The sequence below is a fragment of the Microtus oregoni genome, unplaced genomic scaffold, assembly GCF_018167655.1.
Source record: "Microtus oregoni isolate MIOR12 unplaced genomic scaffold, Mior012 000050F_ref0000143, whole genome shotgun sequence".
Classification (NCBI taxonomy): domain Eukaryota; kingdom Metazoa; phylum Chordata; class Mammalia; order Rodentia; family Cricetidae; genus Microtus; species Microtus oregoni.
Genome location: NW_024543256.1, coordinates 10,819,755 through 10,891,843, shown reverse-complemented (window position 1 = coordinate 10,891,843; position 72,089 = coordinate 10,819,755). Strand labels below are relative to the sequence as shown.

Below are 72,089 nucleotides of genomic sequence, written 5' to 3'. Positions count from 1 at the left end.
TGTATACAAAGTTCTGTCTGTGTGTATAACTGCAGGCCAGAAGAAGGCACAAGACCTCATTACAGATGGTTGTGAGCCACCATGTGGTTGCTGGGAATTGAACTCAGGACCTCTGAAAGAGCAGGCAATGCTCTTAACCTCTGACCCATCTCTCCAATCCCAAGTCAGGCATTTTCTATTCTGAGCCAGTGAATGAAGATCATTATCCAAAACTTTTTTGAGAAAGATATTTATTTGGGAAGTGATGTGGGATTTCTCTTTCTATGCTGTGAATGCCATTGGTTAATAAAGAAGCTGCTTTAGGCCTATTGCAGTGCAGAATAGGGCAAGGCAGGAATTCCAAGCAGATAGAGGAGGAGAGAGTAGGTGGAGTAAAAGAGAAGCAATGTAGCCACCGAGGGAAACAGATGCCCAACACCGGACACCTGTAGGCCACAACCACATGGCGATGCACAGATGAATAGAAATGGGTTAATTTAAGATATAAGAGTTAGCCAATATGTAGTGTGAGCTAATAGGCTAAGTAGTGTTGTAATTATACAGTTTCTTTGTGATTCTTTTGGGTCTGGGTGGCCAGGAACAAATGAGCAGTCTCCATCTACAAAGAAGGAGGAGTCCAGGAGAGTGTCTGCCTCTGCCAGAGGGGTAAAAGGAAGCCTCCTACTGAACAGGCAGAGAGGCTTATATAGGGCTTCTTAGGGGTGGAATTTTCCCAGGGAGAAGAGGAATTGGTCAGTTTTCCCTGCTAAGGGATTGGTTGATTTAGTTGGTCAGGGGCAGAGATGGCTCTGTTCTGAGGGCCAAACTGTGTTTCTTTCACTGGTCCTTTTTAGCTTTTGGACTCTAATCTTAGGGCCAGGGCATACTTCTTTCACTGACTCTGGGTTCAGAGTCAGAGTGCTCAGAAATAGGTTGGTTTCCTGCTCCAGTTGGTCCTTTTACCCAACACTATCTAATCATGCTTTCCAAATTCAAGACATTGTGTTAAATTGGATTTTTGTTTGTAAAATACTCTTGTGATGTTTCTGTTTCTGATGATCGTATAAAAATTTGAACTATATCGAAAACTTATAGGAAAAATGAGATTATATCAACCACTCCTAAAAGTTGTATTTTGACCCCCCCACATGCCATGGCACACATGTGCCTACATGCACACACACACGCGCGCACACACACACACACACATGCACTTATGTATGCATATACACATGCACACACCAATAATAAATAAAAATTTATAAAAATAAAATAAAGCCACCTAAAAACCAGGTACATATGAATAATGATTAAAAAGATTTATATATGCATAATCTATGGAAAAGAAGGTAAAAAGAACATCCTGGATATGTGAAAGTCTAACTGTGTTGAGAAAGGATTGCATTGGTGTACAGATTGCTGCCACCTGGCTTCTCCTGTTCCCACAACAGACAACATTGTGACAGATACAATAAAGTTCAATTGATCTAAAGCAGCAAATGAACTAAAACTGTCAAGATACTATTTAGGTTAACAAACTTGCAGGTTATATATAAAATTTAGGGAAAACATTTTATTTCTAAGCAAAAACCTTATTTTAACTCCTTTACTATCAAGATAAACTGACTTTATTTTTTGATACAGATTTCACTTAGTAGGCCAGGCTTGAGCTCAGACTCATGGAAATCCTTTTGCCTCTGCCTCCTGAGTGCTGAGATTAAATGCCTGTACCTCTATCACTAGAAAAATAAACTGAACTTTTGTAGATTTGAGAATAATACTTTAAGAAAAGTCTAGCAAGCTATGGATATATTACATTATGTGTCACATATTATAAAATATTAATCTTCATGCAAAATTTCATATAACCTACACATTGTTTTACAGCATTTAGAACAATTACATGACAAGAAATCTAAAGTATTATTACAAGAAATAAAGTGAAATACTGTCTTACACATTAGGGAAAAAAATCCTATCTTTAAAAGAAAATTTGTTAGTATTTCAGTACATATGACTTCTTTTTTATAATTGATGTTTTTAGTTAGCATACAAAATTGGTGTAGAAGTTTCTTTTGTTTGTGTGTTGCTTTCATTGGTTAATTAATAAAGAATCTGCTTGGCCTGATAGGGCAGAACTCAGGTAGGTGGAGTAGACAGAACTGAATTCTGGGAGGAAGAAAGCAGAGTAAGAGAGAGCCACCATGGAGCTGCCAGGTCAGACATGATGAATCTTTCCCAGTAAGCCACGACCTCATGGTGACACACAAATTTAACAAAAATGGGTTAAGTTAAGATGTAAGAATTAGCCAATAAGAAGTTAGAGCTAAATGAGCCAGGCAGTGTTTAAATAAATACAGTTTCTGTGTGATTATTTCGGGTGTAAGTTAGCCGGGTGGTTGAGAGGACAAGCAGCCCACTCCTCCTGATACAGAGTGGTGCCCATGTGATCAATTAAATCCACATAAAATCTGAGAGAGCGTCAAAAAGAGTACAGAGTTTAGCACAGCTTCTTGGTATTTGCTGGCGGCTTGCCACAGCTAGGTGACTGTACAGGCAGAGAGATGTCTCTGTCATTTCTAGAGTTTTGGAAGTTGCTTACAATGCACTTCCTGTTTACTTAGGTAATATTATATCCTCTGGAGTCTTTGATGGAGTTGAAAAATTGATAGTTATAGTTTTCCTTTGTTATGATAAAAGATAAAAAGATATAAATATTGTAACTGTAATTCTTGCTTGATAACTGTTTTGTTATATGTAATTTTACTATGTTAAAGCCGTCTTTTTTGTTTAAACAGAAAGGTGAAACTGTTTGGCCTAATAGGGCAGAACTTAGGTAGGTGGAGAAGACAAAACTGAATTCTTGGAGAAAGAAAGTAGAGTCAAACAGAGAGCTGCCATGGAGCCGCCAGGTCAGACATGCTAAATCTCCCAGTAAGCCACAACCTCATGGTGATATACAGATTATTAAAAATGGGTTAAATCAAGATGTGAAAATTAGCAAATAAGAGGTTAGAGCTAAATGGGCCAGGCAGTGTTTAAATAAATAAAGTTTCTGTGTAATTATTTCAGGTGTAAGCTAGCTGGGCAGTCAAGAGGACAAGCAGCCCACTCTCCCTGTTACACAAAATGATAATTTTCACTGTGGCATTTTTATAGATGCATATGTACTTTGTTACTACTTGTAGTCTCATTCCCTTGTATTGTTTCCCCTTTCAACTGTCCCCATTCTTCCACACAGTTATGATAGCTTTCATGGTGTGCCTGTGTGGGGGTGAGGTGGGGAGGCTGTGTTTAAATCTAGGTTCACATGTAAAAGAAAACAAGTGAGCTTTACTTTTATTCTCCCTATTACACACTCTCGTTCCCTCTTTCCCATCTCGCTACACTCCTAAACTGCTATGTAAATGCAAATTAAAGCTACCATGAGATTCCATCTCACACTGTTCTGTAGGGCTGCCATCCAGAAACAATAGATAGTGCACCTAAGGATAGGGATGGGGACTTGGATCCTTGTACAATGCTGATAAGAATGTAAGTTAAGTGGCCTCTGTGGTAATCAGAATGGAGTTTCCTTAAAATTCAAAACTTGAATATGTCCCAGTGATAGCACTCCTGTGAACACATCTGGAAGAATCTCAGTCAATAAGCCACAATGTTGCTTACAATCCACATATATCATATATTATAAATCATTTATTATATAACATATACCATATATCACATATTTTATAGAAGAGGAATGTTCTGGTGAAGTGCAATGACTTCATGAACAGAGTTACTGAATACTGTGTGTGTTTTGAATATTTTCCCTTAAACTTCAAACTTGCTGGAAGCAATCTATTTTTTAGAAGCTTCTTACCACCCTCCAAGGAAAACTTGTGCTCTCTTAAGAGAAAGTTCAACGAAACAAAATCTAACTGCAATCTCTAAGGTCAAAACTAGTACCAAAATGTGTGGGTGTTAAGAGGTTCCAGACTTCATTGTTTCATAAGAATAACTTTCTGGTAAAGTACATGTTCTAAATGATAGAGTGGGCTTCTTGTGACGTCACTATTGAGAAGCTTAATATCCATTACTCTAGGAATTGTTAGAGGGGATTCTCAAAATAGCCAAGAGGAGACATGGAGTTCCTAGTTACTAAATGCATGTATATGGGCTATATTAGAATTATCCAGAGAACTTATTGAAAATATAGACCTCCGAGCACCACCACAGAGATCTCAAGGTCCCAGATTAGGAATTTGTAGTTTTGTTAAGTCTTCTCTGTAATTTGATATACAATTAATTTAGGAATCACTAGATTGGATAACCTTTAACATGCATATCAAGAGTAGCAATTTATAAAATGAGTTCCAAAGAGATGGGGTAAAAATGGGTTTTCTACTTTAGTGGGACTTCAAAGGTTAGAGAACCTGTAGTGAAGGGCAAGATATAGACATTGTAGTTTCTCAGACTCCAAAATCTTTAAAGGAAATTGAAGTATATTAACCAATCTCACTATGTCTGTGCCTAATTTATCCTCTTAGAGAAAAAAATTACATTTTTATGAGACTTGGATTCTTATATCCATCTTTTAGACATTAAAGTACTAGAGAATCAAAGTACTAGAGAAACAAATATATGAAGTGTTATAGAAGTGTGGAATGGGTCAAAAGAAAGAAATATTCCTTTTTTCCTTTTAAACATACAAAAGAGAAGACTATAGAGTAAGTTGGTGTGGCTGGCCATCATGCAGCTTAAACTCATGTCCAGTCTCTCATTCCACCTCCAAATTATTTTAAATAGACATAAGATGTCAGTCATATCTCATAATCCATATGCACTCCAGTAAAGCCTTTAAAGGATGAATATTCTTTCTAAAGTATCACCACAATATCTTTATGATAAGTGAAAGAAAATTTACAGTTATTAATAACATAAAATACATAGCCCAGTGCTCAAATTTCCCTGGAAGTACATCAAAATTTTTAAGTTTATATTCAAATGAGTATGTTGATACTCTGGGAAAGGAAATAACTTTAGCAGAGGTTGATATATCTTAGAACGCTATTATTGTTTTAATCGTATGCAGAGATTGTAAGAGTTGTTTAGTTTAAAAAAGTCTCTAGGATATTATTTAGGTGTATTTTGCTATTTTTTATTAAAGATTTTGCTAAAGATTCATTTTCCGCATCTTTTATTCTCTTCCTAGTATTTTTAGGTCTAACTTTATTGAGCTATAAATCACATACCATAATGTTGACATTTTAATATAGCCTACGATTAAATGGGTTTTTGAATGCTTTCCGAATTGTGCAATTACCATAACAATGACTTTAACCATCTTCAAAAGAAATTTCATACACATTAGCATTAAACTTCAATATCTCAATCTATTCTTTAGTACTATGTAATTAATAATCTATTTCTGTTTCTGTATATTTCCTTATTGTGAGCACTTCATATGAATAATATAAGATTAAATTTTTATGACTGGCTTCTTTCACTTAGTAGAATGTTTTTAAGTTCACTCATTTATAGCATTTAGACCCACTTTTTTTAAATTTATTTATTCATTAAAGATTTCTGTCTCTTCCCCACCACCGCTTCCCATTTCCCTCCCCCTCCCTCAATTAATTCCCCCTCCCTCGTCAGCCCAAAGAGCAATCATGGGTTCCCTGCCCTGTGGGAAGTCCAAGGACTACCCACCTCCATCCAGGTCTAGTAAGGTGAGCATCCAAACTGCCTAGGCTCACACAAAGCCAGTACATGCAGTAGGATCAAAAACCCATTGCCATTGTTCTTGAGTTCTCAGTAGTCCTCATTGTCCGCTATGTTCAGCGAGTCCGGTTTTATCCCAGGCTTTTTCAGACCTAGACCAGCTGGCCTTGGTGAGTTCCCGATAGAACATCCCCATTGTCTCAGTGTGTGGGTGCACCCCTCGCGGTCCTGAGTTCCTTGCTCATTCTCTCTCTCCTTCTGCTCCTGATTTGGACCTTGAGATTTCTGTCCGGTTCTCCAATGTGGGGTCTCTGTCTCAGTCTCCTTTCATCGCCTGATGAAGGTTAATATTCAGGAGGATGCCTATATGTTTTTCTTTGGGTTCTCCTTATTTAGTTTCTCTAGGATCACTAATTAAGGCTCAATGTCCTTTATTTATGGCTAGAAACCAAATATGAGTGAGTACATCCCATGTTCCTCTTTTTGGGTCTGGCTTAGAAAACACTATCCTGAGTGAGGTAAGCCAGACCCATTTAGCCCCACTTTATTCCTTTTTGTGACTTAATAATATTCCATTGTAGAGATATGTTGCAGTTTTTAAAACATTCACTACCCTGGACTGTAATTACAGTTGTAAGCTATTGTCTTGCTTCTGGGAACTGAACCCAGGTCCTCTGGAAAGGCATCAAATATTCTTTTCTACTAAGCCACCTCTTCATGGCCCTGACATGACATTTTAATTACAGCTGTTCTAAAAGGTGTGGTATGGTATCTTATCGTGAATTTAATTTGTTGTACAGCTTTTGGACAAAAAGTATACTCAGTTTATTTGCTTTTTTTGTTTTATTTTCTCAAGTCAGAGTTTCTCTGTAGCTTTTGAGCCTGGAACCTGTTCTGGAACTAGCTCTTGTAGACCAGGCTGGCTTTGAACTCATGGAGATCCACCTGCCTCTGCCTCCCGAGTGCTGGGATTAAAGGTGTGTGTCATCACTGCCCAACTCACCAACTTGTTCTTTTTATTTATTTAGTTAAACCTCAGGTTCTTTTGTTTATTTATTTTGAGACATGGCCTCCCTATGTAACTGTGGCTTGCCTGAATTATGTACATGTGCCAGGCTGGCCTCTGACTCATAGAGGTACATCTGTTCCTGCCTCCCAAATACTGGGATTAAAGACATGGGCTACCATGCTCAGCAAGTTCCATGAAGGGGAAATAGACAAGATCTCCTGACACAATTGGAAGCATGGGAATGGAAAGAGAGGAGGAGGGGAGAAGGGAGAAGAACTTGAGGGAACAGGATAGTTGAGATGGAGGAAGGACAGAGATGGAGAACTAGAAAAGAGATATTTTGTTTGAGGCTAGCAAGAAATCTGTCACTAGAGTAATTTTCAGGAGTCTACAAGGATGACCCCAGCTAGACCCTAAGCAATAAAGGGGAGGGTGTCCGAACTGGCCTTACCCTGTAGTCAGATTGATGACTATCTTAAATGTCACCATAGACCCTTCATTCAGCAACTGATGGAAACAGAGGCAGAGACCCACAGTGGAGCACTGGGCTGAGCTCCCAAAGTCCAGTTGAAGAGTGGGAGGAGTGAGAATATGAGCAAAGAGGTCAAGACCATGAGGGGGACACCCACTGAAACAGTTTACCTGAGCTAACGAGAGCTCACTATTCCAGCCAAATAGAAAATGAACCAGCATAGGACCAAACTGGTCCCTCTAAATGTGGTGACAGTTGCATGACTGGAACAAACTGCAGGGTCACTGGCAGTGGCACCAGAATTTATCCCTACTGCTTGTACTGTTTTTTTTTTGGGGGGGGAACCCATTATCTTTGGATGGATACTTTGCTCAGCCTAGATATAATGGAGAGAGCCTTGAACCTTCCCCGAAGCAATGTGCCTTACCCTCTCTGAGGATTGGATGGGGTTGGGGTAGGAGGAGGAGAGGGAGTGGGAACTGGGATTGGTATGTAAAATAAAAAAAAGATGTTTATTTTCTTTTTAAAAATAAAAATAAGAGAAAGAAGTAAACTTTAAAAGATTTATTATTATTATTATTATTATTAGTGTGTGTGTGTGTGTGTGTGTGTGTGTGTGTGTGCAGTTCTCTGTTAATGTGAGTGTGTGCACATATGTGTGTCAGGGCCAGAGGTTGAACTCAAGTATCTTTCTTGGTTGCTTTACACACTACTTTTTGAGACAGGGTCTCTCACTAAGCCTGGAGTTAACAGTTTGGCTGGGTGCACTAGTCAATGAAGTTCAGGGAGCTGCTTGTTTCTGACTTTCACTGCTGGGGTTACAGATGCACACTGCCATGGTCTATGCCTTGCATTTTACATGGGTTCTGGGAATCTGATTCTAGCCACTCGTGCTTTTGTGCCCTTTTGTGCCATCAACTTTATCACCCCAGCCCCTTGACAGTGTCTTATTTTTTCCCAAAGCATAGCAAATTTAATGTCCAAGACATATTTCCATGATGTTAATAGTACTAACATTTCTTGATTCCTTGGACTCAAGTCCCAGATGCTTTGGACTCAAGTCCAAGATGCTTCTGCGTATGTGGAGAAGTCCATATGATTATCACAGTCTTACTATTTCCCACATTTACAAATATGAAAATTGAAGCAGTGTTACATGATACAAAGTAGTCAGCAAGCCCAGGCCTTAAGCCTTTTGTTGGTGATGCTGTACAAATCAGTCTCTGTATTGTTGAGGTTGCTATTTCAGAGGGAGCTTTGATGAGCCTTTGGAAGCATAAAGGTTATCTTCAGTTTGAAGGAGTCACTATCTCTTATCATTGGTACCATAGCTAAGAATTCCTTGCATAGTTCAGTGTTAAGAAAATTTACTTCTTTGTTTCTTATAAGATCTATATAAATGTTTTTAAATATAGAATTTGTATTTAGGAGTCTCTGGATTAACATCAGGGCTTGCTCTCCCTTAGGCTTTCCACCGGTGTAATGTCTTTAGCAGTCATGAGATCCTGACTACAGAACTAGGTATCTAAGGCTAGAATTTTTTTTAAAAGCCTTTAACAATTATATGTAGGTTCGAAAGATTCTTAAAGACTGTTAGAAACTGTCAGAAAACAACATTTCTGGGAAAAGAACAAAGGAGTCTAGGTTATTATGCCTGAAGAAGAAACTCTAATAAGGACATTTATTTAGAGCTCTTCATGAAACTATTTCATTATAGTTCAGAAAATAAACATTGTAACATCAAAATATTTACTTTTCCTTTCTTTAACAATTTCTGTGTTTGAGTGTTTTTAGTGTGTGTGTTTTATAATGTATATATAAAATAACACATAGTAAACATAAAGTATATATCTACAAATATCACACATATACAGATTAAATATTTATGTACAAATATTTAGACCTTAATCCATTTTGTACCCCTATACCAAAATATCTGAGGCTGTGAAACTTGTGAAGATGCTTGTTTTGATCAACCATTATAGAGAAATTGAATGCCACCTGTATCTTGATGAGAGGTCTCTGGATGAAGAAGCAAAAAAATGACCTATCAGAGACAAGTCCATGGCGTGCCCTTACTTTGTAGCATCACTCCTGAGAGACCCAGTCCAGTTTGTGAGATCATCATTAATCCATTCCTGAGGGGTCCATTCTTGGAACCTAATGACATTCTACCAGGCTCTACCTCTTAAAGGTCCTACTACCCTAATACTGAGTGCTGGGATTAAAGGCGTGTGCCACCACCGCCCGGCTTGCCCTAATACTGAGGACCAAATTTCAACACATGAACCACTGAAGGATGAACCATACTCAAGCTGTAGAAGTATTTTTTTCAGTAATTTTCCTTTTTGAAGATTAGAATCAGTAAAAATTACTTTAGAGGATGGTATGTACTTTTTTCCATCCCAAGAGTAGTGTGCTTTTGTGAGAAGTGAGGTGGGTTTAAACCATACAAGGGATTCTATTAGATCCATTTATTTTAAAATATCAGCATTTATTGATGATACATCATTCATTCATTCATATTTAATAAATAGTTTCTTAGTGTGTAATATGCATCTCGCTTTAAGGGATATAGTTGTGAACTTAATCACAGTATTTGAACCCATAGTGCATTATAGTTTAGTGGAGGAGACAGTTGTAAACCATGTAAGTCACATTATATGATTGTGATGTGAAATAAAAGTACAGCAAGCTACAAGAGGTTATAAGAGGTGAATTGAGGCACTGTCTTCATTATGGGCTTGTGGAGAAAGCCTTCAAAGAAAGGCTATTCTTCGAAATTGCATTTAAGCAGAGTCTTGATGAGACTGATTGTTGTGCCTTGTGAAGAGATAGGGAGACAGTGGCATAGATAGAGAGATGGTGCGTGTGAGGAACACACGGTGGGATGGAGAGATGGTGCGTGTGAGGAACACACGGTGGGATGGAGAGATGTGCGTGTGAGGAGCATACGGTGGGATGGAGAGATGTGCGTGTGAGGAGCATACGGTGGGATGGAGAGATGGTGCGTGTGAGGAGCATATAGTGGGATGGAGAGATGTGCTTGTGAGGAGCATATAGTGGGATGGAGGGATGGTGCGTGTGAGGAACACACGGTGGGATAGAGAGATGGTGCTTGTGGGAAACACACGGTGGAATGGAGAGATGGTGCGTGTGGGAAATACACGGTGGGATGGAGAGATGGTGCGTGTGAGGAACACACGGTGGGATAGAGAGATGGTGCTTGTGGGAAACACACGGTGGAATGGAGAGATGGTGCGTGTGGGAAACACACGGTGGGATGGAGAGATGGTGCGTGTGAGGAACACACGGTGGGAGAGGGCAGTGCCATACCATTTCTGGACGAATGGGTGTTCAGAAGGCAGTGACGCTTAAGACATGAATATAACTGAAAAATAGATGGAACGCAGGGTAAATTACTTGAATAGTTTTGCCTTCCTTTGGTTTTTGAGGCCGAAGAGAGGTGGGTTAATCATAAAGTAGCCAAAGATATCAGAGGGCCACAGGAAATCAGGAGGGCCTATAGGGTGGCTGGGATTATTTAGAACATTGAATTCTACCCTTGTAATAGTTCCTGGAACCTCGAGTACTGCTGTCTGTGATTCTCTGGAACAGTAATTGATAACGAGGCATAAAGGGCTATGTCTTTTCTGTGACCGAGTTACAGATATCATGCTTTTCTTTTGAAGCGTCATAGGAATTTCTTGAGCAATAGGTACCAACAGGGCCTACTAAAGTGTTGTTTTCATGTGTTTTCCTGAACTATTTGAAGCAAGGTATATGTACTAACCTCTAGGCACGAAAACAAAATAGAACACGCAGATACAAAAAGAACACCGTTTGTTAACGGTGTGTTCCTTTGGTAAGTGAGGGAAATAGAAGAGTCATGCAGGAAATGAGGCTATAGCTAGCTCTGCCTGAGACTTTAGGCCCTAGGCAAAAGAGATGCTAAGCTGCGAGAGCAGTTATTTGATGGTCCATTGTCACCGTGGCTTCTAATCAGCTGGGAGGGGAAGAAAGATGAGGGAGATCCGGGTTGGATAACTGAGCATGAAGGAAGAGAAGGAAGTGCAAGACAGCCAGGGAACACTCTCCACAAGAGCCTACAGGAGGCTGCTACAGTGGGTCCCCAGCGTCAAGAAGGGGGCACGGGGAGGCGGCGCGGGCCCCGCCCCCTCCCCTGGCGGGCGCGGGCGCGAGAAGACGCTGCGCGGCTGCAGCGGCGGGAGCGAGCGGCAGCTGTCAGGCCACCAAGGTCCAAGCTGCACTTGCTGCCCCATTGAGGACGAGGCGACAGCGCGAGCTGTGACCTGGTCGCTGAGGAGCCAGGCTAGAGGCGCGCAGAACTGAACTGCCCGGCATCGGTAGCCCTGTCCTTTCTCCTTCCCATTGTGTTGGGTAAGGTGTCTGCATGGGGATAGGAAGAGGGGGCGAGGGCTGCTGGACCCGGGAGGCCAGGAGGTGGGGGGCCTGTGGGGAAGAGGGAGAAAGGGCAACTTAGGTCATCGCCGGGGCCACTGGCCCCTCAGTCAAGGGGCCTAGAAGCTGCCGAGATTGTAGTCGGAGGTAGGGGACGGTGGAGGGGGGCGTTGCTGAGTAATCTGGAGTGGCTACCAGAGCGGGGCAGAGAGGCGCAGGGCTCCGTGGGGAGCGGGTGTGGTTCACTGCGCATGCGCCACAGTCCACTGGCTCTAGGAGCTGGGGATGAGGTGAGAGGACCTGGGTCTGAGGTAGTTGGGACTATGCGTGACGTTTCACTTTCTAAGTTCCCAATACTGAAGCAGTGTTCCCCTTGTGGCTATGCCAGCATTCCTGGTCTCCTAAGGACCTTTTATTAGTGTCCTGAAAACCTTTACTTCCAGGCACCCTATTAAGGAAGACGTGGCCTGGGGACAGTGCCAAGTTCCTATCAAGTATGTCTTTGGGCTTATTGGCCCAGAACTGTTATGAGGAATGAAAGATTAGACATGCATTTCCACGCTGAACACTTGGCTGCATATATGATGTAAATGCCAGCATGAAGTTAGGAATAGCATTTCGGTGGCAGACAGCTATGGCATCTAGACTTTGTAGCATGGGTGTAGCTGATAACTGAACTCTGCAAAGTAAATTGAGTGCGTCACAGGGCTTCCCCGCCGTAAAACAAGCCCCCTTTTCAGCATCAGGTTGTATGGGAAGCAACCAACCTACACCATTTAAATTAGAGGGTCTCAAAGATCAATCATTTCTTTCTTGTGTTGATTTTCACATACATTAAAAAAAGCCACACCCATTTCTCTGGTGCAGTATTTCTGAATAATATTTCAGGATTCAACAGCCAACTGAATAGCCCTAATCAGCATGTCTCCACAAGATGGGCTTTCCTCATAGCTCCAAGCATGTTCCCTCCCCCGTGAATACCACTCTCAGCCATTGTCTGCCCCCCCTTCTTCCCCCACCAAGCCCTGCAGTACACACCCCTGTCAAGACTTGCTCCTAAACAACCTGCGCTACTGATTGTGAGCGTCTTTCTACCCCATGGAAAATGAGCTGGTGCTGCCATCATCATAATAAAATGCGTTATTTTAAAAGATTCAACCTTTCCTTGCTTTATTCTCTCTGCTCCCAATCTCAAGCACCCCCAACTAAATACCGTAATCTTAAGAAGGCTGTGTGGGTGCAAACATAGCTGATTCAAAAGATCTCAACTACACTGAAGAATAGGGAGCTAAGAATACTGGCTTTATGAATTCCTGATTCATCTTGTTATTCAAGACAACATTTAAGTCAAAGCCAGCTATTTCTCTGAATGGAACCAAAATTAGAATAAATATTATGGTCCAAGGACTGGAGGTGTAGATTAGTGTTTAAGGCACAGTGCCCTAGGTTTGATTCCCAGGGATTAAAAATAAAAAGAAAGAAAAGAAAAATGAATATTCGGTTCAGATCTAGCATAATATGGGAACCACACTGAATTTCACCTTCACGTTAGATATATTTGTTGTTATCAAGAAGTCCTCTCTTTGCTTAATGCTTTCTCCTTTCTATGTTTGGCCAAATTTGGCTTTTCCTGGGGGAGGGGATTTGATTTAATTGATTTTTATACTGTCATGGCTCTTTTCAATTTGAATATGCACTAACATAAATTATCCTCACCTTCGAACATAATAACAGGGATGACAGCATCCACTGAAAACAAAGTGGATATCATTATTCTCCTCTTGTTTTGGTAGGAATAGAGATAATGTAGGAAATATATATTTTAAGATGTGAGTGTAGCAATAGGGAAATGGAAAGCTTCCATGGACTTTCAACAGGTGGAATTTGTTAAGTCCTGTTTAGAAAGGAATCCAGATAAATTCATAATTTGTATTTTTAGTTACATTGTATGTGATAACCTTTGGATGTCCTACAGGATCGTGGATGGATTGTTGTCATAAATTCCAAGGCATTAGTTCTGGGTACCTACCTAATATGTTAAATCATAAATATTTATTGCTTATTTCTATGATGTATTCTGGGACCACATACTGAAGAGGCTTCAAAAATACACACAAGCAGAGGACCTTTAAATCAGTTGTGAAGGAAAGACATTTTTTTTAAAGAAGTCCGTTAACAACATCAAGCAGTGTGATAATATCAACTGCAAATAATAACTTGTTTTATCGAGACATAAAAGGTGGACTATTTTGGGGGCATAATATGATCATTTTATACAAATATATAATATGTAATGATTGAAGGGTTATAATTGCTTCCATTTCCTTAAATATTAACCATTTCTGTGTGCTGGGGACTTTCATATTCTGTTTTTTTTTTACTATAAAGGACTAGTGGAAAATATTTTATTTTCCTTTTCAAAATTCCCAAATAATTTTTATTAAATTTGATCATTGACTATTTCTACAGCTCTAGAATGCATTCTGATTTTTCTCACATCCAGCACACCCTTATCTCTTTTCTATACCTGTCAAGCATTCACTCCTCTCTGCAAATCCTATTGTCCCTGAATGGACTTGAACTCTTGTAGCTGAGTATGATCTTGAACTTCTGATCTTCCTGCATCCACTTCCTGAGTGCTATAGTTATACATATCTGTCACCATGCCTGGTTTTATATGGTGCGGAGAGTCAAACTCAGTGCATTCAAATAGTCTACCAAATTGTCTAAGACCCCGATCCTGACGCCAGCCTGGGCAACACAGCAGGATTCTAATTTTTAACATGGAGTTAGAAGTAGAGGAGTCAGAATGGGCATTTGAAGCCAAGTCAGCAGGATATCATGACTAAGGGCAAGAAAACCAGCCTAAACTGTGTCTCTTTCTATCTTTAGCAAATAAATGGGCATTGAAAATGGGGGAGAATGTGGAGCTGTGGAGTGGCAGTTCTCAACCTGTGGGTTGTAACCCCTTTGGGGGTCAAATGATCCTTTCAAGGGGTCATATAGCATATATCAGGTATTTACATTACGATAGTAGCAAAATAGTAGCAAAATTACAGTTATGAAGTAGCAACCAAACAATTGGGCAAATAAAAAAAAACAATTGGGCATTGGAGGGGTCACCCCAACGTGAGGAACTATATTCAAAGGTTGCAGCATTAGGAAGGTTGATAATCACTGGTGTAGAATATCCCCTTGGTAATGGTACAGCACATGGTAGGTACTCAATTCTTTCTCAAACATCAGTAGAAGGGTTATACCAGAAGATCCTGAAGACCCCTTAAACACACAGACTCTATGCAACATGCAGATGTTCCACGCTAAAGAACAAGGAGGAACTAATAACTCCACAAAACAAAGGAATGGTATAACAGCAAGGAGGACCTTATTTTGCCTCTTTTCCCCATACCATATAGTTTATGTACCTAGAACTATGTGTGCACATTACGAACTAGAGAATTCTCAGATTGTCATTAATACTCATCATTATTCCTGGAGCTGGGCATTTAGTTTCCATATTCACTGTGGTTTTGGCCTATCTAAAGAGTTTATCCACAGCTAGGAAAATGAGTTAGTGAGTTATAATGGCGTTAACATCTGTTTTCTAGATACTTAAGGAAATTTGTTTGGTATCTACCATTTATAACAGTTTATGCAAATTTTTAATTCCTTATGTTGCTTTTAAAAATGAGAGTTGAAGAGTTTTGAACTGTGAAATTATATTGCAGACTAACATTAAAAATAAAGTATGAAGTGTTACCATAGATCAGTGGTAGAAGACTTTCCTAGCCCACTGAGGTCCTTTGGCCTTCTCCAGCTTATCAAAAGCAAAGCCAAACAAAAAGGAGAATAAAAAACTGTGCTAACAAATCTGGTTCACCATAATTTCAAGAAATATTTGTCACGTGAGCTATAGTTCCAAAAAGACAGAAATTTGAAAGCAGAAAAGTGTGGACAAAAATCAAGCAAACAGAAATGGTAGAAAATTTAAGATTCTACAGAGTAGATTTAGCCTAAGAAGGAGGATAAAGCTTAGCAATTTAGGAGATGAGGCTTCCATTTTAGCTACTGATTTAGATAGTCAACAAATACCTGATTAGCTTTGCAAAACAACATAAGATAATTAAACAACTGAGCTGTTTTTTTAAACAGCTTCTTTATCCCTCAACAAACATACTTAACAAGCATAGGAATTATTTGTCTTTTTGGACCACTATTTTAGTTTTTGCTTCATAAATATATGCCAAATTAACTATTAATATTAAGCGAATGTGTTTGTAGTAAGGACAGCTAAATATTAAAACCTGTGTTCAAGTAAGGCATGATTGTGAATACCTGTAATCTCATCACTCAGGAGTATTGAGGCAGAAGAATCAGGCCATCTCAAGCTACATTGTGAGCTCCAGACCATCTTGGGCTATATAGAGAGAACTTGTCTCCAAACCAACCAACCAAAACCTTGGTTTCAAGACTGATACCATCAACTATGAATCAAATAATTAGCTAAGAAAGTATAAGTCCATAAACATATTAATGGTTTCTCCTCTGATTATGAGAATCAATTGCAGGCTGCCTCAAGGCAGATGGGTGGGTGCACTGGTGGTTTTTGAAGTGGGACTATTGGTAGGTATAAAGGGAAGGAAAGTCGCCTCTGATTTATCTTAAACTTCTCTGCTTTCACGCTACCAAATTTTACTTCTTGGAATATCACCTATTTGCTTTTATTTACTTTTACATTGAATAGAGCATTCAGCCGAAAGACAACACAAAACAGTTTTTTTTAAAAAAAAAAAACCACACAGAGTACAGTCAGATTAGGGTAAATTGAAGTTACACATTTAGATAATGATCATGTTAAACACCTGTAACAGTTTGAACTTTTAAGTGTGTTTGTGAGGATTCCCCACAGGTTACTTGAGATTGCTATGGGATTTCTCCCTGAATTGAATATATTTTTTTCTATAGACTCATTTCCATTTCATTATATATTATTAAAAATTTGCTCCCCGTTCTGATTTTAGAACCCTAATAAAAGAATAAATCAACAAGAAGGACAAAGGAGAAGGCTGAAATTGTGAAAAACCCAGCTGGGTAAGTATTTCATGAGCTCACGCTATGAATTTTGATATTTTACATTTTCTTCTGTTAAAGTGACTATAATTTTAAAAATAATTCCAAAATAATGTTAAGGACTATTACGGTTTTGAATGACCTTTTAAGTGTATTGCTGTTAGAATTTCTTTTGCATGCACTTCTTTGATCAGTATTTAGGTTTCCTTCTTTTGAGGCTCTTGCATAATAAATATTACTTTACCCAATTAATATCAGCATTGTTGAGTTTCCAGCATAGACCCAATGTGACAATACCTAACAGAATATTTTATTTTAACATGTATTCTAAGTTGCCCATGTATAAATATTGTATGTAGGTAAAAGAAAAATGCTACATGATGATTATTGGTGCTTTAGATTTTATCATAATTTTTCATATATTGGTTTTGTGATAATAAAAACTAAATTCAAGAATACCATAAGGTGCTTTTTCGGATAATACCTGTTACATTGATACTAGTCAACTGTCATAAACTTAAGTGTCATTGTACCATGAAGAAAAAATATGAAATATTAGAGTATCCATCTCAATGCAAGTATAATGGGAGGAAATACTTAGAGAAAGTTGATTTTTTTCTCTTTTCCAAGAATATGGGTCCAGTCTAATTGCTACCCAGGTCTTGACTGAGAGAATCAAGAATACAGCTTATATACCTTCCAATTACAGTTAGGTCCCCAAGAAGCAAACATTAAAACCTCAAATAAGTTTTGCATTTGTATCTCGTTTAGAAGCTAATATGCTCACGCGTTTGAGTGGCACACCTGTCCTAGGTTCTCTCCCCTAGAACAGTGTCACACCTGAACAAATTATGGAGCCATCTATGAGTTGGCTTACTCATGGCTTTCAGCCATCCCTTGCCCAGGTAAGAAGCCTCAAAAAATTAGGCCAGGTTTCCCTATTTTGTCAACAGAGGTTTCTTCCTTTCCCTTTTTTAAATTTAGTAGTGATCATGTAAGATCATTATCAGGGGCCTTATAATTCAGGGGAAATTTCTATGAGGTAGATTTGTCTCAGGTTTAACTATTTTCCTTCCTACCCTTTCATGTATTTTCAGGTTCTTTTGTTTGCAAACTTCTCCCTGTTTGGTGCTGCAACAATGAGTGGGAAATCCCTTCTCCTAAAGGTCATCCTCTTGGGTGATGGTGGAGTTGGGAAAAGCTCACTTATGAACCGTTATGTGACCAACAAGTTCGACTCCCAGGCTTTTCACACCATTGGGGTAGAGTTCTTAAATCGAGATCTGGAGGTAGATGGACGCTTTGTGACACTTCAGATCTGGGACACTGCAGGGCAGGAGCGTTTCAAGAGCCTTAGAACACCATTCTACCGGGGAGCAGATTGCTGCCTGCTGACGTTCAGTGTGGATGACTGGCAGAGTTTCGAGAACCTTGGTAACTGGCAAAAAGAATTCATTTACTATGCGGATGTAAAGGAGCCGGAGCATTTCCCCTTTGTGGTTCTGGGTAACAAGGTAGACAAAGAGGATAGGCAAGTGACGACTGAGGAGGCAAAAGCCTGGTGCATGGAGAATGGAAATTATCCTTATCTAGAAACAAGTGCCAAAGATGATACCAATGTGACAGTGGCCTTTGAAGAAGCTGTTAAGCAGGTTTTAGCTGTAGAGGAACAACTGGAACATTGCATGCTAGGCCACACCGTTGATTTGAACAGTAGCTCCAAAGCAAGTTCTTCATGCTGTTAGATGTAGGGACTCTGTTCAAAAGTGTGCAGTAAGTTGGTTAGTCTGTAGCGTAAGAACTACTGTGCCCTCTGGTGGTATTCACACACACACACACACACACACACACACACACACACACACACACAAAAGCATGTGCGTGCGTGTGAGGGTAAAAGATAAGGTTCTACTTTTGAAACAGAACCTTTCAAATTGAAATTGTAGAGCAGTTAAAAAAAAGCTTTATTGAGCCAAGTGTATTATGCGTGATTTCTGCTATTTTCCCCTTCTTGTGTGTCTCAGGACATTTCTGATTTTAGTCCTGAGAGATTTACATGTTTTTAAATCACAGTTTAAACCTAGAACCCAGCCGCATGAAGGAGTGAAAGAGCTTAAAGTGTTCCATTAAGTAGCTAGCAGATGCCACCACCAGACTCTTGCCAAGCAATTTATGACATTTCTACCAAAGGGAAAAATAAGATTCTGAGCTGTATTACAGCAAAAATAACAATGGAAGCAATGATTTCTAAGCATGAATTAGATAAAAGGTGGTGATGATTAGAAATGTAGATGTATAAAAATACACACTGACATGTTCAAATCCTCACGTATGGTTTCTTCTCATATGAACCTAAGCAAAATCATCCCAGTAAGCGTTGCGCTAATGACACTGGAGTTTGGTTCTAATCCATGTGTTTGAGTCACAGGACACTAGCGAATGGATTACGCTTAACTATGCCAACCCCCTCTGCAAATACTTGGTTGGCCTGCTTTTCCTTCCTAAGTCTGCTGCTGCTGCTGCATAGAGATGTTGCTTCCTTGACAGCTTATCAATTTAGTGATGCTACTTAGTATGTGACTTTGGGTGCAGTGCTCTCTGCCTACAATTTAGACGATCCTATGGTTCACCATGCTGGCTCAGGAAGGCTCCAGAAAAGATTGGAGAGTAATGGGCTTTTCTCCCAACTTCCTTCGCTCAGTTGTGCGTTGTAGGGGAAGGATCTGATGTCTCACCGGACGATTCAGCTGGCCAAAGTCTGACATTAAAACTGGCAACAGAGCAGAGGTTTATAAACATTGCGTTAGAATGAATTTCTCATTATTAGATTTCTTCAAAAGTGAAATAGACTGCCTTAATTGTGACCTCCCTCCCAGGAAAAGTAGTCCCTGGATGAGCACCTGTTAAAATACTGTAAAAAGAATTTCTGTACTGGCTACATGTTTGGTATAAGGTTCCTCCAGGTTTAAGTTCTGAACTTACAAACGACGTCAGTGCCATGTTCTGCTTGGATTTCTCTGAAAACAATAGTTAAGACTATAGAGAGGGCCATAAAAATCCTCAAGCCATTCTGGGATTAGCCTTTAACAACAACCACTAATAGAAATATTCCAAAGACACAATGGTCAAAGAATGGTTTGACAATTTTTGAATACCACGACTGCCAATTATATTATTATATAATTAATATATATTAATGTATTATGAGTGTGTCGTTTGGTTTTTCTGGGTTGAGCTTCATAGGTTTTAATCTATGCTTTAAACATGTATGATAAAAATTGTGACCCACTGTAGAGAGGGACAGTTAGAAAAGACCCCCCCCCCAAAAGAGATTCAGGCCCGGGATGGGGTGGGAGCATTCACAGGAAGACAGCCCAGAATTCTCCATTGTAGCCACACACGGAATCAGCCTTACATGTGGGACCTTATGTGCTTTAAGAACTCTGGTACTTTTTGGCCACATAGACAAGAGGAGGACAGCATTTCAACCCAGACTTACTCAGTATTTCCAATTATTGTATAGTCCTGACCCTATTGTCCAATTCATTTAGATGCCAGAAGTCAAAGCCAGAGCTGGGACCCCCACAACTCTTAAATATTGGTCCCTATCCTGCCTATGCCTATAGCTAGCCACACTGGTTTCAATGTTCTCCAGTCATTTTGCAACAATCGCGTTAGGGTGAAACTCTGTATGTCAGAACTAACAAATGGTAATTGTTTTTAAGTGCATGAGACCGGGGCCTTCTCTTTCTTCTTGCACTCTGCTTACACTAGTTTCTATTTGTAGATCTCAGGCCTTCATGAAGATCTCCATCAGCTCACGAAAACTATTTGTCTCTGTAGAGTGGCATGTGGTCATTTGAGTAAAACTAATAGTACACGGGGATTCAATTCATAGGCATCCTGTCCATTGAGGCAAGTGTTAATTTGATTGGCAGGTAAGCTGAAGCCCCTTTCTTCGTAGCCATACATACGCCTTATTTTTTAGCTACCAAGTTACATCACAATGTCAAGCACTTAGCAGTAAGTGACAAAACAGTGGCATTTTGATGAGTAACACTCAGTGGGTACTGACATGTAGTTTGGGTAAGATTAAAAAAAACCCCACCAAAACCTGACATCTGTGGTCCCAGGAACTGTGCATATGTGTTTTGAAATTGACTGTATGTAGAATGTGCGGTGGAATATTTTCAATAGGTGTTTTTTACTGAACACTAGACTTTGGGAATAATGTACTTGTAATTGGAAGCATACTGTTTTTCAATAGTCCATTAAAACTCCATACAAAATATTTATATTTAGTTTCTTGTCACATTGGCTTTCAGGGGGCCTCAGGTTCCATGTCTTCAGTGGATTGGTGAATTTCAGGTGTCTTTGTACCTGCCTCAGCCGTCTGTACTTTATCCTGAGGTGTCCCACAATCCTCTTGTGGCAGGTGCTGCCAACCATCTCAAAACGTGTATAAGATATTTTGTCCCAGTTGTTTAAAAAATCATCTGTGTCAAAGTGAATAAAAAGTGCATTTTGAAGAACCAAAATACAATCCTTGCCAGGTTTTATTTCTTGCCTTTTCAGTATAGCAGTATACCTGTCAGCCAAGCCCCTCTCTCAGATGCTCCCTGATGTGGTCTCTGCATCATTTTTTATGTGATATTCCAAGTGGTGCTCCCTATTTATCATGCAATAGTGATAGAGAAACAAACTCAGAAGACTGGAGGTTGGAGATTCCTTTTATTTTATTTTAGACCCTTCTGCCATGCATGGAGAGTTTGGGGACCAGAAGAACATTGATCTTAATCTACTTGATTTTTAATCATAATTTTAAATGTTAAACTATTATAAAATATAAACAGAATATTCACATTGTCTTTATTTTCTTGGCTGATAAGTTGCCTAGACATTAAAAGAATATGAAAATGTAGACAAAACAGGTCAGAACACAAAAGATAGTTTTTAATCCAAAAATGTTCTATTCTCAGGACCATCACACTTTGTGCCATTAATGTTACACTAAGCATCAAATGGCTAGAACACATATGACAGTGATTTTTTTGATTGCATGTATTTGTTTATATGCGTGCATGCATGCGCACACCATAGTAGGTGTGCAGAGAACAGAGGACAACTTTCTAACTCAGGTCATCAGGCTTGGTGGCAAGTGCCTTTACCAGCTGAGCCATATTGCCAGTTCAGTGACATTGAAATGACGAATGCAAGTCTCTCTACCATACATGGTTCATCACGTTGCTTCTATCTGCTACAGATTTAACAGTTTCATCCATTCTACAAACTTTTGGTTATTATACCTTTGCAGAGCCAAAAATATTCATTTTTTTTCTTGCTCCAGAATTATTACATCATACTTAAAATTCTACAATGATATGACGTTGAGACTATGAAAAGTCATAAATTTTTCATTACCTTATTTTTTTTTACAGCAGAGTTCTTGTAACATGCTTGAGGCCTTGGGCATGATCCCCATCACTGAACAAAAAGAGGGGAGGGGAAAGGATCTTGTCTTCCAGAATTGATATTTTCAAAGCGGAAAACTACCTTTCTGTCTGACATTTTTCTGCCCTAATCATTGCTTATAGGGAAATCTCCTCTTGATGTCTTAAGCCATAATATGAAGTCTCATTTGGGGAACAATAGCTGAGATTTTTCCAGAAAGATGGAGGGTATACAAGATATGGTTTCTGTTCTATCCTAAAATTGAATATTAAAAACTCTTTGGGAAACTGAGGTATCTGTTTGAATAATTTTATGATGGGACTTGAGATTGGCATATCTGTTTAATATTAACTACTTAAGGAATTACTGCAACAATATTTTTTTCAGTGTCGCTGATCTAGATAGTCCTCTCATATGTTTCTTTCCTTGCTATGGAGAGACAGGATTTGACACAGAGTGATTTTTCCCATGCTTGATTTCAGGGAAGATAAACTGTGATGCACTGCCATAGTCCACACAACAAAATGCCATAAGGCCAGCGGATTACATGCAACAGAATTTTGTTTCACACGGTTCTGAAGGCTGGCGAGTCTAAGACCAAGATACTGGCAGATTCTGTGTCTGGCGATTTCTCATTTACAAATGGCATCTTCTCATTGTGTGGCGAGCAGAAGGGGTCTCATTTTAATCAAAACACTGGTCCTATTCGTGGAGTTAATGTCCCCACAGCCGAATCACCTCGTCAAGTCCGTACTGCCTGATACTATCATCTGGCAAGTTAGGATTTCAACATGAATTAGGGGTGAGTGAGCATAAACATTAGGATCACAGCAGACATATTAATATCTGTATATTTTGGAGTAGTCACTAATGTTCCCTTCCTCCAAGCAAATATCTTTAATTACCCTAGCTTTTCACACCAATGGAGCCTTTACTGTTTAACCTACTCTTTTGGTGTGGGGTGGAGAGGTTTAAGACAGGGTTTCTCTGTGTATTTCTGGCTGTCCTGGAACTCACTCTGTTGACTGAGCTGGCCTCGAACTCACGGAGATCTGCCTGCCTCTGCATCCTGAGTGCTGGGATTAAAGGCATGCGCCACGCTCACCTGGCTAGTTTGCTCTTTTTAAGAGAGTAAAAGGAGAATTGCAGGAGCTAGGCATGTTTTACAGAATAGAATAAATATTATTTTTAAGAGAAATATTAGGGACTGGAGAGATGACTCAGTAGTTAAAAGTGCATGCTCCTCTTGCAGAGGTTTCCAGCACCCGAGTCAGGAGGCTCACAAATCCCTTTAACTCCAGTTCCCTGGCTATTGAAAGTCTCTGGCTTCTATGGGCATCTGCAGTCACATGCACACACCCACAAACAGATATACATGTATACAAATAATTTTTAAAATACATGAAACCTAGAAGCTAAAGGCTATTCAATAACATTTACTGAGAAGGTTACACACACTGATCATCAATGGCATATTTTAGTTAGCTGGAGTGGCAGTTGCAGTGATTTTGGGGCAAGGCTTTTTTTTCCTTCCAGAGTGAGAGGTTCCTTAGTCTTTTCCCTGTGAGAATAAGCTTCTCCACATATGGATATGAGAAGCTGTCATCTTTAGTCATACAGGAACGGAAGCAGTAAACTGCGCATCTTCACAAATTGTTTTGTCTGCTCAAAGGAAGCACAGAGCATTTTGATTTAGCCACATAAAAATACTTTTAAAAAATAATGTGCTTTGTGTGTGCAAATGCATATTTTTAGGTAATCTGTCAATTCCTTTCATGCCCTGTCAACCATTGAAAAATGTGTAATGGATCTCACTCCAGCACTCCTGAATTTTAACCAGACAACCAAGCCATCTTGTTTATTTAGAATTGGTTGATAAAAAGTAATTGGAAAGCACTGGCTAACGAAAGAAATAACTTAATTGGACATTAGCTATTGATTGAGATAAACATTTGGATCATGACTTCCTGTGTTGCACTGGTGGGGAAGTAAGAGACAGTCTCAGATCCTCTTTCGTCCATTACATTGTTCCTGGCTGCCTTAGAAACAACACATTTGCCCTGTAATATATGGCTTAACAGCCTACTGATACATGGACGTGTGTTGGTAGCTTTAAATCATCTCTTTCTTTGTTCCTGGGTTGAAAATGGTGCCACCAGTGTACATTTTGAACCTTGTCTTTATAAAGTGAGAAAACCAAGGAAATAGACAAGCAGGATAAATAACATTTATTTCTAATAATATTATTCTAAGATAAGCAAATTTATCTTTGTTATGTGGGCTTTTAATATATTTACATAAAGGGAAAATTAATTGTAATACACACACTGTGCAATCTTTTTCACTTAATACACAGTGAGTATTTCTGGGCATGTTTTCTTCTAGGGATTGTATTTAATGTGTTCATGCTTTCTTTTTGAAGAATGCACTGTAAGACTTGTAGTCAGATTGTGTCCTTTTATAAGCTAAAGGGGATAAGAAGGTTATTAATAATAAGCTTTATATCTGTGCTTATTTCTTAGAGTTAACACTTCTAGATCAAAGAATATGAATATTTTATGGCTTTTAATATGTAATGGCAAATTGTCCATTAGAAAGTTGTCCCAAATTACATCAACATTAGTAGAATAAGAGACTGATTTTTCTCAGACACCCACACAAATCATCTTCTCAAACCATACTCACTTCTGTCAATGAAAGTAAAAACTCATGTTTGCACTTGCGCTTATTATCTGAGAGTAATAACTGTGCAGATATAAACTGATCATTTTTATTTTTCTTAAGTAAATGAACCATTATACTTCTTAGCTTATTTGGGATGTGGGGCATCATTTTGTTTCTTTCTTATTGTGTCTTGTTTTTGCACTGGGGATGGAATCCATGTCATGCCTACTAAGCAAATGCTCTATCTCTGAGGTTCAGTTCTCATTTTTGTTTCTTAAGGAATTTGAGGGAGTCATTTTTATATTGTGGGTTTAAACCCTTGATAATATCCATATCCTTGCTTTTTATAATTCCTCTCCATATTTCTCACCTATTAATTCTGTTGATGGTATATTTCAAGTATGTTAAAATTATTGAAAAGCTTATGTTATGGTAAAATAGAAAACTATGGTAGGTGGGAACTAGGGAAATTCCTATCTTATTTCTTCTTTGCTCCAGATCGTATTGAGCGTGTAAGCACTATTTTCTTTCAGAAAGGCTGTGGGTCTTAGTATTATCAACATAATAAAAAGCACAGGCAGTAGTCAAAATACTCTTGCATCTAGATACTTCACTGCAAAGTACCAAACAGCTGGTTTGAACTGGTTTAGTTTTCGCTGGAATAGGCAGATTGATCTTAACGCACACAAATACACTCAGAGTAACTTCAGCTTTCACCCACAAGGGGACAATAAAGACTTGCCAGTGTTCTGTCATGGAAATTAGAACCCAAACTGTTAGAACTAAAAAGGCATGTAGAAAGTGCCTAGCTAGCCCACCCTTCCCTTAGTTCATATATAGGAGACGAAGCACCGGACTAGTCTGATAGTCCAACAAAATACCTGTGTCGAAGACATTTCCCATTTACAGTGCCATGGCTTGGTTCAAATGACTCAAACTGGTTGTGGAGAAAGGGGTACACTCATCCATTGCTGGTGGGAATGCAAACTTGTGCAACCACTTTGGAAAGCAGTGTGGCGGTTTCTCAGGAAATTCAGGATCAATCTACCCCTGGACCCAGCAATACCACTCTTGGGAATATACCCAAGAGAGGCCCTATCATACAACAAAAGTATATGCTCAACTATGTTCATAGCAGGATTATTTGTAATAGCCAGAACCTGGAAACAACCTAGATGCCCTTCAATGGAAGAATGGATGAAGAAAGTATGGAATATATACATATTAGAGTACTACTCAGCAGTAAAAAACAAGGACTTCTTGAATTTTGCATACAAATGGATGGAAATAGAAAACACTATCCTGAGTGAGGTAAGCCAGACCCAAAAAGAGGAACATGGGATGTACTCACTCATAATTGGTTTCTAGCCATAAATAAAGGACATTGAGCCTATAATTCGTGATCCTAGAGAAGCTAAATAAGAAGGTGAATCCAAAGACAAACATATAGGCATCCTCCTGAATATTAACCTTCATCAGGCGATGAAAGAAGACAGACACAGAGACCCACAGTGGAGCACCGGACTGAAATCTCAAGGTCCAAATCAGGAGCAGAAGGAGAGAGAGCACGAGCAAGGAACTCAGGACCGCGAGGGGTGCACCCACACACTGAGACAATGGGGATGTTCTATCGGGAACTCACCAAGGCCAGCTGGCCTGGGTCTGAAAAAGCCTGGGATAAAACCGGACTAGCTGAACATAGCGGACAATGAGGACTACTGAGAACTCAAGAACAATGGCAATGGGTTTTTGATCCTACTGCACGTACTGGCTTTGTGTGAGCTTAGGCAGTTTGGATGCTCATCTTACTAGACCTGGATGGAGGTGGGTGGTCCTTGGACTTCTCACAGGGCAGGGAACCCTGATTGCTCTTCGAGCTGATGAGGGAGGGGGACTTGATCAAGGGAGGGGGAGGGAAATGGGAGGCGGTGGCGGGGAAGAGGCAGAAATCTTAAATAAATAAATATAAAAAAAGATAAAATACTTCTAAACTAAGGCAGGGAAAGTTACACTGGATTTATTTCATCTGAGTAATCAAAGCAAAATAAAGCTGCCATGATGGAAAAAAAAATAAACCAAAAAAACAAATGACTCAAACTGTAAACAGCCACAATTGGTTTTTTTTCTTCTGATTTGTAAGAATTGTTTTATCCTTTTTGTTGAGGCGAAGCTCACAAGAAGCATTAAATACTTCAAATACACAGCTCATTTATATTGAGTATTTTTAGTGTTGCAGAGACACAGTCTCGCCAGCTCAAGTCCAATCCTGACATTCAATGGGTCATTTATCTTATGATAATTATATAACCATGTTCAACTGAGAAAGCGCTGTCCTTCTTACCCAGTTGCTGCGAGGATTAATAAAAATGATAGGCATGAGAGACATCAATTTTCTTATCCTTGAAGATATTAATCTGAACCAGGTATGGTAATGCATGCTTGAAATCTTAGCACTTAAGGAAGTTGAGGCGGACAGATAATGAGTATAGGACCAGGCTGAGCTAAATAGTAAAACTTCTTTAAAAAAAAAACTGAAAAATAATGTCTATCACCTGCTCCCCACTGATGTTAGTAAATGCATTTCACATTCAGAATAAAAATTGAAGATACCAGATCATGGTTTTCCTTGTGGTTATTACTATGGTATATTGTATTTTAGTCTACTTAGAGGTAGAATGTCATTATAAAGAACTTCCTTCCATTTGGTCTTCTTAGCACAAGCTTGTAATCACGGATACTTGGGAGGCTGAGGCAGAAGGACTTCAAGTTCAAGGACTGCCTCTGGGTTTCAGGGGGAAGTTTTAGGCCAACTTGGTTAATTTAGTAGCACTTAATTTCAAAACCAAAACTAACAAATGAACTGGTGACATAGCTCAGCGGTGGGACATACACCTAACATAGAGGAGACCCTAGATTCATCCTCTAGGACTACAAAACAAACAAAAAAAGCTCCATTAAACAGGTTCCTGTCAAAGTTGGCAAAAAAAAATGTTTGCAGTATTTGGTGGTTCTAAAGTGCTCACTTTCAAACAAATACGTTACTTAGGGAGCTTTTGAAAAGAGATAAGTGATCCCACGGAAAGCATGACCGTATGTGTACCATTTTAGAGTAAAGGTTGGGACAGACTTTAAACAGGAAACTCCAGGATACTAAGAATGTATTTGGAAGGATGAAAACAGATCACTAAGGGAAGGAAGTAAAACAAGGGAGACAAAGAAAGGGAAGTTTTCAGTTCTAAGCAAAGTAGGGATTAGGCTTCAGACAAAACTTTATTAAAGAAATCCCCGATGGGAATGACGACCAAGATCCTGTCCCACATTCCGTCATACAGTGCTGTATGGAGGGATGGAATAAGAAAAGTGGTCATTGGCCACCAGCCATAACATTTCTGCACAAGCAGTGACTATGCAGCAGTTCTTGGGTGCTGTGAACACCTACAATTCATATTGGGCCTCATATCTGGAGGCTTGGAAGATCATTCTGGATTAAAAATGGTCATGAAGGAAGAGTCCTCATAATGGCAGCAGGGCCTTGTAAATAGAGGAAGAGATACAGCTTTTCCTCTCTTTCCCTACCTCGTATCTGCCGGCACAAGAAAAAGGCATTATCCAGGAAGAGGCGGTTCTCGCTTGGCGTGGCGTGAGTCTGCCACTGCATTGATTGCTCTTACAACCCCCAGCCTCCAGGGGTGCTCCATGTTATGGACAAGACTGTTAGGGATCTTTGTCTTAGTAGATATTTTACACCTTGAATGAAGTATGCAAGGTACTGTATCTACGCATGGTGCTCCTTTTTCTTGCCATACCTTTTAGTTATAGAGTGAGAACAGGCTTATTTGATGGTCTACTTTGTTGGGATTTTTATATTTCATTATTATGAAGAGAATTAATGGTCATGATGTTGGCCCCTGGATGTTGTAAGGGCCAAAATTGCTTTCTGAATTATTAAAGAAACAATAAGAGAGATTGTTTTTAGACCTATTCTGTAGTATGGAAAGTGAACATTCCATGTATGGTGTATGTGGATAAAGTACGTATCGCAACAACCACATTTCCGTTTTCCTGAAAAGTAAAGTTTATTTTCTTTCATTTCCAATTCACTTTGATTTCCTCTATATAATCTGTAGCATGAATAATTAAAAACTCAGAGGCAGATATTGGGGTTCAACCTAAAGACCAGAAAGGCAAAGCAACCAGTCACAGGCTCTTATGTCGACCTCAGTCCAAAAATGGCAATCCTGCCTCCAGGAATCTCAGAAGGAGACTGTGTCTGAGAGCTGTTTTCTCCTGTTTTATACTCCTGTCTAGGGCTGGGATTAAGGGTGTGCACCACTCCTGCCTGGTTTCTATGGCAAGATAGTGTGGCTTGCACCGCCCAGTTTCTATGGCAACTAGTGTGGCTACTGGGATTAAAGGTGTGTGTTACTGCTCTCTGGTCTGTAAGGCTGATCAGTGGGGCTGTTTTACTCTCTGATCGTCAGACAGGCTTTATTTATTAAAATACAAATGAAATTCCACGACAATAATCTTATTGGGGCAAGACAGAAAGATGGAAAATTCAGGAAACATGTAGATAGATGGAAAGGACCCACTCGTGCTAGAATCAGATTGAAGCCTCTTGAGAGCTGAGTGTATGAAAAAATTTTAAGTAAAACATAAATAAATAAACAAACAAATATACAATATAAAAATGAAGTCAATAATCTCAGCACAGCTAACAACATGGACACAATGTTTCTTTTACAAAGAGATATTTCAAAAAGCATGTTAAATAGTAAGGAAGATGGTTAAGGCATATAACGATCTTTCTCCTTTCTTAACTATAAACCTTTAATTTAAACTTTCCTTTTATTTTTTTGCTTCAGGTCTCATTGTGCAACCCAGACTGGTCTTGAACTCACTACCTAGTAAGAATGACCTTGAACTACTGATCCTCTTGACTCCATTTCATGAGTTCTGGGATTACATGCATGTACAACCATGTCCAATTTATGTCAAACTGGACTTTGAAACCAGAGCTGTATGTGTACAATCACTGTATCATCTAAGCCACGTTTCCAGTCCAAACTTAAAATTTTCTAGGAATCTCACAAGAAAACCCATCTACAGTAAAAAGATGTCTCTTGTGGCCCACTCTTTCATCTTATTACCCGTGGAGGCCAGAAGAGAGTGTTATATCCCCTAAAACTGGAGTGACAGGTGGTTATGAGCCATGTGGGTGCTGGGAATCAAATTCAGGTCCTCTGGAAGGGCAGGAAGTTCTCTTAATTGCTGTACTATCTCTCCAGTCCTTAATTCCATTTATAATAGCACCTAAAGAGGGAAATAGTTGAAAATTTAACAAAAAAGAAAAAAGACTTATATGCTAAAAAGTACACAACTTTGTTGACAGGAATTAAAGATGACCTAAACAAATGTAAAGGAAACGTATAAAGTGAAAAAGAATATTTAAAAACCATTTTTCTGCTACAGTTCTATATGTAAAATACAATTGGTGAGTCATGAGCTCAAGAAACTAAAGCAGCAAGCACAGGACTGACACAGGTCTGCACCAAGACCTCTGCATATATGTTATAGCTATCAGCTTAGCGTTCGTGTGGGACGCCTGAGTGTGTGAAGGAGTGGGTCTCTGATTCTTGTGCTTTCTCTTGGGCTCTTTTCATCTGTTGGGTTGCCTTGTGCAGCCTTGAAGTGATGGTTTTTGTTTTTTCTTATTTTATTTTATTTGGTTCTATTTGCTTGTTATCTCTTAGAAGCTAGTTCTTTTATAGTCAGAGACAGAAGTGGAATGGATCCAGAGGGAAGAGGAGGTAAAGGATTTGGGAAGAGTAGAGGGAGGGAAAGCCATAATCAGTACAATTTATATGAGAAAAGAATCTGTTTCTTAGCAAAAATGGAAAGTTTAAAAAAATCATGGCAAAACAGATTGATGACCCAGCTTAAAAATAAACAAACTAATGAATAAGTATGAGACATTTCTTAAAGATATACAAACGTCCAATAAGCACATGCATGGACACCTTCAAGTCCAACGTTAGTCATCAGAAAAATGCAGTCAAAACCTTAAAGAGGTTACTTCACTAAAAAAAAATCAAATAGTAAGTGTTAATGAGAACATGGAGAAATTGGAATCTTCTTACAGAATGTGGAAGAAAAACAGCTTGATGGTTTCTCAAAACGTTAAGCATAAAATGAGCACATACCTGTGCAGTTCTACTCTTGGGCACGTGTCTGTGATGGTTAGTTTTTTTTTTTTCTTTTTTCGAGACAGGGTTTCTCTGTGGTTTTGGAGCCTGTCCTGGCACTAGCTCTTGTAGACCAGGTGGTGATGGTTAGTTCTTACTGTCAACTCGCCACAGTCTAGAATCACCTGAGAAGACAGAAGAGGGAGGTTAGACCGTGGGCATGTCTTGATTGATATGTGATGTAGAAAATCCCAGTCCCTGAATTGATGCTGCCCACAATATCATGTCTGGGAGCCTAACTGGTTAAGAGTGAAGAATGCACACCAGGCAGTGGTGGCACATGCTATCCCGGCACTCTAGCAGATGCAGGCGGATCTCTGAGTTTGAGGCCAGCCTGGTCTACAGAGCAAGTTCCAGGACAGCCAGGATATATCAAGCAAGAAAGGATGCACTTATTGTCTCTCTGCTCTGAAATGTGGATGTAGTGTGACTAGCTGTTTGAGTTTCTGCCTTGACTTCCAGAAAATGATGACATTTTCATCGTTTTGAAGTTTGGAATCACAAGTCAATTAAACTTTTCCTCATGAAACATCATGACCAAAAAGTAAGTTGCGGAGGAAAAGGTTTGTTTGGTTTACACTTCCATATCATATTCCATCATTGGAGGAAGTCAGGACAGGAGTTCAAACAGGGCAGGAAACTGGAGGCAGGAGCTGATGCAGAGGTCATAGAAAATGCTGCTTATTTACTTGCTCCCTGTGGCTTACTCAGCCTGGGCCCTCATCCACAGATCACTAATTAAGAAAATGCCCTACAGGCTTGCTACAGTCAGATCTTAGGGACAGATTTTTTTTCAGTTGAGTCTCCCTCCTCTGATGACTGTAGTTTGTGTGAAGTTGACATAAAACTAGCCAGCACACTCCCGCCCCCCCCTCCCAAGCTGCTTTGGTTAGGGTGTATTATCACAGCAAAGAAATAAAGCTAGAACAAAATCCAAGAAAACAGAAAGTACTTTCTCACAAAACCTTGTGCAGGAATGTTTATTGCATTACTCACCACAGTGAGCAATTGGGAAAATCACAAGTATACATCAAATGAAGAAACAAAATGGTGGCATGTCCATACAGCAGAATATAAACTGTTTAGAAGATTCGGGGTGCATTCCTTGACAATAAACTACTGATATAAATGTGTGACATGGATAAACCGAGATGGGGAGAGAAAAGTGAGAAGAGTAGGATGGGGAGAACTTGGGGCAACAGGATGATTGGGATAAAGGAAGGTTGGATAGGGAGCAGGGAAGCACATATCTTAATGAAGGGAGCCATCTTAGGGTTGGCAAGAGACTTGGACCTAGAGGGGCTTCCAGGTGCCCAAGGCGAGGTCCCCAGTTAGTTCCTGGGGCAGCTGAGGATAGGGAACCTGAAATGATCCTATCCTATAGCCATACTGATGAATATTTTGCATATCACCATAGAACCTTCATCTGGCGATGGATGGAGATAGAGACAGAGACCCACACTGGAGTACTGGACTGAGCTCCCAAAGTCCCAATGAGGAACAGAAGGAGGGAGAAGATGAGCAAGGAAGTCAGGACCACGAGGGGTGCACCCACCCACTGAGACAGTGGGGCTGATCTATGGGAACTCACCAAGGCCAGCTGGACTGTGACTGAAAAAGCATGGGATAAAACCGGACTCTCTGAATATGGCGGACAATGAGGGCTGCTGAGAAGCCAAGGACAATGGCACTGGGTTTTGATCCTACTTCATGTTCTGGCTGTTTGGGAGCCTAGCCAGTTTGGATGTTCACCTTCCTAGACCAGGATGGGGGGGGGCTTTGGACTTTCCACAGGGCAGGGAACCCTGACTGCTCTTCAGACTTGAGAGGGAGGGGGAGAGGAGTGGGGGGAGAGGGAGAAGAGTGGGGGGAGGGGGAGAGGAGTGTGGGGGGGAGGAGTGGGAGGCTGGGAGGAGGCGGAAATTGTTTTTTTCTCAATAAAACCAAAAGAAAGTTAAAAAATAATATGCCAAGGGAGAAATAGTCACAAAAGATCACAATATGATGTCTTGTTATTTATATGAGCTGTTTAGAATAGACAGATCCATGGGGACAGAAAGTAGATTAGTGCTTGCCTTGGACTGAGAGGGTCGCGTGAGATAATGAGCAGCGGCTGGTAATGGATATGGGGTTTCTTAGAGGGGGGCTGAAATGTTCTACAATTGATTGTGGGCACGTGCACATACTAATATCCACTGAACTGGACATTTAAAAGGGGTCAATTTTGTGTGTGTGTGTGTTGTTCCCATAAACTCATTATTAACTAATCTATCACACACTAATAGTTTGTCACATCTAACTGCAAAGAACAACTTAAGAAGTCAATTCCCAGTAAAGCAAAAGCTAAATCAGGTTTTGTTTCTGTGTAGAAAATTTGTGTATCTTAGTCCTTCTTATCCCTGAGGAGTAACAGAAGCTCTACATTTCTGATTAGCACAGTTGTGATTGGGAAGAGTCCTAAAGAGAAGAGTATGCCATTCCAGGGCGACTGTTTGTTAATTTTCTTTCACACACAAGGCAGTAACGTTTCTTCTTGTCTGCACAGTGGCATTTATGTTATGACATTCTTTTTTCACTGAGGACTGAGTAATCCAAGTACTAATTAGTACTTGCTGACCCTCAGCATCCTATTCTTAATTTTATTTTTTAATGATTTGTTTTTATTTCATGCGTATGGGTGTTTTGCCTGTATGTATCTATGCGCTATATGTGTGCAGCACCCACGGAGACCAGAACAGAACACTGGGTCCCCTGGAACTGGACTTACATATGGCTGTCAGTCACCATGTGGGAGCTGGGAATCAAACACCTTCCTCTGCAGAAACAGCCAGTGCTCTTACCTGCAGAAACAGCCAGTGCTCTTACCTGCTCTAGCCCTTAGCATTCTATTCGTACAAATCACAGTTTGCCCTTGTTGGGCTTTTTCTCACTACAAACAGGAAATTTTTGTTATACTATTTATTCATTTATTTATTTAATTTATTCATTAGTGTGTATGTGTCTCTCAGTGTGTACGTGTTCATGTCTGCAGAGGCTCCCTTGGAGCAGGAATTATAGGTTTCTGCAGGACATCTGGCTTGTTTTGTGGATGCTACCATCCAAACCCTAGTCTTCATGATTTCACAGCAAGCACTTTTAACTGGCAAGCCATCTCTGCAGACCCAGACTGTTTGTGAATGTGTCTCTCTGTGTGCACATATGCAGGTGTGCATGCACAGTTGCACACATGTACGTGCAAGCCAGATGCCAGCATCAGATGTCTTCCTCAGTCATTTCAACTTATTTTTTTTTTCAAACAAAGTCTCTTTATGAACCCGAAGTTTGCTGACTCGACTAAATTGGCTGGGAGGTGAGTTCCCGTAATTCCCCTGTCTCTGTTTTTCCAGTACTGAGATTACAGACCAGCTTGGCTCCTATCTTTCTTTTAGTGTGGGTTCTGAGGCTTGAACTTGTGTGGCAAACATTTTACCAAAGAAGCAATCCTTCCAGCCCCATTTCATTTTAACACCCTGTGCCCCATGGTGTTTCCTTATGTTGTGAAAAATCATTAAGAAGTTGTGTAGTAAAAAAAGAATAATCTCTCTCTCTCTCTCTCTCTCTCTCTCTCTCTCTCTCTCTCTCTCTCTCCTGAGTACCTAGTTACCTAGTTTATGTTATAGTTGTGTCATTTTTTTCAATTTGAGGCAATATGCTTTGCTTATTTTTAAAATCAGAATGATGATGATAATAATAATACTCACCCCTGGCTTATCATGATGAAAATCTGCAAAGTCATAAGAATAATAACAGTATATAGTAGAGGTCATAAAGCATTTGCTGTTATTTATGCTGGGTTATCAGTCATATCCCAGGATTATCTGGCAAAACAGCTTCAGTCACATCCAGTCATATGGATAGATGGCAGGAGCCAGGTCCAACCATAACCCAAATTTATAGACTTTCAGGCAGGTTAGCAGGGGTCATTGGGAAGCCCTTAAGAGGAATAAAATATTTGGAAAAGTGGTAAGAGCAGTGGGTAAGGACTAGTCTGTGGTGTGGGAGGTCCTTCTGTCTATTTTTTGCTTTTATTGGTTAATGAATAAATCTGTTTCGGCCAGTGGCTTAGCAGAATAGAGCAAGGCAGGAGTTCCAAGCAGATAGAGGAGGAGAGAGTAGGCGGAGTCAGGGAGAAGCCATGCAGCCCCGCCAGAGATAGACACCAGATGGAACTTTACCGGATAAGCCACAGCCAGGTGACCATACACAGATTAATAGAAATGGGTTGATTTAGGATGTAAGAACTAGCTAGAAATACGCTTAAGCTATTGGCCAAACAGTATTGCAAATAATATAATTTCTGAGTGATTATTTCAGGTCTAAGTGGCTGGGAAACAACGAGCAGCCCCCATCAACAAATCTGAACCATACAACACGGAGACTAGAGAAATATATATGAATGTTAGTTGGAATAAGGACAATCCTAGTACTAATTCAGGCTGGGAGAATAGGATCCCAAACATAATGGTGGAGGGGTCATGCCTATGAAAAATAATGGTACAACTGAGTCTCGTGGACATTATACTCATGTGTAAGCTCAGAAAAGCAGAGGTAGAAAACCTGAGACAGAGCCTACAATGGATCCATGCTTGTGGTAACTGCAATATGCAAATATTTTAAAACTATAATATGTAAATATTTTAAAATTGAACATCATCACTTGTTTTATTTTATCTAAACTGTATGACTTTAAAATAGAATTGTATTAAAATCTAATATGTATCATGTTTCCTGATATTCCCTAAAACAATTCAAGTTGTCCGAGATGTTGAAAATAGCTTTGGGAATTAGCTTAACTTTTACTCTAAGCAGAATGGTATGAACAATACTAAAAGCCTTTGTCAGTCATAAGTAAAGATATGGGGTATCTAGTCTTTAAACTCCATTTTGCAAATATTTCAGACATGTTTCCCAGACAGAATTCCTTCCATGTTGATATAATAAAGTGAACAAAATTCCTGAAGTTCTTTATTAGGGCTGGAATATCAATCACACTCATCTGGTTGACAGAAATTGATTCACAAAGCTTGAGTCCATTTTTTAACTCACAGGCAACCACATCTAAGCCCAATACTTTCAGGGGTCCTGAACTACAGAGCTTGAATCAAGGCTAAGGAAGAAGGGATCTGTAACTGTCTTCTTTCACTTCTGACCATCCTGAGCACCATCACAGAAAGGATAAGAGAAATAGAATGAAAAATAACCTGACAAAATAGCCTGGTTAAAATTAGCCTGAACCATGCTCAGAAACAGAATGTTACTAAAGCAATGAATGTGCCCTCTCTCAATTTCCAAAGCACAACTCTGTCAGCAGGTGTGATGCGTGCATAGTGAACCCTACCATTCAAAGCACAGCCTTTTTGTTATGGAGACTGGAGAGTAGCATCCCCTGTGCTGCCCCTTGGTGAGTATGAGTGATCTGCAAAACCACAGTGCGCAAAGCCTCTGGAGTGTACGGTTACATCTGAAAATAACCCTTCCTGTAAGTCACTGATATCACGAAACAGAGAAATTGCATAAGAGTCACTGTGGACCCATTATAGTACGATGATACTTGTTAGTCTGGCTTAAACCAGGAAGGTATCTAAGGCTCTAAGCTTTGCTCCCCAGTCCTTTGGAGGCTGGGAAAATAAAATGAAGATGAGTCTCTGGGTCCATTTGAAAATCTAAGACCATTAGTAGACTGAATAGGTAACGCATATCTGAGTGCACAGACAATATTAAAATACAAATTCATTTTAAAGTGCTACTGAATGTTGATAGTTACTGAAGCTAAGTAAGGGTAACACTAGGCTTGCTGCATGATTCTCTTTTGTGAATGTTTAAAGTAAAAATTTTTAAGTGTGTTATTAAACTCAGTGAAGTTTTAAAATGTGGTCTCAACCAGTGGATTAGAATTATAAGCATTGCAGTAGTGATGTTGGAAAGAGGTGGAATTCTTTTCTTCCGTTCGTTTGTTCTTTTGTTCATTTCTTCCTAGTTTCTTTCCTTTCTTTCCTTAAACATAGGTTTTGCTATGTATTCCAGGCTGGTCTGGAACTTGCTAAATAGACCAAGATTATCTTTAACTTGAGATACTCCTACTTCTGCTTTTAGAGTGCTGTAATTACATATGTGTGCTTGCGTACTTGGCTAGAAAGGTATTTTTCATACTTGAAACGGTTCAAATGTTTTGATACATTGTGGTTCCTCATGTGAGATGTGTGCACTCTACAGAAGTTGTAACAGTGATACATTATAAGTAGTATTTATATTAGTTTTAGATGATCCGAAAATTGTTTTATTAATATCAACTATAAAGACTGGTATTTTCACTCCAGTCATCAAGGTAAGATGATTTTTAGTAAGGGAAAAGATAAATTCTTTTCAATAGACATATGTCATAAATAGAGTATTTAAAAGCAGATATTAGGGCTGGAGAAATATAGTTAAGAGCACTGTCTGCTCTTCCAGAGGACCCAGGTTCAATTCCCAATACCCACATGTTGCCTCAAAACTGTCTGTAACTCCAGTTCCAGAAAATCAGATGCCCTCGGTGGCCACCAGGCACACACAGCTGATGAATATCCATTAATGAATAAAGAAACCGCCTTGGCCTGTTGGTGGGGCAGAATGTAGGTAGGCAGGGAGGACAGAACTGAATTCTGGGAGGAAGAAGGGAGAAGTCAGGAAGAAGCCATGTAGCCACAGGAGACAGACGCTGGGAATTTTACCCAGTAAGTCACAGTCACGTGACGATGTATAGATTAATAGAAATGGGTTAAATTAATAAAAGAGTTAGCCAATAAGAAGTTAGAGCTAATGGGCCAAGCAATGTTATAATGAATACAATTTCTGTGTGGTTATTTTGGGGCTAAGCTAGCCGGGCAGCCAGGACAAACAAGCAGGCCCTCCTCCTACACACAGAACATATATATGTGCAGTCAAAACACCCATACACAGAAAATAAAAATAAATAACTTTAAAGAAACCAGATACTTTGGGTCTAGAGAGATAGCTCAGCAGTTAGGAGTACTTACTGTTCTTATAAATGATTTAGGTATGGTTCCCAGCATCTGCATGGTGGCTTACATCTCTAACTCCAGTTCCAAGAAATCTGATGCCCTCTTCTGGCTTCTGCTGGCACCAGGCATGCATATGGTATGCAAACATACAAGCAAGCACTCACAAATACAAGTAAAAAATTAATGTTTTAAACATAAAACAAAAAATGGCTATTTGAAAAGTTTTTAACTAACTTTAAGTGTGTTGCTGAAAACTGAGTTACCTATTTGCCCAACTTTTTAAAAGAGACTTTTTTATTTTTATTTTGTGTGTTTATGTGTATGAATGTTTTGTCTTGCATGTATATCTGTACACTATCTGCGTGCCTGGTGCCAAGGAGGCCAGAAGAGGGAACCAGATCTCCTGGAACTGTAGTTAAGGGCTGTAGTAAGCTATCACGTGGGTGCTGGAAACTGAACCCAGGCTATCTTTAAGAATAACTGGTGCTGATTTATCCCATGCTTTTTCAGACCTAGGCCAGCTGGCCTTGGTGAGTTCCCGATAGAACATCCCCATTGTCTCAGTGTGTGGGTGCACCCCTCGTGGTCCTGAGTTCCTTGCTCGTGCTCCGTCTCCTTCTGCTCCTGATTTGGACCTTGAGATTTCTGTCCGGTGCTCCAATGTGGGTCTCTGTCTCTGTCTCCTTTCATCGCCTGATGAAGGTTAATATTCATGAGGATGCCTATGTGTTTGTCTTTGGATTCACCTTCTTATTTAGCTTCTCTAGGAACATGAATTATAAGCTCAATGCTAGAAATCCGGACTTGCTGAACATAGCGGACAATGAGGACTACTGAGAGCTCAAGAACAATAGCAATGGGTTTTTGATCCTACTGCACGTACTGGCTTTGTGTGAGCCTAGGCAGTTTGGATGCTCACCTTACGAGACCTGGATAGAGGCGGGCGGTCCCTGGGCTTCCCACAGGTCAGGGAACCCTGATTGCTCTTTGAGCAGATGAGGGAGGGGGACTTGATCGGGGAGGGGGAGGGAAATGGGAAGCGGTTGCGGGGAGGAGGCAGAAATCCTTAATAAATAAATAAATTAAAAAAAAAAGAATAACTGGTGCTTTTAACCACCAAGCCCTCTCTCTATCCCCTATTTGTCCTAACTTAAAAAAAAGTAATAGAGCATTTCTTTGCTAAGTGTGTGAATTTTATTTTTATTTATTTTTATTCATCTATTGATTTTTACATTCCAGCCACAGCCTTTCCCTTCCTCAATAGCTTTCACCCCATTCCTTCTCCCCGTTTCCTCTCTCCTTAATTCCCCCACTTCTGTCTCCATCCAAGAAAGAGCTGGTCTCCCTGAGTATCAATAAAACATGGCATATCAAGTTGCAGTTAAGACTAAGTACCTCCCCATTTATTAAGGCTGGACAAGGTGACCCAGTATGAGTAGTGTCCTCAAAACCTGTACAAGAGTCAGAGATAGCACCTGTTCTCACTTTTAGGATTCCCACAAGAGGACCAAGCTACACAGTGGTAACAAATGTGCAAAGAGTTCCTAGCAGAGCCCCATGCAGGCTCCCTGGTTATCAATTCAGTTGCTGTGAGCCCCTGTGAGCCCAGGTTAGTTGATAATGTGAGCCTTCCCATAGTGTTCTTGACCGCTTTGGCTCCTACAATCCTTTCTCCTCCTCTGCAGGATTCCCAAACTCTGACTAATGTTTGGCTGTGGTTTGCATGTTTCCATCAGTTGCTAGATGATGCCTCTCTGGTGACAATTTGGGCTTGGCACCAGTCTAGTCCCAGGAGATAGACAGGTCAGGCTACTTATTCGCTATTGCTAAGAGTCTAAGCTGGGGTCCTCCTTGTAGACTCCTGGGAGATTCCCCTGCACCTGACCCTGAAATGTCCCCCCAGCAGTCTCCCTCATCATCCCCCCCCAACCTGATCACTCATGTTTCCATCCCCACCTACCCTAAGTCCACTCACAAAATGCCTTCTATTTCCTCTTCCCAGGGAAATCTGCGTCCCCCTCACCATGAACCCTCCTTGTTACCTAGTGCTTTGGGTCTATGGATGGTAGTATAGTTAATTTACTTTACAGTTAATATTCTCTTATGAGTGAGTGGATGCCATGTTTGTCCTACCTCACTCAGGATGATTTTTTCTAGTTCCATCCATTTGCCTTCAAATTTCCTGGTGTTCTTGTTTTTAACACCTGAGTAGTACTCCATTGTGTAAATGTACCACATTGTCTTTATCTATTTCTCAGTTGAGGGGCATCGAGGTTGTTTTCAGGTTCTGGCTATTATGAATAAAGTATCTATGAGCATAGCTGAGCAGGTATCCTTGTGGTAGGATTGAGCATCCTTTGGGTATATGCCCAAGGGTGGTATAGCTCTGGGTCTTCTGGTAGACTGATTCCCAGTTACATGCCTAAAACTTAGCCATAACAACAGTTTAAACTTATTTGTATAAATATTTTACTCTGGTGCTCACTTTGACAGCACATATACTAAAACTGGAATAATACAGAGAAGATTAAAATGGTCCCTGCCCAAGAATGACATGCAAATTCATAGTGTTTGACAGTTTTCTAAAAAGATTTTGCTTGAAAATGCCATAATGGTATCTAATACTTTGTATATTAATTTCAAAATCTATTGGGAGCTCACCAAGGCCAGCTGGACTGTGACTGAAAAAGCATGGGATAAAACTGGACTCTCTGAGCATGGCGAACAATGAGGGCTGATGAGAAGCCAAGGACAATGGCACGGGGTTTTGAACCTACATAATGTGCTGGCTTTGTGGGAGCCTAGCCAGTTTGGATGTTCACCATCCTAGAAATGGACGGAGAGGGGAGGACCTAGGACTTACCACAGGGCAGGGAACCCTGACTGCTCTTTGGACTGGAGAGGGAGGGGGAGAGGAGTGGGGGGAGGGGGAGAAGGGTGGGAGGAGGGGGAGAAGGGTGGGAGGAGGGGGAGGGAAATGGGAGGCTGGAAGGAGGTGGAAACTTGTTTTTTTTTCTCCTTTTCTCAATAAAAAAATGGAAAAAAAAGTTTTCTAGAAGCACAAGGAATATGAGAAGTAAACTATTACTTTTTTATTTTATGAGTCACTGATGAAAGACCCCAGCTTAGCTGCTGTAATGCCATTTTGCAAGGCTTTCACACAAACAAATGTAAGTTCAAGGTAAAGTTGGTACTCCTAGGCGGCCAAAACAGGATATCTGTGGTCAGACACCAGGCCTAGGAGGGGAACGAACAGTTCTGGGAAAAACTACATGTACCCTAGATACGGCCAAGTCTGCTATTATTATCAGACCTTCATGTCTCTGGGAAACTTGTCCCCTAAATGAACCCATCGCTTCATTCGAACTGACCAATGAGATCCCTGTAACCATGCATTGCTTCTGTATGACTGCTTTTGCCACCCTTGTCCTTTAAAAAGACCTTCTCCCAGCCTGCAGGCACACAAGTCCTCCGAAAGGACTTTGCCGCCCACAGGTACCTGTGCCCACCCAATAAACCTCTTGCTAATTGCAGCCAGTGGTCTCGACTGTTCCTTGGGTTAGGGGTCTCCTCCTAAGGGAAGGACCACTCTGAGGGTCTTTCACTGATTGAATGAATCATCATCATTGTCATCATCATCACCATCATCATCATCATCATCATCATCATCATCATCATCATCTTATTATTATTATTATTATTATTATTATTATTAGTTTTTCGAGATAGGGTTTCTCAGTAGCTTTGGAGCCTGTCCTGGAACTAGTTCTCGTAGATCAGGCTGGCCTCAAACTCACAGAGATCCGCCTGCCTCTGCCTCCTGGGTGCTAGGGTTAAAGGCATGCACCACCACCGCCCGGTGAGAATGAAATTTAATAAATCAAAGTTCAGCAAAATATCTTTAAAATGTGCTGTAAGACTGAAAATTCAGTGACACAATTTTCTGAGAACATGCATCTATTTAGATACATGAATTTTTATAAGGTTTCATTTTCAGCTATAACACCATTCAAGATAAATGTCAGTTTAAAATGAACTCAGCCTTCTTGAATAATAAAGCATTGTTTCATAGTTAATGAAGCATAATCAGTCATACTGACCTCACTAAAATACTAATAATATGTTTAAGAGTACATGCTATAACCACCAAAGAGAACATATTTAATAAACAATTTCACATTTATCTCACACTTTAAAATAGTATACATTAAATGTTAGTATAGCAGTATATGGATATGCTGTTACTATCGGAAAGATTAGTGAGATATTATTTCAATGCATCTTATAAGATTACACCCAGAAAACCCAAAATTTTAATGTATATGTAAGTCATCCTGGTATATATATTGCTAAAATTTGGTTTCTGTTCAGCTGCTTATCCACACAGCACACTGTAAAGCAGCAAAGTCATGTTTAGTAGGGTGGCACAGTTAAAAGGATGTTTGAAGATTGCTGAGAAAAATGAGCCGACAGCAGTTCTTTGCTTCTCTCAGTAGTTTTGGAAGGAACTGAGCTACAGTCACTGCTTTTCTACTTTATAACTGCCGTGGTTTGGATGAGTAATGTCCCCCACAGGCTCCGGTACTTGCACATTTGGTTTCCAGCTGGCCGTGCTGTTTGGGGAGCCGTGGGTGCCGCAGCCTTGCTTGAGAAGGTCACCAATAAGGAGCTTTGAGATTCTATGGCCTCACTCTACTTCCAGACCACTCCTCTGCTCCATGCTTGTGGCCAACGACCTGAGCTCTCAGCTTTCTGTTTCGCTTGCCATGCTCGCTGCCTATTGCCACACCATCCCCATCATTACAAACTTTAAACCTCTGGAACCTAAGCCCCAAATACCTCCCCCCCTCCCCTTCTGTAAGTCGCCTTGGTCAGGGTGTTTTAACCCAGCCAGAGAAAAGTAACACACTGACAAATGCCTGATATAGCTGTTCTCTGTTCTAGGGAGAAGTTATTAGTAGGTTGAGCTGGGATAAGAGCACCATCCCTGTATGGGAGTAGAAATAACTGAAACAAACACACAGTCCAGCAAGAACTCGCTTCTGCCTTACTAAGGTGTGATACACTGTGCATGGAATCTTACCGAGTACTTGGTCAAGGACAGTTCTTAGACTTGGAACTGGTTGCCTATGGACTGGGTTATAATTATCTTTAGACAGTTACTTTGTGTTTTCTTTGACACGGAGACAAATAACCATCAAAATATTACTATGTCAGAGTATGACTAAAATTGTTTAGGCTGAGAAAAATATCAAAACTGTCTAAAATCACTGCAGCTATTAAAACAAACACACATACATACACACAAATTCAGTAAGCACCCGTACAACAGCTTCCTTTGAGATTTATCATTACTCGTGTTTTCCCAAGTAAGCGAGATGAAGAAAAAGATCATGAGGGACTTGCTCTACAGAATGATTTATGTTTTCACGCAAGAAATAGAGAACACTGAAATGACAAACTTGTTTAAAAAATAATATGTAAGATCCTTTCTATCAATAATTAGCAGAGCCACTTGTATCTGGCAATGTGGTCTTCCTATAAGTAGAAATTCTTTGGGTTTTTTGTTTTGTTTTGTTTATTTTTTTTTTTCGAGACAGTTTCTCTGTAGCTTTGCAGCCTGTCATAGAACTCGCTCTTGTAGACCAGGCTGGCCTCAAACTCACAGAGATCCACCTGCCTTTGTTTCCTGAGTGCTGGGATTAAAGGCGTGCGCCACCACCACCCGGCAATTCTTAGTTTTAAACTTTGCTATTATTGTGTGTGGTGAGTGTGTGTGTGTGGTGCGTGCATGTGAGCGCACACATGCACGCATGATGTATGTCAGAGTATGCACACTTATGTGACATGGTGCACACGGGTAAGTCAGAGGGCAACTTCGTGGGGTCAGTTGTCTGTCGTCTTCCACCTAATGTGGGAACCAGGGATCAAACTGGGATCATTTGGCTTGTTCACTTAATGCTTTCACTTGCCAAGTTATTGTTCTGAGCCCCTTTTAACTTTTTTGTTTTCTTTTCAATTTTTACATTACAATATTGCATTTTACATCCCTAATAATTTATATTATAAAAATTAATAATTGTATTATTTTCATATTACATGTGAATATAATTATTCACATCCTTATGTGAATAATGTGTGCATGTGGGTATATGCAGGTGGCACAGCATGCCTATGGAGGTTAGAGGACAACGTTTGTTCATTAGTTCTTTTTTTTATTTGTTTATTTATTATGTATACAATATTCTGTCTGTGTGTATGTCTGCAGGCCAGAAGAGGGCACCAGACCTCATTCCAGATGGTTGTGAGCCACCATGTGGTTGCCGGAAATTGAACTCAGGACCTTTGGAGGAGCAGGCAATGCTCTTAACCACTGAGCCATCTCTCCAGCCCCGTCATTAGTTCTTTTTATTTTATTTTATTTTATTTTTTTCCGTCATTAGTTCTTGATATAGGATGATACTTATGTGACATTCTCATTTTGTGTTAATGTGGACCAGTCATATTGCCCTTCATTTTAAAAAGTTGTTCTGCATGTGAGTTCATTCATGTATTAGGACTCAAACAAGCTGTGAATCTTCATGTATGGATTAGATTGTTTTCAATACTGCAGCCCTTAGACTACAACTTTGTGGTTTTCTTTTCTGGTGTTTTCAAGACAGTGCTTCCCATAATACATACACAGTCAATTAAGCTGAACACTTTTCATGTTGGTGAGCAAAACAGTTCAAGGCTATTAAACAGCTTTCAATGCTGAGTATCATACCAAACCTTTTCTCTACACATGTACTGGCATTTCTACCTTATTTTATGTGACCCCTTTCTTCCTTGGCCTCTTATATTTAGCCTTGACTGAGAGAAAGAGGCAGGCTGAATAGCTCGTGTTCACATAAATACTGATCCACGTGCCCTCTGACTCCTCAAACGACTAAGTGAGGGGGAGGAAGAACAGGCATTGTGCCAGTGTATGCATAAATGCTGTCACATGTAAGGCAAGAAGCAGGGTGACATAAAGCAAGTCACAAGTTGTCAAGAACTCTAAATTGAAGTTTTGTTTTTTATCAAGGTCCCAGAAAACCGAAGCCACATGAAGTCATGACCCTTAACCACTGCCTCTCCCACATAGTGAAGGCGGGAATCAGATACTCATCGCAGTCAACCAACCAGATTGATTTTTCATGCTCCCTTCCTCCACTCTGGGAGACCCTTCTGCTATGCATGAAGGTGAGAGGGATCCTTGAGTGTAAGACCATGTCGGTATGATCCTTCTACCCACAAAGCCCCCAAACATGAACTTCCCAGGGTTTAGCAAAAAGTTGTTTTCTCAATGAATGTATAGAGAATGAAAGCATGTCTCTTTGAAAGAAAGGGGCGGCTTCCACACACAGTAAGAATGCACTCAATACTGACCCCGGTGTTGTAAGAAAATGTTTCTTGTTTATACTGCTGTATTTTAATTTTTAGCTAATCTGAGTACAAAGAGAGCTCTTTCATTTCAGAGAATGAAGGTCTATGGTGTGTGGGAGAGCAGCTAAGAACAATGGGCTCAATTGATAAACTAGAGATGCTCTCAGCTTCTGAGAGCCTGCAAACTCCATCTATAGATCCATCCCAGAGGGCAGAACTAAATAAGGACAGATGGAAAACACAGCTTTCTTGGGAACTGGCTTTTGCTCCTCTGAGGCAAAAATACATTCACTCCGTAGCACCCTCAGTTGGTTCTCCCAAACGTGGTGCTGTGCCCTGGTTTCTAGTGTCTAAAAATAAATCAGGTATTTTTTTTTTCTTTGTCTTAAATTCATTCAACCAGACTTACTTGGAGAATATTAATTGTGCCGAAGCAGAAATCAGGGGCTGCAATTGAACTACTTTTGAATAGAGCTCCTTAACGGATGACTAACATGTTGCCTCCAGCCAAAGTCTTCTTTCTCATGTTCCTTATCGGCCACATGTACAAGACAAACCTACAGCGAATTTTAAGTTAGGTTTCTTCCGGCTGGTCATCAGAGTGCTGTCCATGTTATGTTAGGTGAGCTATGGCCTAAGCTCCCCAGGGTAGTGGGTACCATTAATTTGTTTGAATTCTCAACTGCTACAGCGCATTTAATTGATATTGTCCTTGAATGAAGTTGAATGTTTATAGAGCTGGGGAGATTAATCTCCCCAGCTCTATAAACATTCAACTTCAAACCTTTCACTTAGTAGTTCCCAAGTGAAACTATGTGTTACTCATGTGGGAAGCACCACGGTATCTCTATTGGAATAGCTAAACAATTTTGAGAAAAGATAAAAAATAATTTAACACTAAATACACCAGGTGTTGGGGCACCACAATGACACTGGGAAAGTAAATCTTACCGACGCCGCATAAGCAGAACACTCTGAAACCCAAGAGAAAAATAAAGCGTTAAACAAACAAGCAAAACAAAGTGAACTGTTATAGAGACCTGAATTCAGTCCAGTAGGGTAGTACACGCCTTAATCCTAGCACTTAAGGCAGGCAGATCTCTATGAGTTCAAGGCCAGCCTGGTCTGCACGGAGAGCTCCAGGACAGGAACAGATGGATCATAGTGAAACCCTGTCTCAAAGAACAATATTCAAGTTCAGACAAGCATTTATTGGGTTTCTTTGGGCAAACTGTTTGCATCCATTTCTTAGAGTCTTTAGGTATAAAAAGAAGTAACTTACATTTTTCATAGAAGTAGTGTGAGAACAACCCATGTGGCCTGAGGTATACACGAGCACCTTAGCTATAACTAAGTTCCTTGTTAGCGCGGTCAAACAGAACAATTCAAAGGACAACATGTTTGATTGAGAACATTCTTAATTTTATTTTCTTTAATTTTATAAAATACATTTTGTAAGATGAGTTTCTAAAAGTTTATTCTTTATGTTGTTAAAATCAAAATTCTCTATCAGAATTGAAGGAAACACTTGCAGTTGATTAACTCTCTTTGTACGTGTGTGTGTGCATGCATGTGAGGTTTGTAGGGAACAGCTGGTTATGTTATTAAATCAAAACAAAATAAAAGATAGAGATTATTCCACTTTCCTTGATTTTGATTGGTTTCTCACAGATCCTTTCCCCTCTCCTCACTCTTGTATACCCTAGTTATCTTACATACTGGCCCAAGAACAAGTCTTCACTGTCTTCTTATCAAGTCCTTCAACATGGCAGAAACCACTTTGGGGAATAAGGACGACAGAAGTCTGTAATGAAAGATCTATAATAACCTTTCCTTCAATGAAAATAGATCAGAGTTTTTTTTTTTTTTAATTTTAATCCCAAAGTTAACAAATCCCAGATACTTGAAATCTGGGAGTTGAGGTTTCTAGTTCTTTCTGTCTGTCCTCTCCATGTCTCCAGATCTCCATGGAAGCTTAAAAAATGAACGGCTGGCAGCTAGTACAATCTATTATGTGACCTATATATACACCAAGAAACAATAACTTCTACGCTAAGCCTAATTCTCAAAATGCCAAGATGCCATTAGCAAGTAAAGTCATTTGTCATTTGTTAGAAAAGAAAATACTAGACAGCTTATTCAAATTGAGATTCAAATTTACCAAGCCGATTTCTACAAATGGCATAATGCTTGTGGAAAATCCAAATAAATTCATGGGACTAGACAATTTGAAATATTTTTTTGTGATGCTTACTGTCCAGGTTTCTTTTTTCAAAAAGAACTGCAATCAAAACTCATTTTCCAGATCTTTCTGATCTAACTCCCAACAAGAGCTAAAGAATTAGAAAAGGTACGACATGAATCCTTCTGACTAATCAAGATCTTCAAATCACCTGCTCTAGTGAATAGCTAAAACCCCAGGAAAAGAGCACCATTGTGAAGATATGCCAGAGGCCAGAGGACACAATTAACCGACAGAAAAAAAAAAAGATATTCTATCCAAAGAGTTAACTATCTTGCATCTAGCCGAGAGCCATCTTAAGCTACACCTTTAGCCTCCGCCAACTGCTGCTCTTTAGGTCACAGTCTTATTTCATGAAAGCTAGTTTCCTTCTGTTCTCAGCTCCTTGGAAACCACAGGGTTGTCATGGTAGCTGTTATCAAGGAGAAGGGAGTGAGCAGAGCCTGACAGCACTGTTTCTCTTCCTAATGCGGTGTAAGGACAGACTTTGCCCCTTTGTCTACACTGGGCTCCCTGATGCCGTAAGGTTGGTTGAATTAGGGCTTACATAGTCCACTGCCATTGGGGTCGGAGCTCTCTTTCTAAGGGTGAAAGATCCTTGCTTTGACCCCTGTCTCCCAGCTGCAGGAGGCAGATTTGGGCAAGTGCTATTGCTTTGCTAGCATTCTTTCCTTTGTTTCTGTCTTCAATGGAAATAGGAAGATAAGGGTGAGTTCTTGGTTTGGGGCATCAAGGAGAATATAGCTGGCTCCTATTGATGGCAAGGAGACCAAGGGCATTCCTGCTCTCTCCCTGAGAATCTTTCTTTCCGCTTTGTTTTTCTCAACGGAAATGCCCTTTGTGAAGGAAGTACATCTTGGTCTTTAGGAGATGCTCCCAAATTGAATTAGAGCTTTCGTTCCTCTGTGACTTGCAGCTGGAGAAGCGCCTTCTCAGGCGCTCTCCACTTCTAGCAGGAAGCAGCTGTGGAGCAAAATGAGCAAAAGAGGTACAGAAAAGGGAGGGTCCAGAGAGAGATTAATCACTGCAAGACTCTCCTTTCTTGTTATACTCATCAAGTAAGAAGAGGGCCAATCAGTGGCAAAGGCAGAGTTAAGACAGGAGACACAACACTGTAGGCTGTGTGGTTAGAGCCTCGCAATTAGACAGGGGAGTTTCTACAGGAGCTCAGAACTTGGTGCCTCGGCCCATGAGTTTAAGGACGGCGAAGTTGTAAGTGGCAGCAATCATGAAGGTGAGCTGTGGGGAACAGAAGAGAGAAGACGAGTGAGAGCAGAAAGAGGAAGTCTCCCTACTCAAAACCTTTTGTGAACGAGGGAGGGAGTGGAAGTAAAACCACAACTAAATCAAAGGATATGGTCTGAAAAAAAAGCCCCTCAAAACCATATCCTTGGCTTTTTCTACATGTGTGAATAGAAGTCTTCTATTAGACACTTAAACAATAGCCCATTCGCAGATAACCTAATCAATAAAGACGTATTCCACAGCTCAGTTCTGCTAACCACTGACCTTTCCTTAAGGACCCTAGCTGGGCCTATGCTGTCACATCAGCATGTCTAAGGGACTTGGAGCCATAGTGTTCGCTATCCACACACAGCTACTTCGTGCAGCAGAGCCGTCCTGTGTTTTATGCATCAACTGATTTTACAGACTAGAAGTGAAATCCTCCAGGTACTGAGGAGAATTCTGGGAGATCCTCCTTGTAGCTAACTGCTACCTCAGAGACTCGAGGTAAATCACCTTGCCCTTTAGTGCCTTAGCAATGAGCAGACTTCATTGGCACTGTAGTCGACACTACCTGCAGGACCCGGGGCACAGGACTGCAGCAAGTCATAACAATTCTAACGTGAGGAAGTCCTTCCAGTTTCCCCGAGTAATTAAATCCACTAGCGACTACAGAAAATGTTTAGACTATACAGGATCCCGGGATACAGCAAATCCTTTGAGAGATGGTTCCATCCTCTGCCAGTGTCTGGACAACCCGTGGTAGAAATATGGAGCCCCACGCCTTGCTGTCCCTTCTCAGAGCTTCCCTCCAGTTTCAAAGTTGGAAGGAGTATCTCTTCTAGCCTCAGCCTAAGAGCACTCAAGCTATCCCTGGAGCACTTATTTTCTAATATTATTTTAAAACAACTTACCAGGGAAACCAGTGTGGCTGCAGCACCCACAAATGCAGCAATAAACAGGTGGAAGGTCATTTGGAACTGCGGGAAAATGAGTGTGAGAGAATTATTTCTTATATCAGAAAATAAAAGCGTGATCCACTATAATAGTGAATGAAGTTTTCTAGACGGGTTGACATCTTGCCTGTATGTTAATTTGTGTCTCTAAGTTTTCACTTCCCTAAGCATCAACCTCCCATTTGCCTGTCTGTCAGCGCATCTCACACCTGCAGCATCCCAAAGACTCAGAAACGAGATTAATGATCCCACAGAAGTAATGCATTTCCTACAGTTGTGCCCAGGATCCCACATCCTAAAGTCAGTACTTCCTTTTCAAAGATGTTGTTTTTCTGACTTCTTCCCCAGGATTTACTCTCATTCCCTTGCCTCCACGGCATATATCTGTTCTCAATGGAGCATTTTCTCTTCTTCAACTGTACTGATTTCACCTCTCAATGGAGATTAAGGAGTTCCACACTGAACATATTTTATAGAGCCCATGTATGTCTTTATGCATGACCCATTCTCTTGTTAAGTTTTTAACCAAAATGAAGATTTTCATTTGGGAAATTTTACTAAAGCCATATATTTTTCTTTTAATGAAGGGGAGTCTGAGAAAATAAGATTTCTAATGCAGTTCTTGGGAAAATAGGTACTTTTACTTTTGATCTGTATGCTCACTGACTCAGGCATACTTAGCCTTTATTTTGTAGATGGGAAATCTGCTTATTCAAAGTTCAACAAGGAGATATTATAATCCTTGAAATTTATGGTCATGTGGAGAAACTTCTGTTATAGGCCAGAAATTCTGTGTTATTAGCCAATCTAATTCAAAATAACCTGAATCATTCACTTACCTCAGCTGTTTTGCAGATGGACAGAAGGTTGGAGCCACAAACCTTGCCAGGGAAAGCATTCCATGGGAGAACACCTAAGGCGCAAAGATGAACCAGAGTGAACTTCACAGGGCTAGAGGCCATGAGAAGGCCTGCTCCAGAGCCTCTCTGACTTCCCTATCCTGGCAGTAAGCCTGATATCGACAGTAAGTGTGGTCCTGCTCCCTAAAATTTCCATAAAGGCAAAGGTGGTATTGATAATGCTGAAATCTTATAGGATTGTAATGTGCTGCTTTGGGGGTTGGTAGCAGCAATCAGTCAGAGAAAAGGAGTAAGGACACCCAAGAAACAAATGAACGAATGAACACTGCCAAAGCTTCCATGTTCCCTTTCTGGGGTGGGGGAACCTCAGTTTCAGTGGAAAGAGATTAATAAACTAAGATGCATTTATTTATCATCTCAGGAGATTTCCAGAATCACCATCCTCCTCACCTGAGCACAAAACAAGTACTTCTATAGATGCCAGGGAATCTAAAGTCCCCCATCCAACTCACCGTACATTCTGGCATCAGCGCAGAGAGTGCCTATACTGGCAGAAGTCTTGCTAGGGAAGGCAATAGACTGGCAGGTGGTCCAGGTGTTGAAGTAAATGTACACAGGCACAGCAGAGCAGGCAAACACCAGGAGCCACACAACAGTCAGGGCATAGGTGATGCCCACAAACTAAAACAATCGACATAGGGTAGTTACAAATCAGCACCAGCTTGCAGATCCTGAAACACAAACTGGGAGATCCTGGCGTGGCATGTGCCAATAAAGTCAGATTCCAGGCATCCCCCTCAAATGAAATTAGTGAGCAGGGCAGTTCTGCCAAGTGTCATTGGCAGTGTCTCTTAGAGAACTGGCCCAGAGTGTAACGATGGGTAGGGGGAGTGGGTGGGAGTTGGAGTGAGGCGGATCCCTGGGTTAGAGGGGCTTCAAGGAATTTGGAGGGCAGAGAAGGTGTAAAGAAGTAAAAATAAAAAAGTCCTGAAAGAAAGTTGTGCCATTTTGTGCCTTAGGCTGAGCTTACAAGACATTCTTTGCCACAAGAGTTTTGTTCCCTAGTCACGGAACAATGCCAATGGGAGATTTAAATTTCAGAGCTAAAACCATTCTAAGCTAGCTGCTGGTCACAAAAGGTCATCAGCATACCACACACATGTTCAGACCCCAAAAGATCTTTAACTCTTGAAAAAAACAAGGCATGTCTTTCTAAAACATGGCTAGGCCAAAAGTAAGTGTGAAATATCCTGATGGAGCCTAACCCTCTCTGGGACCCTCAATAGTATAGGATCCCAGAACACTGTGACTTGAAGTCAATTCTCTCATTTCTATGGTTCACCCTCCATTTCAGGTTACGTGTCTAAGTCTCAATTCCAAGTCTAGCATTTTAGATTTTTATATATCCGGTCCACTCTTGTAGTCCCTGCTAGGAACAAAATAAAGGGATACCAACAGATTGGTTAGAAATGGTCTTATTGTATAAAGCATCCTACAAAATTCATGCTTTTCAGTTTGAGATAAAATTTTCTAGGGAACCTTTGAAAGGTGAGGCTAAGCCGGCCAGGCACCACGTTCTTCCTGACCGTATCGTTCTGCTGTAGCCATCGCTTCCTCACTCAAAAGCCAGGCCTCTGGAGAGGACCCAACCTTGGGTGGGGATGAGGCCACAGACTCACGCCCAATTGTCTCCCGCCCCTTGTTATTGCCACAAAATCCTGAGGATGATCACCTTGTCGGGATGTCCTAGCCATTTTCCCAAACAATGACACACCCGCTCCAAAGAATGAGCTTGATGTTGGCCTCTGGAACCCCTCCCCTTCTGGCCCCCTGTTACCGTTGCGCTCAGGCCCTTGCCGCAGATGGTGGTCTTGTAGTCGCCAAAGATCTGCCTGACTGCGCCGGTGGTGTAGAAGCCCTCAGCCAGCAGGAGGGCCCCATAAAGGAAGAAGAAAGAGGCAGTTCCATAGATGACATACTGGAAAGCATGAATCCTGCATTGACAGACAGATAAGGCCAGACAACTGTATTCAGAGGGCACAGGTCTTCTTGTCCGTTAGTAAGGTAGATGCCTAGGTAGCTGGACATTTTTGAGAGAAACCACTAGGTTTCACTTGTGTTCCTTCACCTTTTCCTCGTTGAAGTAAATGGAGCCAGAGAGTAGGTGGGCAAAAGCGCGTGCTTCTCTTCCCCTTTTCTATTCCTTGTTAGCCTGCATCCTAGAGAACCATGTTTGCCCCTCTGCGCCGACCCCCCCCCCCCCGCAAGTGCTACTGCAAAGGAGAGATAAGCTAGACAGCTGGGAGATGCATGAAGAACTCTAGGAGTAGGGGTGACATCACTAAGCCTGAGTGTACGAAAACAGTGTCCGACCAAGACCAGGGCTCCACTCTGCCCCATCACTGGACCTCCACCTGCCACTGTGGAGATGATTCCAGCAACACTAAACATACCGAGCAGAAACAGGACCCTGCGTGAGCAAACACAGGGGAGCGAGAGGAGGCAGACCTCTTTTCTGAACCTGACATTGTCCCCTCACTACAAGCTTCCAACATGGCGTGGGAGAATCTGTATGCAGAGGGATGGTCAGGAATTCCAGCTGGCTCTACATTGGTGCCCTCCTAGTTACTAAGATGCTGATGAGTTTGGTACCTCCAAGACATGGTGAGGGGAAGAAAAGACATGGGTCTGGGAGTGAGAAAGTACTTACACATTAATGAGATACTCATAGTCCTGGTAGTTTTTGGAGAAATAGGTCTCAATTAGCTTCTCTGTACCAGTGAGAGCTTCATGTCCACATCCACAGAACAGTGCCACTCCAAAGAAACACAATCCAGTGGCCACCAGGGAGCAAAGGGGGCCCCCACCAGACATCTTGCACAGCACTCTAACAAGCCTAGGGAAGAAGGAGAGGCGGAGTCAGGTATGCATAACAGGTAAGTCATGCACTCACACCCAGCCCTGGGCCGAGCAGCCCATGCTGCCAAGCACACAGAGTGCTTATCTGGGGAGTTCTAAAGGTGAACCTACAGCTTTCAGCTTTTGGAATGTGAGACTGACCCAGAATCATTATTTTGTCTCATTCTTAAAAATGAACCCTTACCTTCAGAACACAGACCATATGGGCTTTTAAAGGAAATCAAATAATTCAAGTAACAGTCCAGGGAGGTGAAAAGATTGACCCCTCTTTTCTTTCTTTTGGAGTCTGTTGACTTTGCTTCATTAGTCACCAACTATGGAATAAATGTGTGCAGCACTGTCCATGGGATATGAAAACAGAAAGGTACAAACTGCCAGATTGGAATCCCCACTTTACTGAAGAAAAATGAATGAAATAGGTGTAATATTTTCCACCAACAATTCCAGGAAACCAAGTAAATGGCTCCTGAGAGTAAATATATCTAGAATTTGAAAAGAAAGAGTGCCAACCATAGATGTCAGTATTTTCAGACACAATCTGAACCGCAAGAGCATTCCAGGTGGATGGCAGAATGAAAAGCACATGTTTCTGGATGTTCCCACACATGTATATTTCTTAGTCTAGATAGAAGGGAGTAACCCAGAGAAGAAAGAAACTGACAGGGAAGGGTGCTTTTGCACACAATAATAATGAAAATAATAACAATAAGATTGCAGACTTGGGGCTGGAAAGATGGCTTGGTGGTTAAGAGTGCTTGGTGTTCTTCTACAGAATCCATGTCAGACAGCTCACAACTGCCTGTAACTTCAGTTTTGGAGTATTTGATGCCCTATTCTACAAAAATATATTTTAATAAAGGCTTGATTATTTTTCAATGCTTTGCCTGTTTGCTCCACTACAGCTTGTCCAGTTCCTGTACCCTCAAGATCACACTGAGATTCTGTTGGTAAGGCCACAAAGAGACTTTCTGTAATAGCCGCAGAAGCTTTCTGGCATGGAACTTGGGCCACGGGAACACACAGGGCCTGGGAACACAGGTGTCTTAAGGTGGTAAGAATACCTGAGATCCCAGACCAGGGAGCTCTCAGCCCTTGCCAGTGCTGCTGAGAAACAAGAAAGGTACATAAAGTAGTCACAGACTCTGGAAGTAGCTATGTTCCAAGTTCTGGTGTTCTATGAAATAAAACTGACCAAGTGCAAAGCAGATGACTGACTAGACAGAGGGACGTGTGGTTCCCTCTGGCCTCTTGACCAGATATGCAAGAAGTAGAAAAATGAAAATTTAAGGTCTTTAATTGATAGTGTGTGCAGACATAGTATAAATTCAATATATGCATATGTGTATGATATATAAAATATACATACATACATATATTTAATAATGTGTGCATATACACATATATAGGTCAGTTGATTTTTATGCATCTATTCCTATATTAAGTGTACATACAATCAGGACATGTGTCCGAGAAAGTACTAGTCTGTGATAAGTATGTTGTAACTTCTTACCCCATTATAGAATGAAAATAATTTTCTAAAGTTTGAACTTTTATATTCATGTATTTCTCCACACCAAGTTCAATTATCTACAACAGGGTACCAGGGGAAATAAAAGTTCACTGCCTGATTCCCTTAATATGAGCTCAGTTTTTATTAAAAATACTTAAAAATGCTGTTATTTCCACAGCTAAGTTGAATAATGTCAACAGATGTTGAAAGATCAAATTATGTGTATCATGAAAAAGCTGGGAGGGAGGCATTTGTCCCTTTTATCAGAATCACAGAATAAGTGAGCCCTATTACCCACCATTCACTGAAAAGACAGCCTATCCTGGACTTCAAAGAGGTAAGGCTCAGAAGCCCAAGCCAAAATATGTAGCTGAACTGGGTTCCTTTTGCTTTCTCCAATCTCAAGCCCTCTATGAGAGACAATCGATTTGTAGCTCTGCCGCTGTGAGGAGATGCTGAGTTTACTCAATGTGAACTTTGCAAGAGAGGATGTGCACTACTGGCTTATGATATGTGTGCACGTGCACACTTGCACAGGTGTGTACAATGCATGAGTGAGTACGCCAAAGAAAAGCAAAACAGCTGAAACCCACCACTGTCTTGGGGGAGACATTCCAGAAATTGAATCTTCTTTTTATCATTAGGTTAAGATACTACATGTATCCAGTAAGTTAAGAAAAGCACTTGGAAGTAAACAGCCCCAACATTTTCATTCTCTGCCCTCTGAACTCCTCTCCACCCTCAGACTCTTAGACTCTTCTAGTAAAGGTCTCTAAAGCCTGAGGTGGGGGAGGGGAGGTCAGTGACCCTACTGTTCCCTCTCTCTCCAGCAAAGGGTCAAGCCTTGGACACAGCCCTCCATCACTTCCCTAAACAATGAAGCCTTGTTTCCTCCTGAGATCTCAGGAGCCTCATTGGTATTCTGCAAGGCCCTGCATGTCTGGGGGTGGGGAGGGGGGTCAGATCCAGTAAACAATGGCAGGACTGTTTATTTAGCCCAGGGTAAGGAGAGCTATCTACCCTGGCAAGTGGTCATCCTGTGCCCATTCACTCACCCCAGCTTTTTCACCAGGGCATGGCCTAATGGTGAGGCAGGTGTGATCGGGAATACAAGCTCTTGCCAGGCAAACAGAGAAATGTACTCAATGCTTTAGCCCATGCCCCTCTATATCCTCTACACTAGGATTGTTTCCCCCTCTTATCATCAAGTGATGAAACAAAGAATGATTTCTCATCCTGATCATTTGGTGGTCATCAAAATAACCAGAAAATGTCACATTCCATGTTTTTACTGGGTGAGAAAACTTTGGGAGCTACTCGAAATCACCACCTGATACTGTATCTTTTTACACCCATTTTTCTTCATTTTCTTAGATCTCAGATAATAATGTAACACCCCCTTTCTGCTCTACTGATGTTCAAAGCAGGAAACAAGGATATAGACTTTAGCAAAGTCTCTCTCTAATGTGGAATCCAACACAAATGCCCTGAGATAGATGTACTGCTGTTAGGTTATAAAATAGTTCACAACATCAAAACAAGCATCAGATGTTAAAGTCCTCAAAATTCAGATGAAATATTTGTTCTAAGGGCATTCAAGTTCAGCGGAAGTGAAGAATCTCAGCTAATCTGCCCAAGCAAAAGTCAAAATTTGAATTCCAACAAGAAAAAACTCAGAACATATAAGAGACTGTCTTTTCATCAAAGCGTTCTGAATAAAAGTCCACTGGGTTCATTTCCATTTTTCACAATCCAAGAAATGAACTTGGGAACATGTGAGCAACAGCCTAAAACCATAAGCTCTCTGTTTCAGAATACCTCAGGGTTAAGAGAGTTTTGAATGTTAAAAGGCATCCTGTCATTTACCAGCTAAGTATAAATTGTGATGTAGTGGAGTCAGTATCAAAGAATTACATAATACAACTGCTACTCAATGAGATTTAAACGTCTCATTTTGATGACTGATCACGGAGAAAATTAATGATGCTTTCTTTTCCTTTGTGTTGGGGCGGCTTGAGGACACTAACATTAAATGCATTACTAGTAACACAGATGCTTCAAGAAATAGGAAGAAACTAAGAGTCCAAGTCCCTTTTCTCAGAAAGCTTCCACTCTTGTTTGGGAGATCAAATTAATTTCTTAAATGAAAACCAAAGCTACCTATTATCTAGTGTTAAAATGAATGTAACCAAATCCTGTGGAGAAAATATAAGTAAAGACATTAGTTAATAATGGGTTATATTCATCTCCAAATCCCTCAAACAAGCAAGCATGAGCAATCTGTAATAGAACATCCCTTTTCATCAATGTTCTCTGTCAGAGATCAACAGTACTATTGTGACTCTCAGATTAAGGCCCATCCCAGTGACTGTCCTTATTCTGATTCTTTAAGTAGGAGCCAAGTGCTCTAAAGCACTCCCTCCTTTCCCATGCCCCGGGCACACCTCAAGGACTAGCTCCATGACGGAAATTCAGTGTGAATCTGGGAACTCATCAAAGGGAGGAGAGGAAGGGCTTTCATAGAAAGGAATGGTAGAAAGAGACCAATTGTAGCCTGCACAATTCCCAGCTTGTCTCTTGAATCCAGCTGACAAAGGGAGAGATAGAAGAACCCTGTACAATACAGCTTAAACAACAGGCAAGCTCTTTGAGTGAGAAACTGGTCCCATCTCCCTAAGTCTCTAATCTGCACTGCAGTCTTCCCCTCCTCCCAGAATCCACCCCTTAACTTCAACCCACAAACAGAGGCTTCCTTGATCAGAGCCTATAGCCATTAACATGGCCAAGATGCTAGAACAGCTGTGACTGGTACTAGGGATAGATGGCGATCAGTGGGTAGGGTTCTAGAAGTAAAACAACAATTATTAGGAGACGACAGAGACAAAGACTTTTGCTTTTGGTTCTAGAAGTAAAACAACAATTATTAGGAGGCGACAGAGAAAAGACTTCTGCTTCTGGTCTCATCTTGTTAGGACAACGCCTTGCTTATGACTTTGTCTTTCCTGCATGATATTAGCATTTATAGCACAGTCAAAAGCTCAATAGGCACTGGGACATGAGACTGCAAGCCTGCTTGATAGTCAAGTCATACAGACAAAGTTAAATAAAAAAAAAAAAGAACTCCAACCTCCTTATGGAACAGGTATTATTATCACTGCTGCTTCTACTAGTGGAAACTACCGCTACAACCACCAGGAACCGCATTTGGTCCACCTTACTTCTAATGTTCTTTTTCAGAAACTGACTAACACACACACACACACACACACACACACACAGAGAGAGAGAGAGAGAGAGAGAGAGAGAGAGAGAGAGAGAGTCTCTACCTTGTCCAGTTGTGGGGAAATGAAGAACGATCTGTCACTAGAGACAAATGTAGCCATACCGTATGCTACCAGATCTCCCGCTTTCCTTGGTTAAAGTGTGAAGCTGACCTGCAGAACCTCACCCTCTTCTTTGGGATGCCATTGGCTCTTTTTCAAAGCTTTGCACAGCAAAGAGTTCTGAGGTCATTGACAGATTACTCTTAAGTATTTGGCAAAGGCTAAGGAAAGACTTGCTTGCTGAACCTTTGATGTAACTTTGACATTGGGTCTGTGAATGGGAAAAGATGAGAAAGTTCTGTTCAGTGACCATGGCGTATGACCTTTCCTTATCAGCTTATGGCCCTGACAAGAGCTTTTCTAAACCTAAAGTTCCATGGGCAGAGATGGTATTTGTCTTTTTCTTTTAAGACTAAAGAACTGTAACCAAGGGATGACTTTCAAAGCTATATAATCAATCAATCAATCTCTCTCTCTCTCTCTCTCTCTCTCTCTCTCTCTCTCGCGTGCGCACACACACACATACATACATACACACAGACACACACACCAAAGGACAGGGAAAAATGCGTCACTGGTTTGGGTGGGGCCTGAAGATGTTCCTACCCCCTCCCTAGGTTAAAGATGTTACTACTGAGAGCTCCAAGAGAACACTATTGTCAGGATGTGAACTAGATTTCTTGGTGTCCTGGCTGAGGGCCAAGGTGAAGCCCTTCAAAGCAGGGCAATGGCTTAATCTCTGTAGCTTTTCAAGAGCTCCTGGCTAGGCAGAGCCAGATAAGAAGCGGTGCGGTGAAGGCTAGCTACCCTTTATCATTTCAGTCTCTAGGAGGAGTCAGTTAGCATGCCAGTCAAAATCTGCGGGCACTCTGTGATGCCTTCATGGGATTCAGATAGTCTTCAAGTACCTGGCAGAACTCAGCCTCTGCTCTGCCTCCTCCACATTTTGTACTTCCAAGCTACTCTTGGAGGGAAGGAAGCATTGCAGTCTGGTTGCCAGGGTAACAGCCACTGTTCTCGGATGACAGCAAGCTTGAGGAAGTGGATGTTTTGCTGCTCAGTGATGGCATTGTTATTGAGCAGAAAATATCCACTATGGCTCTTTCTCATTTCCATAGTTATTCCAAAGACTCATCTGAAGCATCTCCCTGCCAAGTCTGAACAAGGTTTTAATAAGCCGCTACACTGTCTGTAAACCTTTTGTTAAGACACCACTGAATTCAGTCCTTGTCATTTCCAATCCTAAGAAATTTTGTGGTTGAGGTAATAAGCTGCCTGTTTCTGGTGGTGATTAAGCAGAGACTTATATATGTTTAATTTATTGTCAAAGAAATAAATTCTGCATTGAGGGCTGGCTCACATAACTTTTCTGAATGAGTTTCACTATGTTGTCTAGCTGGCCATTTCTAGTGATCCTCCTGCCTCAGCTTCCTAGGGTGTTATAGGTATGGCTTTACCTCAGATAAGTTCAAATGTTCCTTTCAATTCCAGATTCTATGATTTGACTTGCCTACTGCAATAGTTAAACAGCAGTGCACTCCACAGCCGAAGCAATAGCACGTCACTGTCTTGTCAGATATGGTTGAATAGTCACACTGCCTCAGATACTGTGTTATTGAGTGACTGTGGAGGCAATTGCTACCCCATCATGTATCCCTAGTACATGTATTGTTTACCTAAATATATATCCTTAGTGACACCTTGTGTGTGTGTGTGTGTGTGTGTGCGCGCGCACGTGCTGACCTTCCTCTGGAGGAAATCATCTGGCTTCTGTCATTTTCTTTCTTCTTGTCTTTTCTTCAAGGCTTTATCTCCCAAGGAATTAAGATTCAACTTGCACTACTGTAACGGCGTAAATGAATGCAGACAGAGTATAAAAATATATATATAGCTTTAATGTAGAAATAGACTTACAGAACCACCGTTCCCGTGGAGACCAGGAAAGCAGAAGCGAGAGCTCGGAGCAAATTTATAGGCAGACATTAGCCCGAGGCGAACACGCCCCTTAAGGGGCGGGACTTATCCCTACATCTCCCCTTTTTGTCTAAATAAGACAGAACTAAACCAAATACAACTACATACAATAACAACAAATAATAAATACAACAAACAATATTGAGAACAAAAGCTTTGCTAAACATTCTATCTCAAGAAGTCCAAATAATGTAAAGAGTAACTACAATTATATAATCTTCAACTCAGTCAAAGATCTGAGAAGGGAATAAACACTACTCAACAAACAAGATATATCCAAAATGTGCAACAATTGACAGAGACAACTGACTACCTGGGCAATCACCCAAAGTCTCGTTTGCAACGTTGAGTCAACCAATTTTGGCTAAGGCCTAACATAACGGACATACCATTATTAAAGGCAAGGAACTTTGCAAAACTATCTTACCCTGTCTTGGCAAGATATGACAGTCCTGTTTTATCCATTGATGCACACTCTGTATCTGTGTCAGTGGTTGAGGTATGGGCATTTCTTTGCCCAAAGGCCAGTTCTGCCAAATAGAAAGGCTCCAGGTGGAGTGTTTTTGGTTCTCAACATTCTCTCGGGAATAGAGTGGTGTTGCCAGGAGCAATTGTGTCTCACTATCACGATACTCTGAGTTAGATTAAAGGCCATTTTCTACAGCTCTTTGAAGAGGTTGAAGATTATCTATCTATACTGAGTATAATCTCTATATATCTAAAGAACCTGATTAGTCTAATTATAAATGACAAACTTAGATGACAATTAGTCTATATAATTCTCAATATCTATCTAACTTAAAGAATAAGACAATAAACGACTGTGAAACAAATGAGGACAATGGCCTCCAAATATAAACAATGTACAAATATACATTGCAGTAGGTAAATATATATCAATACACAAATATTATATAAGTATCTTAATCAGAGGTAGAAATGTACACTGCAATATGGTAAATATATACAATATATATATCAATACAATATATGTCAATACATAAAAATGTTTTAAACAGAGGTAGAAACATGCATGCGTACAATAGTCAATCTATACCAATATATTTGTCTATTATCCCATCATCCCTCTTTTTTTTTTCAAAATGATCCCTGAGCTTATAAAATTCCTCCCCCAACCCTCAATCATATACTAATTATAATCAACCCCTAAATGATGTCCCTAAACCCAAGGGCAAACTTTACTGGGAGAGGGGACGTCGTTCTCTAGAATTACTTCCAGCTGTCATAGGGGCGACGTTCTTTCTGGGGGATCCTGTGAAAGTAAAATGATGGTTAAATTTCAAGATAATGTCTTTTAAAATTGCAAATAGTCTCTGAGTATTTTCGTGCAGGTCTGGCCAAAATGTTGTATAAGATGTGCACCATTTCAGCTAACCAAGTTGGAACTGTCTTGTGCAGCTGGTACCCAAAGCAGGTCTTGTAGTAGCGCTATCAGTATCATGACGTCATATCAACCAGGTGGAGTTGTTGTTATGGGGCCCCATCTTCTTCCTGGAAACTTCAAATGTCACTTCAGGAAAAACTCATTGTTCATTATGAAAAACTTAAACATTAATCATATAGACATATATAGACATATATATATATATATATATATATATATATATTCAATGAAAGACATGATAGATATATTCAATGAAAAGTATGATAGATATGAAGAAAAGCAAAGATGTTTTCTAAACTCATATTTCTTTCTGTCCCATATCATGGCTCTTGACATGAGACAGAAACTCCAGAAACTCTGGGTTTTTCTCTTACTAACAGGCTTGGAATTGGAGAGGGACTGAGCCAGAGTCCAACTTCAAAACCAGCTTTATAAATTTAGAAATATGGTTTAATATTACTTACACAACTCATTCAGTTGTCTTGATATTTCCTATTGGGCAGGTATTTTTCCATCTGTCAGTATCCAAACATCCAGGGTCCCTTGAATTTCTCAAAGATGAGTGTTTTCCTTTGGAGATAAGAACAGAACCCTGCCCCCATTCTATATGTTTTTCTTACCACCTGTATGAATATCATCGTTGTGGATGAGTTGTCATTTCTCCTTTCCAAGAGGTTTCTCCTCTTCAAATCGAAACTTTATTAATTTTGATGGTATCCACAATTTTCTTCTCCTGTGGAAACAAGAGCAAAACCCCTTCCCCAACGTAGCACATCTCCTGGCTTCCACTGAGAGGTCAGCACATCTTTGAAATAAATCGGTTGATTTAGTTCAGCAGACTTTTCCATTATCCAATGTCTTTCTGCTGCTGTCGTTCCTTTCTCATTAGCGTTAAGAAAATTCAAGGTTAATAAAGCATTATGTAATCTATTTCTGGGGGTATTTTCAGTCCCTTTCTGTTTGTTCAGCATATCCTTTATAGTACGATTTGATCTTTCTATAACTGCCTGACCTGTAGGATTATTTGGTATACCTGTAATGTGTTTTATATTATAATAATCAAAAAAGCGTTTCATTTTCTTAGATACATATGCTGGACCATTATCTGTCTTTATTTGCGCAGGTATACCCATGATGGCCATAACTTCCAATAAATGTGTGATTACTGAATCAGCCTTTTCTGAGCTCAGGGCAGTAGCCCATTGAAAACCTGAATACGTGTCTATGGTGTGGTGTACATATTTTAATTTGCCAAATTCTGCAAAGTGGAACACATCCATCTGCCAGATTTCATTCCTTTGGGTGCCCTTTGGATTAGCCCCTGCAGGCAGTGGCGTTTGGTTATAGAAAGAGCAAGTAGGGCATTTCTTTACAATCTCCTTAGCTTGTTGCCATGTAATTGAAAACTCTTTCTTCAAACCTTTGCTATTAACATGATGTTTTTTATGAAATTCAGAGGCTTGTAGCACACTACCAATCAATAATTGATCAATTTCTGCATTACCTTGTGCTAGAGGACCTGGCAGACCCGTATGGGATCGGATGTGTGTTATGTACATAGGGCAAAGCCTGTTCCTGATCAAATCTTGAACCTGGAGGAACAATGAGGTTAGTTCAGCATCATCAGGTATAAATTCAGCAGTTTCAATATGTAAAATAACTCTTTCTGCGTATTGTGAATCTGTAACTATATTAATAGGTTCTTTAAAATCCCTTAGCACCATAAGAATGGCATATAATTCTGCCTTCTGGACAGAAGTATATGGACTTTGTTCCACCTTATCCAAGTCTTCTGATTTGTAACCTGCCTTCCCTGATTTATTGGCATCAGTATAGAATGTACGGGCTCCAGTTATTGGAGCATCACGGACGATTCGAGGAAGAATCCAAGAAGTTCTCTTTATGAAGTTAAGCCGCTTGCTTTTTGGATAGTTGTTATTAATGTCTCCCAAAAAATTAGCACAAGCTCTTTGCCATGGTTCATTATCTTCCCATAATTTCTTTAGTTCATCAGCAGTGAAAGGCACTATAATTTCTGCTGGGTCTATGCCTGCTAGTTGACGAAGTCTCAGCTTGCCTTTTATAATTAACTCAGAGACTTTTTCCACATAAGTTTTCAGTTTCTTACTTGGTTTATGTGGTAAAAAGATCCATTCCAAAATAATATCATCTCTCTGCATTAAAATTCCTGTAGGAGAAATTTTTGATGGTAGTATGACGAGAATACAATCGAGCTCTGGATTCACCCTGTCCACATGTGCCTGTTGTAATTTTTCCTCAATCATTGTCAGTTCCTTTTCTGCTTCAGCTGTTAATTCTCTGGGACTGTTTAAATCTTTATCACCATCCAAGGTTTTGTTCAAATGAATTATTAGATCAGGTGTTATTCCAATAGCTGGTCGTAGACTGGAAATATCTCCTAACAGTCTTTGAAAGTCATTAAGAGTCCGTAGGCTATCTCTCCTAATTTGTGCTTTTTGTGTCTTAATTTTTTGCAAACCTATTTTATAACCTAAATAATTAACAGAATCTCCCTTCTGAATCTTTTCAGGAGCGATTTGCAATCCCCATTTAGGTAAAAGTATCTTTATTTCTTCAAACAGTCTGTTCAAGGTATCCATGTTTGAATCGGATAACAAGATGTCGTCCATGTAATGGTATACTATAGATTTGGGAAATTTCTTGCGTATTATTTGCAATGGTTGGTTCACAAAATATTGGCACAGGGAGGGGCTATTTAACATACCCTGGGGGAGGACGGTCCAGTGGTACCTCCTCGAAGGTTGAGAATTGTTATAAGTAGGCACTGTGAAGGCAAATTTTTCTCTATCTTCTTTTTGCAAAGGTATAGTGAAAAAACAATCCTTTAAATCAATAACTATGAGAGGCCATCCTTTTGGTAATAAAGAGGGCAAAGGAATTCCAGATTGCAGAGGGCCCATAGGTTGAATAACCTTGTTGATGGCCCTGAGATCTGTCACCATTCTCCATTTACCTGTTTTTTTCTTAACCACAAATACAGGAGAATTCCAAGGGCTGGTAGATTCTTCTATATGTCCAGCATCTAATTGTTCTTGTACCAGCTGTTCTAAAGCCTGTAACTTTTCCTCAGCTAAAGGCCATTGCTTTGTCCATATTGGTTTCTCAGTCAACCATTTTAGAGGCAAGGCTGTTGGTATCTCTGAAGGGACATCAATTGCTTGTTCTTGTACAGCCCGAATGGCCGGTTTTCTCCGTTTGTAATATCTATTAATATTATTCTCAGAAATATAGGCTCTAGATTTAGCAGGAATGTTAATTTCGGTATTCCATTGTTGTAATAGGTCACGACCCCATAAATTCATTGCGATATTGGCTACATATGGCTTTAATTTTCCTATTTGTCCCTCTGGCCCTATACATTCAACCCATCTCGTGCTCTGCCTTACTCGAGATAGGGTTCCAATTCCCAGGAGCTGAACATTTACATTCTGAAGAGGCCAACACGGATGCCAAGATTCTGGGGTAATGATACTTACATCAGCACCTGTGTCCAGTAGGCCAGTAATAAAAATGCCATTTACACACACTCTCAGTTTAGGTCTTTGATCATTTATAGAAGTTTGCCAAAACACACGTAACTTATCTTTCTGATCATTATTGCTTGTAACAGTAGGCATGGGGCTTCCTAATTGTCCTGATGAGGCACGTTCTCTGCAGAAACTGGATATGACTGAACCATGTTTGCCATGGGGGCCTGTGAGGCCCCCCCTCTCACGTTTCCCGACTGTATCAGGTTGCCTTGTCTATCTCTTGTAGACCTGCATTCATTCGTCCAATGTCTGCCCTTTCCACATCTTCTACATAAACCTGAAGGCTGAGTCCTCCTATTTCTGTTATTTCTAGAAGTTGCATTATTATTATTATTATTTCTGAAAGATGCATTATTGTTATTATTATTATTATTATTATTATTATTTCTGTAAATCCGTTGTCTACAATTCCTTTTCATATGACCCATTTTGCCACAATTAAAACATTTGGTATTCTGGTGTCTCCTTTTACCATTGGAAATTGCTTCTTCTACCCATGCTTCAGTGCCATAATCAAATGTATCAACATTGAGTGTATGCAAGACCCATTCTTCCAACGGCGCTGATCTGAGCTTTAAAGGACCCAAAATCCTTTTGCATTCCACATTTGCATTTTCATAAGCCAAAGACTCAATCATTATACGTCTTGCTTCTGTGTCATATATTCCTATTTGTACAGCCTTAGTTAATCTTTGTAAAAAGTCACTAAAGGGTTCTCTCTGACCCTGTTTAACTCTGACAAATGATTCCATTCTCTCCTGGGTCTTGTACCCTGTCCCAAGCTCTTAAGGCTGCTGTAGTACACATGGAGAGTGTGTTTTCATCCAAATTAGCTTGTTCCTGAGGATCGGAAAAGGGCCCTTCACCTAGAATTTGATCTAGGGAAATGTCAATTCCCTTCGCTTTTTCCTGCTGTTCTAAGAGTCTAGCCTCTTGCCTGAATAAGCATTTCCATTTCAATTGCGGTCCACTCTCGAGTACCGCAGAGCTCAGCTGGAGCCAGTCCGAGGGGGTTGCTCTGCTTGTCGTGGCCCAAGATTTTAGCATCTCTTTAACAAAAGAGGCTTGCATCCCAAAAGTCATGACAGCCTGTTTTATTTCCTTGAGATCATTCATACGCACAGGCTCCCATGTATCCTCCTTGATGACCCTAGGGTTTTTGGAACCAATCACCTTCTCTGTTGTTATTACGGGAAAGGCAGGTAGAGCTGTAGGTAGAGCTTTGTGGAAATTGTCCCGGAGAGACTTACCCACAGATGTAGTTAAAATTTTCCTTTCTACCCTTTGCTCTTCTTCATCAGAATTTAGAAATTCCTCAATCTTTTCAATTCTATTCACCATTGCCTTCTGCAATGTCTGAATCTCCTGTCCAGAATTATGTTCCAAAGCCTTCATTGAGGATTCTAATGTATGAAGTTTGTCCGTTAGAGATAACATCTCATCTTTGGACATAATTTTTATGGCATAAACCGTGCCTTCTTGTATTGACAATCTTTCCGTCAATCTGTCATAAGCTTTAGACAAAATCCAATTGTCACATTCAGCAGTTTTGATTCTCTCAGTTAATGTTTCATTTCCTACAGAAAGGGACTGAATCTTATGGTCCAGATCAGCTGTTCCCTCTTCCATAGTAATGAATTTCTCCTTAACATCAGCCTGAAGAACTTCAACCTGATTCTTGAGAAGATTGTTATCAGCCTGGAGAACTTCAAACCGATTCTCGAAAAGATTGTTATCAGTCTGGAGAACTTCAACCTGATTCTTGAGAAGATTGTTATCAGCCTGGAGAACTTCAAACTGATTCTTGAGAAGATTGTTGTCATTCTCAATTGTTTTTAAGCGTTCAATCTCTACCTTAAGAATCCTGGATTCGTCTCGTAAAGACTTTATCATATTTCTATTATCAAACCATTTGGTGCCAATGAAAACTACGAATCCCAGAAGGATCCATATATGTGGGGTGATAGACACCTCTTGTAAAATCTCCCACATGGTACAATTAAAAAAATCATTAAATTCTTGAACAGTAATGTGTTCAGACATTTTATTTATAAAAGAAATTTTTTTTACCTGCAATGATCGGTTCCTGCCAGTGGTGGTCTCTGTGTTTTTGGAGCCTGTCCTAGAACTAGCTCTTGTAGACCAGGCTGGCCTTGAACTCACAGAGATCCGCCTGTCTCTGCCTCCCAAGTGCTGGGATTGAAGGCGTGCACTACCAAGGCCTGGCAGGCCTCAAACTCACAGAGATCTGCCTGCCTCTGCTTCCCAAGTGCTGGGATTAAAGGCGTGCTCTACCACTGCCTGGCCGGCCTCAAACTTGTGATCCTCCTGTCTCTGCCTCCTTCAGCAAATCCTACTGGTGTGGGCCACCACAACCGGCCAAGTCACTTTGTAACAGACCAAATCTGACGCTGTGGCAGCTTTTGTTGCAAAACCGCAATTACTTGAGCTTCTGCTAATTCAGGCAGTGGGGTTCCGCTGCAAAACTTAGCCAAGGCAGGCAGAATGGGCCTGTGTCGCTGAGTGTGTCTCGGACTTGGCACTGGGGCCGGAGTCACGAACTGAAAAACAGCACCGGGGAGGGTGCTGTGTTAGCTAGCGGGCTACCCGCTTGAGTTGAGGGCAAAATATCCCGACGTTGGACGCCAAAATGTAACGGCGTAAATGAATGCAGACAGAGTGTAAAAATATATATATAGCTTTAATGTAGAAATAGACTTACAGAACCACCGTTCCCGCGGAGACCAGGAAAGCAGAAGCCAGAAGTGACAAGCTAGGAGCTTGCTCGCCAAATTTATAGGCAGACATTAGCCCGAGGCGAACACGCCCCTTAAGGGGCGGGACTTATCCCTACACACTACCTCTCTATTTGGAGGGAACAACTTACTCAATCAGCTGCACTCACAACAGATAGGGTTGCTGGTCCAGAGCAGAAATTGACTTCTTCCCACAATTCTTTTCACCTTGCTGCATTCGGGTGATCAAATGGTTCTTATGCAAACATACAGGGTGTGCACAAAGAAAGCCCAACAACCTTGGAAAGAGGAAGCACCAGCCTAGATATGCATTGTTACATAAGAGGTGGTGTCATGAGAATTTACAATGGATACAGAACTTGTCTAATCGACGGGACTGCCATAGCATTCTTACTCCATCTTCCACCCTGCAAGCAGACAAAACAGTTATTGCTGCCCCTGTCTTCCAGATGACGAGGTGGTGATTCATGGTGACATGCCCAATTTTGTGGAGTTCATTAGAGACTGAGCTATTTGGACTTCTAGTCTAGTATGCCACAAACTTTAACTATTCTACCAACATATACGCTGCTAACAGCTCCCTCAGTGACTTGAGATGGGAAAAAACCAAGGTTAACAACAGTTCAGTCTAACTGAAAAACTACGTCTGTGGATCCTATCAATTTACTGGCTACTATGTTGCATGCTGACTACACTGGGCAATTGAACCTCTTTTCATTCAGGATGTGTTCAAGATGCTACTTTTATCTTTCCCAAACATGAGCAAAATGTACATTATCTGCAGCATCTTGCCTAGGCAAAGACCCTTATGTTGCACACACCTTTCTCTGAATAGACACTGCTGGACACCAGAACTTCACAGCTTCCATACTTATGGAACATAGAAAAGCCCTCCGGGCTCAGCCAACAAGAGCCCTGAGACAGAAACCATCTTGTTACAGCAGGGATTCAGGCTAAGTCCATGATACTTACTAGAAATGTTGAGCTGCATGAAAATACACACACACTCACACGTGTGCACACACACACACATACACATACAATCCATATCTATTCCTGATAGATATAGATTAGACATAGACAACAGTTAATCCATATATATTGACAATGGTAAAACTATTGTGGACTGTATTTTCATTTTCTGAACCTGGAATGCCCACCATAGGCACTGCCATGCCTGAGTTCAATTTTCCCTATTCCTCCGTTCCATTGATGCCAAACAGGCTCTGAAGTTTGTATAGTGGATGTGTGTATTTGATACATCTGAGGATTAGTCAATGTTCAAGTTGCCTCCAGTGGAACCAGGGGTTCCAGATAACCCCACCATAACCAGGTCCTTAAGATCAGTGGAAAGGAGAAAGCAGAAGGGAAGTGAAAGGGTAAGAAGCCACATGGTCGCATCCATCCTGCTGGGCATTCTCTCCAAGGATCTGTGGGACTTCATGTGTACTGATGGAATTTGTTGACAATAAAGCATTATGCTCAGTACAGCAGAGAAGGAATTAATACAATTAAATGTTAAAGAATTAAAACAGAAAACAAGTGCCAAAACACAACTTATTTAAACCACTAGAAACCCAGAGCCCCAAAGTTGAAAATTCTCTTTTGAATTCCCGTGCCTGCATCTTTGCTACTAAAGTTTTTGAGACTCACCCATGTCTTTGGCACTCCGACTCCAATTGTAGCCTGCTGGCTAGTCTGCTTTGCGACTGACTTTGTTCAGCTGGAAGGATCCTGGTCTCTCCAGTCTCCTTCTTCTGTCCTTTACTCTTTCTCTCTGAGTATCTTTGTCCTCTCCTCCTGAAATGAAAAGGGCTCTCTGATTGACAGCCAAGCCCCTTAAAGAGACAGGCTTGCTTTCCTCCTCCTCTCCTCCTCCCCTTCTCCTCCCCTTGTCCCCTCCTCCTTTGGGATACTCCCTTCTTTAAGGGCTCCATTTTCTCTTTCTGCCTTTTACTTCCAGTTGTTTCATATTTTTTTTCTTTTTTTTCTAAAGATTCTCTAGAATTTCATTTTGCTACAAAGACATCTGGAAATGTGAATTGGAGATGGGAATTAAATGGAGGGGTCCTGCAATACTCCAACTGATCCTTGGGTCTGTCTGATGTGCCAGACCTCAATCGAGCACGCTGAAGCTGTGTGAAATAGTAGCCCTGACAATGTGGTCTGGATGAAAGACCTACATGCTCCGAGACCAAATATGCCCCAAACAATCCTTACTCCTAGCTGCCCTTGACCCCAGAACCTTTCCAGTCCCTCTGTTTGTTAGCAGAAAGCATTCTTCCTCCTCCTAGAATTATAATGATTATATAGCTTGATAACAGAGACACAAAGGAGAGGGCAAGATCTGTACCAAGTTCTCAGAAAGAAAAAGGTCGGACTGAAGTTGTAGGTGATTTCTAAGGAGAACTAACAAGACGCTATCGTAACCTGGGAATCTGCTAGTCAAAATTCTGCCCAGGAAATGTAGCGTTCTCGTATGGAAGTGAAGACAAGGCACAGGGAGGCAAGGGGTGCAGCAATTGGGTGTGGGGGGTGGAGAAAAAAATACAGTCCTTGCCTCAGAGAAACGTCTATATAAAAAAGATCAAATAGTGAAAACAGGAGTAATATATGAAACATCCACACTGGTAAGAGTGGTCTCTGGAGACTGTGAAGGGACCCGACTGTCAAATAGAAAGTTAGAGAAAACTTTCTAGAAAAGGTGAGCTTTAAATGCTGATGTGGGTTCTTCGTCAATTTTCTCTCTCAGTTCAGAAGCCTCAGCCAGTCACAACCCTCTTGATCTAGAAGCAAGGGTCTTTTCCTGAGTGGTTCCAGGGCAAGTCGTCGGACTATAACAAGAGCAGAGACTGTCCTCTCTATCCTCCTAAGAAATAAGGATGTCCTCCTGAACCTGGTCTTCTGTCTTGTCATAAGAGACAGCAGAGAGGGAAAGCCATGCAGAACCTAAAATTTTCTTGGGAGAAAGAGATCAAATATTGTGTGTTATGAACGTCTTTTGTGGTTGTGATTTTCCGTGTTTCTGGCTAGTTACACTGGAGTCCAGAACCACACAGAATACAATATTGGCTCCAGAACAAATCTTTTGCTCTTACACAAGCCCCGATGTGAAGGGATGCTTGTATATGCCTTGTATATTCCTCTTGCAGAACAGTAAAGTAGCGGCTTCCCAGGGCAGACCAGACCAAGGCCATGGCTGATTGTTGAGGGTCTCAAGCCCATGCCTTTCGAGGCATGCCGTCCAGACAAAGACTCTGCCTGCCACGGCAGTGCAGTTGTAGTAATGGCCCTGGAGGAGGGGAATGATAGCAAAAGTACCTGACCCTAAACTTGGGCATTCTGATGTAAGGCATAAGAAACAAAATTCTTTGTAGCTCAAATAGCCAAGGCAGATATATGTACAGGGGAAATCGCTCAGTCTGAGTCCTCTTCTACACCTATCTATTCTCAACAGCATCTCGGGGACTGACTATATCCTCAGAAGAAAGTAATTCCCCAGTAAACTCCCAGACACCACCTTATCCATTATATTCTCCTGAGGCCTCTTTTCTTCGTCTACCATCTCTACTGTCTTACAGTTCAGTTCATCTCTTTCTCTTGTCACCCCTTCTCTACCTCCTTCCCAGGGGCAGATCTTCCTGTCTCTGCCTTGCTCTTATGCCAATGGCAAGGAAAGGCACTCAGCCAGGTGATTATGTCACACTCCTTCCCAGTGCCCTAAGGTTCCCAGTTCCCTCAGATCTAGTGTGTTGTAGTGGCTCTGTCCATCTGACACTCAGCTTGGACACTCCCTCTGCATCCTTGTTCTAAGTCCTCCATACAATCCTTAGAGGATTTCTTTCAGGTCTCAAAGAAGCTCCCAACCCCATAAACTCCATCTACC

The 72,089-nt window shown here is 40.7% G+C and overlaps 2 protein-coding genes and 1 non-coding gene across 3 annotated transcripts; 2 read left to right on the top strand and 1 right to left on the bottom strand.

The window, feature by feature from the left end:
- The first annotated feature begins 11,431 nt into the window (after positions 1 to 11,431).
- On the top strand, positions 11,432 to 18,400 carry LOC121437231 (ras-related protein Rab-9B-like). The gene is made up of 3 exons (XM_041637096.1): positions 11,432 to 11,564; positions 16,607 to 16,676; positions 17,753 to 18,400. The coding sequence occupies exon 3, from the start codon at positions 17,795 to 17,797 to the stop codon at positions 18,398 to 18,400; it is 606 nt and encodes a 201-aa protein (XP_041493030.1). The 5' UTR covers positions 11,432 to 11,564; positions 16,607 to 16,676; positions 17,753 to 17,794.
- A 22,132-nt stretch (positions 18,401 to 40,532) lies between these two features.
- On the top strand, positions 40,533 to 40,639 carry LOC121437293. Its single transcript, XR_005972955.1, has one exon. It is a non-coding gene; the product is annotated as a U6 spliceosomal RNA (small nuclear RNA).
- Positions 40,640 to 46,862: 6,223 nt separating this feature from the next.
- On the bottom strand, positions 46,863 to 70,013 carry LOC121437221 (myelin proteolipid protein-like). The gene is made up of 7 exons (XM_041637082.1): positions 69,857 to 70,013; positions 53,455 to 53,640; positions 52,477 to 52,738; positions 51,257 to 51,425; positions 50,724 to 50,797; positions 49,843 to 49,908; positions 46,863 to 48,943 (listed from the first exon to the last, which is right to left on the bottom strand). Exons 2-7 carry the CDS (start codon positions 53,616 to 53,618, stop codon positions 48,872 to 48,874), a joined length of 807 nt encoding a protein of 268 aa, XP_041493016.1. The 5' UTR covers positions 53,619 to 53,640; positions 69,857 to 70,013; the 3' UTR covers positions 46,863 to 48,871.
- Between the last annotated feature and the right edge of the window lie 2,076 nt (positions 70,014 to 72,089).

What these genes read in the sequence shown, in the direction of transcription:
- LOC121437231 (XM_041637096.1), top strand. Translation starts at nt 17,795, where the DNA reads ATGAGTGGGAAATCCCTTCTCCTAAAGGTCATCCTCTTGGGTGATGGT.
- LOC121437221 (XM_041637082.1), bottom strand. Translation starts at nt 53,618, where the DNA reads ATGTCTGGTGGGGGCCCCCTTTGCTCCCTGGTGGCCACTGGATTGTGT. An exon ending in TATGAGTATCTCATTAATGT is followed by an intron (nt 52,739 to 53,454) that starts GTAAGTACTTTC and finishes CTGTCAATGCAG; the next exon opens with GATTCATGCTTTCCAGTATG. An exon ending in CCATCTGCAAAACAGCTGAG is followed by an intron (nt 49,909 to 50,723) that starts GTAAGTGAATGA and finishes ATTTTCCCGCAG; the next exon opens with TTCCAAATGACCTTCCACCT.